The sequence below is a fragment of the Anastrepha obliqua genome, chromosome 4, assembly GCF_027943255.1.
Source record: "Anastrepha obliqua isolate idAnaObli1 chromosome 4, idAnaObli1_1.0, whole genome shotgun sequence".
NCBI lineage: Eukaryota > Metazoa > Arthropoda > Insecta > Diptera > Tephritidae > Anastrepha > Anastrepha obliqua.
Genome location: NC_072895.1, coordinates 38,643,100 through 38,713,775, shown reverse-complemented (window position 1 = coordinate 38,713,775; position 70,676 = coordinate 38,643,100). Strand labels below are relative to the sequence as shown.

At 37.1% G+C, this 70,676-nt stretch overlaps 2 protein-coding genes across 2 annotated transcripts; one reads left to right on the top strand and one right to left on the bottom strand.

Annotated features, from left to right (window-relative positions):
- The first annotated feature begins 10,376 nt into the window (after positions 1–10,376).
- On the top strand, positions 10,377–18,551 carry LOC129245301 (U-scoloptoxin(19)-Tl1a). The gene is made up of 3 exons (XM_054883383.1): positions 10,377–11,088; positions 17,329–17,478; positions 17,965–18,551. Exons 1-3 carry the CDS (start codon positions 10,971–10,973, stop codon positions 18,084–18,086), a joined length of 390 nt encoding a protein of 129 aa, XP_054739358.1. The 5' UTR covers positions 10,377–10,970; the 3' UTR covers positions 18,087–18,551.
- A 25,954-nt stretch (positions 18,552–44,505) lies between these two features.
- Positions 44,506–45,847, bottom strand: LOC129245903 (odorant receptor 94a-like). The gene is made up of 4 exons (XM_054884341.1): positions 45,123–45,847; positions 44,961–45,060; positions 44,629–44,895; positions 44,506–44,568 (listed from the first exon to the last, which is right to left on the bottom strand). The coding sequence occupies exons 1-4, from the start codon at positions 45,845–45,847 to the stop codon at positions 44,506–44,508; spliced, it is 1,155 nt and encodes a 384-aa protein (XP_054740316.1).
- Between the last annotated feature and the right edge of the window lie 24,829 nt (positions 45,848–70,676).

Below are 70,676 nucleotides of genomic sequence, written 5' to 3'. Positions count from 1 at the left end.
CCGAATTCTCTGTGCCGTCAGAGCCTATGAATAAACAAAGAAAAGGAAGGGGAATTACTTGTTCGTGAAGAGGAAGAGTTGGCGAAATCAATGGAAACAACCAAATACAATAAATTATTCGCACACACACATACGTTCTTGCCACGGCGTTTTCCGCATAAAAATGCAAAAAAAACGTTTCACAATTTATTTCGTTCTTTTCAACTGGCTTAGTTTAAATGTCAGAAATCATAATGTGACCCAGCCATTCACTGAATTTTCAAAAACATGTAATTTCTCCACCTTTTGTTTGTTTTATTCGTTTGGTTAAACGAAAAAGAAAGTAACTGTTTTGGGAAACGCCAATTCGCTTTGGAATGCACTTGAATCAGTTTTTCTCTCTGAACAGCCAGAAGTTCTATATAAATGCGATTTATACCTTTTCTGATAGAGATCAACAGATTATTGATAGAAATGGCAAATGTATATTAGTTAAAAGGGCTCATAAATATTTTACTATTGTTGTGTGACCGAACTTTTTGGACATTGTACTTATACACATGCATTGAGTGTATGCATACATATAAATATTTAATTTTTTGCATGTAATAATAAATAATTCCGTTAAGTCTTTAATAATAATAAATTAATAAATGAAAATTAAAATCACGTATCCTAATTTGTTCAATATTTGAGTAAAACAAAATAAATAAACAAAGCTGTGTAGTTGTAAATAATTTTCTGGCAACTCTATTGCATACTGCAAAGCTTGCGCGTAAGCTTTCGGCACAAAAGTACAGATACAAACCGGAAGCAGGCCAGAAGTCCGCCAAGCAGAAATACGCAAGTACACAAAAGTAAAAGCTCATATTTGTATAAAAATTGAATATCCGGAGTTGATAACTTAAAGAAAACTTATTCAATATTGGAAATTAAACAAGAGATGCGTTTAACATTTTTATTATTTTCACCAGAGAATGTTAATGCAAATATGTTAATGAAAATAGTAAAAATGTTAAACGCATCCCTTGTTTAATCAGAGAATGTTAATGTTTACACATTAAGTGTAATATTATTATTTTATTAATAAGAGAAAAATAATAATACAATTATTATTTACAATTATTATTTTACATTACTTGAAGAGAGGTATTAACGACAGAAGCTTTAAAGCTTTATTATTTCATAAGCCTTTTAAAAGATGCAGCGATCTCTGCGTCACATGAAATGAAAACGAAATACAAAAACCCTAACAACAGTGAATGTGACAACGGTTTGTTTACAACAAAGGTCGGCAAAAACTGAGATTGTGTTGATTTTTTATATTTGTACTTTTTACGCTTTTCAGAGTTCTTTACCCATGCAGCAATAAGGTGACGCAAATAGGTGATGTAAGATGTCTAATTTTTACCTTGTGTAGGCCATCTTGAGCTACTTAATAAATCCTTGATGTCCTCTTGGAAAAGATATTTTTTATTTTAGAGCAAATTCTAAAGAAAAAGTACCCAAAAGCATAGAAATTAAAACTGTTCTAAAAAGTTAACAGACAATACTGTTTTGCCCATTCCGCTTCGTTTTGACTTTCGCATCTCTCAATTCGGTGAAAGAAAAAAATTAAGTGTGCATATAAATAACGGCTTTGACGAAATAAAACAGGGGTTTTTTCGTTAAGAGTTTCAACTATACTCAAGTTGTTTTATTTATTACTTCAGTGTAGGTTTAGAAATGTAATTAAAGTATAACTAACCCTTTTCGTACGAATTAACTTTTATGGCAAAATTCGTCTTCTGAGAATGGAGAAAATATAATATTTCATTATTCTATTTTTATACAATTTTTTTGCATCGATTTTAATTACATACAGCATTTTAAGATAATTCCATAAACAAAATTGAAAACTCACAAAAAACAAAAATACAACAAAAACAAATATCTCTGCATTTTTAGGTGTCAATTAACTATCGCACTAATTAACTGTCACAAATAATGAGAAGTGTTGCTATATGCAAGGTTTAAAATAACGGCTTCGACTTAATTGCATAATTAATGCCTAAAGTGGTGACCCTTAGATAAGTTCACATGTAAGTAGATGATCTACTTTTTCGTGCTTAACTCCCAATTCGTAATTAAAAAGCGAGATTTCCCATACAAAATTTCTCTCCCAAAATCTGAGATTATAAAATAATCCTAGATAATAACCATACTTTTTGACATACAACTCTGTGTTTTCTGTGTAATAGATCATTATTTTTACGCTTGTAAAGACAAACGTCAAAGTAAAAAACTAAATAAAATGGATGCCGGTAAAGAAAACAGGTTTGTAGACATAATTCTAATAAAATGCTTGTTAGGCATTTTGCCATAATTTTTTGAAACCTCAGTAAACGTCGTTTACGGATTTTTCTCCATAAATTAAGCAATTAAATTAGCTCTTCCTTCTCCTTCTAAATGAGCTATCGTTAATAATTATTAAAAAACCCGAAAACACCGAAGTATTCCACCAAAATAAGAAGAAAAACCTTTCACAACAGTATTGACAGCTGATTGTCAATTTTGCAGGTAATCTGCCATATGTGAACGGGTAGATTAATTTTGTGGGTTTATTGGTAATTAATGCATATGTGAACGTACTTTAAATATCTATTTAATATAGTTTTTTTGGTTGCCTTTTAGATCTCTTACGTGCAGATATTGGAACGAAATCAAGCTTCTTGCAAAAAATAGAATCAGATGGAAGTGCTTTACTGAGGCCCTATGCTCGAGTGGGAGAAACAGGAACCGATGATGATGATGACGTGCAGATATTGAAGGGTGTTTATGACGCAATATCACCTGGCGTACAGTTTGAGAAGAAACAACAACACCAGACTCTTCCTTGAGTTCTCTCGCAAGAGTTCTGGTCGAAACCTGAGCATTTTGAACCAGTTTCCGTAGCAATAAGCACTCGGCACGTTCCGTTATCTTTGCTTTAAGGGAACTTCCATGCTTTGGCTAGAGTCTACCTTCGTTTGCAGCGCAATTTGAGCCGTTTTCTTTGAAAGTGGGGTAAGTGTATTTTATTTTATATGGAGATATTTAAAGTTTTGTTGTTGTTATTAAGTGGTTTTGCGCAACTAAACTCTCGCTGTTTTTTTGATGAAAATACAACTTTATTCTGAACAAATGATTACAAGTGAATCATTAAAAGTATTGCCCATCGCTGGCTAGTATTTTTTTCCCATCTTTCTGGCAGATCTCGTATACCGTCGCGGTAAAATTGTTCATTTTTTGAGGCTATTCACGGATCAAGCCATTTTTTGATGTCCTCATATGAATGGAACTGCTGGTCAGCTAGACCATGTGCCATCGATCGGAACAGGTGATAATCGGACGGCGCAATATCTGGAGGATATGGCGGGTGGAGTAGGATTTCCCATTCCAGTGTTTCCAGGTAGCTTTTAACGGGTTTGGCAACTTGAGGCAGAGCGTTGTCATGATGCATAATCACTTTTCCATGCCTCTCTGCTTATTGCGGCCGCTTCTCGCGCAGTGCTCGGCTCAATCCCATCAAGTCGCGAAATCGATACCGATCCCCAGTTATGGTTTCGCTTGGTTTTAACAGTTCATAATAAATAACACCAACTTGGTCCCACCAAATACATTGCATAACCTTTGCAGCGTGAATATTCGGCCGAGGCGACGACGTAGAAGCATGACCGGGCAGTCCCCATGACTTTCTTTTCTTTGGATTGCTGTAATGAATCCATTTTTCATCACCCGTCACGATGCGATGAAGAAAATCCTTACTTTTTTGCCGCTGGAGCAGTTGTTCACAGGCGGAAAACGACGTTCAACATCCCTTGGTTTTAACTCGTAAGGAATCCTGAATCATTACCAAAGCATGCAATTACTTGGAAATGGATTGGCGGGTAACTCCTAATACTGAAGCAAGCTCTTCTTGCGTTTGACACGGATCCTCATTGAGAATGCCTCCAATTCAGCGTCTTCGAACTTAGTTGCGCGCCTAATATTTTTTCAACATTAATTTGAATTTAAATTTATAATGCAAGCATTTTTTAATGTGATTAACAAAAATGTATACCTTTAATGACTTCAAAAGGACTTTCACCACTTCACCACATCAAAGTAAGCAAAAAGTAAAAACCTTATACATATTTACAAAATATTAACTACAATATCTCCATTGAAACAAACCCATTTTTTTTTAATATTTCAACAATAAAAAAATAACAAAATAAAAGGGCCTTAACTCAACATTTACTATTCAACTAAAATTAATTATACTCTTATTATTAATATTTTAACTATTTTCATCATGATGAAGTTTTCGAAAATAGTGATGATATATTGGAAGGATATGTGGTAATAAACCAATCATATATGCAAATCTTTCGGATGTGAAGGGTCTGGAATGATGATATAAACGAGGTCTACTATGCAATAAATTTAGTGATTTAAAATCATCATTCTCACTTAATTAAGTTTTATAGAACGTTGTATATGGTTTGCTTTTTAAAACCTCTATCCAATATACATATTTGAACCTATTTACTTCTCCACCATTGCTTTTTTTTCCGCCTTCTTAGAATCGCATCTTGTAAAAATTTTGTAAGGAACGAAATCAGCTTGTTTCATTTCATGCAAAATAAATTCTTTATATTTTTGGCACTGTTTTGTGAGAGTATAATAGTCCGTAAGGACATACAATAAATCTTTTTTTCTAATAGTACTCTCAATACTTCCAAAATCGGCATCATTTGTAGATAAGAGTGCCCAGAATATAAAAATTTATGGCCATTATTGGAGGACTCAACAACTTTAAGTCACATTAAAGCCAATTTCAAATTTCTATTTTGTCCAGTGCATATATCGCTGTAGGCTATTACATGACGTTACGTGGTTACATTTTGTAAATGTTTCAAGCACCACCTCTGTATGACTTTAAAAGTTTATATATAAAAAGTTCATAGTAAATTGTGTGCATTTTTAATTTAACTAATTTTTTTTTTGCAAATAGACTTACACCACTTTTAAAGAGAACGGTTCATTTGTGATATTCCGTGTTACATTACGTGACTTCCGTGTTACAGAAAACCTTTCAGATACTCTAATTGACTTTTACCCAATTGGTGGTTATACGAGTATATAGCACATAAATTAAACCACTTCAAACAGTAACCTCTTGCCAGGCATTTATTGAGTGTTGAGTATTTGTGATGCAGATAAAGCAAAAATCATCAGCAAACAAACAAAATAGTTCAAGTGTCTGACAGAGAATATGTAACGGTAAAGTACCGTTCATCACTGAATATTTGCTACAATAATTAAAAAGAGGAATTTTGAAAACAGTTTCTTGACACTAATAAATTTAAGTAATATGTGTTTTTGTTGTAATTTTTCAATTAAATTCAATTATCTACTTTAAAATGAACTTTCAGTTTTTTTAATGAACAGTTTTTAAATACCGTAGATAACCACTGTACATATATGATATGTCAAGCAGGCCAGTGCACGAAGTGTTCGAGTTCTTATTTAAACACGATAGCCATTAAAAAACTTGCAGCTTATGATGTTAAAATCTAGATACTCTTCCACACAAAGTATTTGCGAATACCTCCCCAAACTGTAGATGGAGAGGCCAGACGAAATGCAAAATCAGCAGTACGTTATGGTCCACCTACAACCTCAATCAATCGTCGACATTGATAAACATGAAACGACGGGACGCCTGTAGACTAACGGCAGTCATAACTGGCTTCTGGTCTGTCGGAGAACAAGCCGCCAAAATGGGTATCCCTCACAACACAAACTGTCGCAGTTGTAAACAACCGAAGAAAAAGAAAGCAATCTTCCATTTCCTGTGTGATTGCCCTGCCCTATGGAAGGACAAAATGTTAACCCTGGGCAAACCGCTGTTCGAGAGTCTCGAGCAACTGTCTGGCGTAGACGTCAACAGCCTAATAAGGTTCCTGAACCGCACAGACTGAATATAGTCTTGCTGTAAATAACTGTTAAACAAGTTGGTAACGAGGATGTGGCAACAAAATGGTGCGGAAGCGCTAGTTGGATTCTGAATGAATCACCACTCAAACCAACCAATCATGCAAAATTTCATCGAAAAGGTACCTCAAGGCGGTTTGCTCGAGGAATGGTAAAAAAAGACCTGCCCTAATTTAATTCAGAGTTGGTTGTATCTATTTTAAGACGCTTAGAGGCCGTTTACAAAAATAATGGTTATCATACGAAATATTATTAAAAATAGCTCGTACATTTATTTATACACCTCCATTAGTCCATCCAGTTGTGGAACAACATCAAGACGCACGCCACAAATAAGCGGAGGAGCTTGGCAAACACCCACCAAAAAGGGTGTAAGAGCCAATTATGTATTTATATGAGTTAATGAATTCTCATTTTTTTACGTATTGGTAGTTAATATGAAGAATAACAGTTATTTTTAAATTTTGCTGAATGAAGATGATTTATGTTTAATGACTTTAGTTTTAATGACTTGTAAAAAAATGTGTTTATATAAATAAATTAAGAAAACCATTTTTTTTAATTTACTTAATTGTCCTCTCATGCAAAATACTTATGTGAGCCACTGTATGTAGAAAATATACATTATAGATCTTTTCCAGTTTATTTGTGTTGCACGAGTAAAACCAAGTCATGTACCAAAAAATTTCAGCAAAATGTACACAGCCCGCGAAGAATATATAGCACCTCAACATTTTGACAAATTTTGACTATTTATTTATTTACTTTTTATTTAAATTTTTTTTATAAGTTATAGTTTCAAACTTTCCATATGTTTTATATAAAATTCGACAAATTTTTACAAAAATTTCAAAATTTTTAATCAGAATTAAAAAGCATATTGGCCACACTTCCCATTAAATTCTAATATAATAAAGTGCAAGTTTGATGTTGATAAAATTTTAATATTCTTCTTCAAAAATAAAATGCGAGGTCAACGTTTTTCAACGTCTGAAGAAGTGGAGTGGATACCTCCACTGAGTGGCAAAAGTGGTTTGAAAATTGGTTTAAGCGAATGCAGATTTGCATTGACTTCCAAGTAGAATATTTAAAAAAATAAAGTTTGCACAAAATTAAAAAAAAAAGAAAAGAATTTAAATGTCCGTTCGTCGAGTGCACGGCAACTCGAGCAAAAATGAATCTACTTCAATGAATTTCTTGGTACGCATATCACACCTCCCATATAACGGTACTAAACTACTTTTCATAAAACGCTACTTGGCACCTTTCCAAACATTCAATATTGCTCATTTTTCATACTCTGAATACTAAAATTGATATTCATAAGATGATAATGAACTATTTTCGTATATTTAATATAAATTAAATAAAATAAAATGTGGCAAATGCAGCTTCTGAAAATAAGGAGCAACTCTGGGTGGCCTGTTACAATTTTTTTTGTATTTTGAATCCAATTAGTACAGGTATTAAAATTTGAAATATTTACGATATTTGCGCATTTTCTTCATATAACAAACCCATGAATTTGCCTTTTATGTGGAGAAAATACGCAACACTTCTTCTTCTTTATTTGCTGTTCGCAATCGAGTGTAAGCGATTATACAATTTAAAAGTAATACAAGTTGTCTGTCGCCGTGAACTCTGCGCAGCACTTCTTCATTAGAAACGTGGTCGGTCCATGGTATCTTGAGCAATCTCCGGAGAAGCCACATTTCAAAAACTTCCAGTATATTCATGTCGGAGAGTTTTATGGTCAACGCCACACATTCGGGGGAAAAGTTATCAAAAATCAACAAGACTTTTGACCCACTTGAAATCTGCACCTTATTATTTATTACTAACCCAATTTGCTATAAAACTGTGTACAAAGATTTTTTTAAATTCTGATTAAAAAGGTATAATATTTTGATTAAAATTTGTTAAACTTTTTGTTTTAATTTCGTAATGTATGAAACTTGAATTTATATGGTTTTTGTAAGAGAATGAACCATATTTTCATGGAAAAGTAACTACAACTAAATAAGAAGCAAATAAATTGTCAAAACTTATCAATAAGTCCTTTACATGTTTCATATGAGACTGAAGAAATGAATGAAGACTTATGTAACATACTTAGTAAAACTTACTATGTTGTTAGCTTTGGTTAAGTCGGAAAGTGCTGTTCTTGTGCAAAATTTTGTATTTCCCTACCTTTCGCATGGGATTGAAGGAATCTAAGCAGGCAGACTTTAAGTCAGCATGGCAAACATTGCACTCGCATAAATATTGTCACATAATTATTTAAACAACACTCCGCATTCAAGATGCATACGCAATCGCTATGATCGGGGGTTTTGCCGCCAAAACAATCAAAGTCACGTTGTAAATAAAATGCGGACTTATAGTACTTCACGCATACTACGAAGTTTGTACGTGATTGCTATGGACTCTACGCAAACTGGTAAGCAAGTGCATATATAGGCATACGCTTATGTACCATAAAAAATGCAAATACCATCTGCATTATTTTATGTGCCTTGTTAGGAGTTATTAATAGGCTTGTAACAAAACTGAATTATTGCATTTTTTGCAATATGTAACAACATTTTCTATTTCTTGAATAGTTTCTTGAACTTTCCGATCAAACATCCTTATATACATATGTACACACACACACACTCATATGTATATATGCATGGATGCGCATGACCTTATGTATTTTATGAGAACTGCAAAATACTCCCTCAATTAAAAAAGCTCTTTTGCGTTTAATTAAAACCCAACATAACCGGAACTCTTCCTTGCTTGGTTGCTGTGCTGCTCTCGAACTATTAATGAAGCTGTTGGTTAAGGCCACGTGATAGCTTTGGTCTCATGACACAAAATGTTGATTTGATGAAAAAATATGGGTAATGTTACGCCTCCAATTGCAAATATTAATCGCATAAATATAAATGTATATGCACACATACGTACATACAAGCGTGCAATAAATGCTATATGTATATATTTATACACACACAGTGGAGGACATAAAAATGTGAACAACTGAGGAAATAAATTTCAGAAATTTCTCAAACGAAGAGAGTAGTTTTTACCTTAACAGAGCGGACCAGGCAGTATCGTTCACGACGCACAGAATTCAAAGGTGGCGCCCATCTTGTACCGTCATTCCGCTCTCAGTGCATTTGATAGAATAGCTGCTTGTGTGGCGTCACACTGGTGCAGTTTATTTCTGTGTTGCTTGTGAAATTTCTTCTTCGTCTTGCATGCGTGTTCGCATTTTCATATTCCTCTCAGGCCCGAAACAGAATGGCAGCGAAACAGCGGGCAACAGGTTGAAGTATGGTTATCAACTGATCCACTTCCATCCGAAAATTCAGTCGATTAAACACAATTGCGTCGAGGACGGGTTTCAGTTCACATTTTGTGGTTACAATAAAATTAATTTTGGAGCGAAATCTTTTTGTTTGCTATATTTGTGCAGCACATCGTTGAAGCACATTGTGACAAAAGAAAAACCTCTTTCTAAATTATTGATATTTTACGGGTTTTCCAGTGCAAATAAAATATTACTTGCTTGTTATTTGCCCGCTGTTGCTTGTAAACAAACAAATTGTCAGCAATTGATCAGATAAGCAACCCTGACTCTTTAACCCGGTGAAGAAAATAGAAATCTATGGAATCTAAATATTTTCCCGCCGTAAAAATAACCGTCGACAAGAAATCCGTACCTGCCGCAATTCCCTGCAATTTCATGCTTTAAATGTGTTCTAATTTTGACAGCGGGTCATCGTCAACCCGTTATCCAACAGAGAGGTGGTGCAGTTGCGGGACCTCTTGAACAGAATTGCAGCGGACAATCAGTTACCATCTTGTATGGTATTCTATCATTCCTGAGTATAGTTAAAATAGGCGTAATTAATTTAATTCTATTGGTAACACCTCTATTTATACTCAGAAAAGGTAGTATGCCGCACAAAATAACCAGCGTAATATTTTTATGGTACTTCAATCGCTACCTATTAACATTTTTATAACCGCCACTGTATGCAATACAATTATATTCATGCATATAGTAAATAATCCATTTTTTCGTTGGTCGAAAAGATGCAAAAAAGAATAGAAACACAAAATGCAACAATAAAATAAGATTCCCTTTACTGATAACTCATCAGTATTTTTTTCATCGTATAGATTTTTGTTGATCTTCATTCGAAGGAGGAAAACTTCATATACACACATGCACATACGTATAATTTGTTTGCATAAAACGTCAATTGAACTATTCGGTCCCACAACGAGTGCCGCTCTCTTTTTGGCTTTACCGATCGCCAATCGTGAGAGCCAAAATAAAAGGCAAAGCGACAGCAACAGAAACAGCCAGTGGCAACATTTACCATTCAATTGGACTGAGAAATTCATTCATCGAATTGCAACGAGGCGTGAAAGATCGTTTTTTCATAGTCGCTGAGCATTAAAAATATAAAAACAAAAAAATAAAAATCAAAAATTGTGTGGAACAAACTTTACAAACAAAAAAAAAAAACTTAAAAACGAATCACAGCGAGCAACCTCTGAGCATACGTACGTGCATACATACATACATACATCTTTGTGTATATTCGTATAAACAAAACGCTCAACGTAATAGGGTAATTAAATATTTGCGGCTAATTTGGAGATTTGTTTAAAAGGAAACACTGCATAATTAAGAACATTCAGTTGTGAACGAACAGCCGCGCAGTCAAGTGTAGCAAAGAAACATTTGGACATTTTTTGGAAGATCGTGAAATTTCAAGATTTTATTACTTTCGCTAATTTTCATTCTCCCAATCGCAAAAAAGTGAAACGTTTTAAGTGCTTAAAATCGTCTAGTATTTTAGTGTTCAATAAAGTGGAATCCGTTGTGTGAAAAATTAAGCTTTAAGCTGGTTGTTTTGTTGTTCAAAACAACAAATTGTATTTAAAAAAAAACTTTAACGCAAGCATTAACCAACATAAAAAATAGCATGTCCTGCAAAGTTTTCTCATACCTGCTGAGTGTTCTACTGATCGCACAGGTACCGATAAATGGCATCAGTGCCGGCACGGATGACAACCTGATCGACAATGTGCCAGAATACTACCGTGAGTGTATATTATCAAAAATATAATAGTTTCTTTTAAAAAATATGACCAAAACCATTGCACTCCTCAAAAATTCTTCGTAGATAAAAAAAAGTATGTGTTTTTGTGTGGTTTAATTATGTTATGATTTAAATTACGCAAATAAGAAGAAAATGATTAAGCATAGACGCTAAAGGTTATCAGCTTAAAACTCGTGATTCCAATGGTATTTGTTTTTCGAATTCCAATATTGTGCGTTTCAAGCCGTCAATGGGGCTTATTGCAAATATCATGGCTTGAATACAAAAATATATTTCATGATGTCACCAAAAAACTGTATACGTGCGTTGAAAAAAGGTGCATAATGATTAATAAGTTTTGCGAAAAATAATCCGGAAGTTTTTATAAGTTAATTAAAATAATTATTTGAATTTTATAGGCTTCAAAAAGCAATAAGATATGTATTAGGAAATTAATACATATTAATTTGGGGGAAAAGAAATCCATTATTTCCGCAATCAATTTCGATTATTTCTGTGATTTTATCGACATTTTCGACATATCACTATTTTTCGCTACATCAGTTAAATTGCAATAAGATTCTGAACTGAATACCGAGTTCCGAGTTCTAATTTCATCTCGCTGAGTTCTATTAAAGTTCATCATTAGGTTGATTCGCGACGGCAGGCTTTGTATTTGTAAAATCATAAAACGAAGTCAAAAGGAAGAACCGTGATTTTTCAAGTTTTAAGAAAAAAAAAAACACAAATTGGGTATTGAATACTTATATTTTTTAAATATATAAGTATAACTGTCTATCAATGAAACAGCAAAATGATAGATCAAGTTTTTTCTAAGATGAGTCGCCACTCAGCAGGCAATGGCTCCTCACAAAAACTATCTGCCGTGGAGTCGGCTCAAAACTGTAGGTCTCTCCATTTGTGGAATAACACCAAGACGCACACCACAAATAGGAGGAGGAGCTCGGCCAAACACCCAATTATATTATATATACACTTAGTCCTGCCATCAGTTCTGTTACAAGTTAAGTCCGTTATGGATATGAAATTATAATAATAAGTTAATTTAAAAAAAATTTATTTGAAGAATTAAAAAAATTTTAATTTTGATTGGTCACCATTTGCTTTTACACAAGCCTTCAAACGATTAGGCCATTCAGCTATTGCAGCACGCACGGTTTTCGTGGATATTGACGTCACTGCTCGAACCAAAGATTGTTTGAGACTCTCCAAATTTCTGTGAGGTCTTCGGCAGGCCATGTTCTCCAGTTCTGGCCACCAATTGTAGTCCAATGGATTCATGTGGACCTCCAGAAAGTCAATCTTCAGCGGCTAAGAACCCAAGAATATTGTTTTTTAGCCACTGCTGAGTAGTTTTTGCTTTATGAGCTGGAACGGAATCTTGCTGGAAAATCCAACGCTCTCCATTGAATAAAGTACTGTTCAACTGCTTCACCACGCCTTCAACAGTGAAAATTTTCTCATCTGTGAAAATTATATTTTTGTGCACCTCCAGAAGGTCAATCTTCAGCGGCTAAGAACCCAGGAATATTGTTTTTTAGCCACTGCTGAGTAGTTTTTGCTTTATGAGCTAGAACGGAATCTTGCTGGAAAATCCAACGCTCTCCATTGAATAAAGTACTGTTCAACTGCTTCACCACGCCTTCGAAGACATCCTCCTGGAACACTTTTGGCCCGGTCTTAACACATTTTTCGCAGAAATGAAGAGATGTAATGCCTTTACAAGATACTCCCCAACAAGCCAATACGGAGGCTGGATGGTGTCCACGCTGAACCCTTGGATCAACGTTTTTTGCGCCTTTAAAAACTTCTTCAACAGTGAAGATTTTCTCATCTGTGAAAAGTATATTTTCATGACCGTTGACTGTTTGCATCTATCAAGTCAAATTTTCTTCAAGCGCATTTTCAAAAGATGAGCAGTCGAGTGACGGAAGGCTTTCATGTGGAGATCATTTCTAATTAGTCTCGATTTGTATCTGGTCGATACATTCATTTCCCTGGACATGATTTTCTGCTTGCTAAGGGGATTTCTGCGAGTTATTTCTCGAATAGCTTTTATGGCCTCGTTGGTTTGAATCACCCAAGGACGACCACTTCTTTTTTTGTCTGTCACTTCAGACGTTTGAGTAAAAAAGTTGATCGTACGTTAATTAGATATTTTCGAAATATTACAATAAGTTTTTTCAGCAATTCGAAAATCTCACTTGCACTTTTACTACACTTTTGTAATGCAATCACGGCAAAGCGATTTCCCTTAACTCCCCTTCCATTACTAACGAGCAAAATTTGCAGTGAAACTGAGTATAATTTATGAGTAGACAATGCATACGAACCAAAGCAAAAATAACGGACGTTTTTTCTGCGAATTTGTTCTTGCCGTATGCATTGTAAAATTTTGGCAGCTTTTTTAGATGCAGGTAAAATATTTTGACCCAGTTTTTTCAATTGAATTGAGGGGCGATATAGTCACTCTTATTACCACTTAAAAAAATTGATTGAATAGTTGTTTTTATTTTTAAGAAATTATTAGTTTCTGTTCATATCAATACTGGTCGGTTGGACCTTATGACAATGTACATATATTCGTAAAGATTTATTCGCTACAGGGCAACTTTTTTTAATAAAGTTACAATTTTATTTATTTATAAAATTAAATTCATGTAGCATTAATATAAATAATTAAAATGTGTAAAAACGCAGTACTGGCTATGAGGCCTTCAACCTTCAAAATGTGACTCTTAACAATTATACGCCAAAAAATTACATCATTTAAATGTCTTCCATGAAGGTTCAAGGTTGTTCAGCAACACTTTGCGCTACAGCAGTTATATTCCCAAACAGAACGTCTAGTTTCTCCAGTTTTTGGCCTTTTTCTATCCTCGATAGCACCTTAGAATTTTTTCGTTTAGCTTTGAATTTATCGACGCGTTCGGCCGATTATTTCCACCAAAAAAATCAGGAATTTTGTGTGAACGTGTACATCTGTCAACTTGACAGATCGTATGTATGTATGTATAATTGGCGCTTACACCCTTTTTGAGTGTTTGGCGGAGCTCGTCCTCCAATTTTTTTATTGCTGTTGTTCTACAAATGGAGGGACCTACAGTTTTAAGCCGACTCCGAATGGCAGACATTTTTTATGAGGAGCTTTTCCATGGCAGAAATACACTCGTACGTTTGCCATTTCTTGCAGAGGGCGACCGCTTCCTATCATTGTGGTGTTTCATGCACGGAGATTCGAACCCAGGCACTCCCGAATGGTAGTCACGCACTAGGAATTATTCATTACTGCCATCTTGACATCACTTTTGAAAGACCCTTTATTTTAGTAGCAAAAGTTTTTGCTCAGTTGAAAATACATACCATTAGTACCTCTTCAGAACCAGACCAGCTAAGGAGCATTAAAGAAACTGCCACTAGTCTTCGCTAAAAATGCAGTTAATTCAGTGAATGGAAAGGGTTTATAATCCTATAATCTATTACATCATAATTACTTTACAATATCTGCCCAATAAATGAATACACTTACGGCTTACACTGCTTTCAGTGTGGTTAAAAACCATTTCTTAAAGGCTTTTGCTAAAGGCTGAAGTGCTAATTTGGAAAATTCAAGTTTTTCAGCAGAAGTATTTATGAAACAAAAATATCATTTTTTAATAGAACGAAAGCGCGCCAATTGGGTATATCACCCCATTCCATGGAACTTAAGTAAATACTTTTGAACCTAGCTGGATGATCGTTCATAACTAATAAGTACAGAAGTATTTTCGGTATCAATTCAGATTCTTTCCATATTCTTTTTATCCTATCAATGCCTGTTTTCATGATACTTTTTGAAATTTTGTTTTAAATCTGCCGTAAATTCTGCTTAGTTTGCCTGCTCCTTTACACTTCGTATCACGCCCCGCGGAAGTTTCAAACAATAATAATACTCTCTTAAGAGCGAATAACAGGAGAGCAACTACAAATTTGTACAGGAACGCAATCGACTTGATTACAAAATATTTCTCTATCAGGGTTTAAAATCCAGAGTCTTCATTAGTACCCCACAATTATTAAAATCTTGGTTGGTTGGTTGAAGTGGTGATTCACCAACTTGTTTAAGGGTTATTTACAGCATCACTATATCCAGTTTATGACGCTTTCTGTTTTTGTTGACAAGCGCATCGCAGCTGATCGTTTGATACTTTTTAAGAACTTGCCAGAAGAAAAACTCGAACTAAGTCGTATAACTTCGGACTAGGAAGAACTGCTCAGTTCCTTCTTCAAAACTGTTCCCTTGTACCGGTTTTTTGAGTAAAGCAACGATTCTCTATAAGTTCTGACCAAATGCAAAATACTTTTACTCTCCTTCTTGTTTTAAAATTTAGGAATAGCGTCCACCTAAAAAGGCGTCTAAAAAACAATTACATATTTTGGGATGCACATCATAGCTCGGAACAGAATCTTAGGAAAAAAATTAACCGCATTCATAAATAAGAACGGGGCGTCTTACCGCTTGGTAAATGCACAGCTTGCCCCCACGTGTGAGAACTTTTGATTTTAGAAGATTTAGATCGGCAAAATATTTTATATTTGAGGCCAAAATTCGGTGTTGTATTGTGTCGTGCATATTGTTGTCGTGTTCAAGTACAACACCGCGGTATTTAACTTGCTGTACACCTTCAAAAGAATAGCTTCCAATAGTTATAACTTCCGGTCGGCGTTTCCTTTCGCATCGCGAAAGCTTTAGGTACTTCGTTTTACTTTCATTTATCTTCAGACCGTCATTGTTGGCGCTTTGTTCGATATCCTCGAAGATTCCGGAGAGGTATTTTTTATTGTGAGCTAGAGTAGCTATGAATAGCCGATCTAATGAACAGGTTTTCCGATTTTACTCCTTTTTTATAGCAAAATGTAGTAACAAGTTGAAGACCGACGTGGATAAAGTATTACCTTGCTTGATCACGCATGCAATTTTAAAATGATCGGATACAGGGTGTTGTGCTACAACTTCTCCAGTGGTGTTTGTTGAATTGGCCATAATTAGAGGCGTTAGTTTAGCATTTATGTCCAGATGTGTAAAAGTCTCGGAGATTTTCCGGCGCAGGATGCTATAAAAAGCTTGCTTCATAGCATTTGTCGAGATTATACTAAAGCATGAATATTTAATCCATTAAACCACCCTGGTATTCGCCTAAACTTGATACCGCCGCCTTAGTTAGTCTGACAGCTAGAATACTTGAAAGTGGGGCTAAAAGTGTGATTTCCCGGTAGTTTTCGCAAAGAGTTTTCTCGCCTTTTTTTAAATACGTGAATTACTAGTCTACTCGCCAAGCTTCTGATATACATTCCTGTCGTCAACTAAGCAGTATGTAGCGACGGATAACTTGCAACCCATAGCCTCCCAAAGATACATAGTGAATTATTTATATCAAGTAAAAATTAGTCATCAAAAATAAAATATCTCACAGAAAAAAAAATAAAATTTACAAAATACGTTTTAATTCTGTTGCGCATAATTGAGAATGTTTCGAGCGAGTGTTTAGAAGAAACAGTAAAGAAGTACTGTACAAAATTTCAAAACGAATAGTAGATTGGTAGATTTTGAGTTATGGCGTACTCGGACTTCAAAATCAACAACACGACACTCAAATATCAATAACTTCGTAAATTATTCTCCGATCGGCTTGAAATTTGTATACAATATTCTTGAAATATTATGCATTCAGCATAAAAATTGAAAAAATAAAAATAAAAAAATTAAAACTAAAATTATTAAAAAAAAAATGAAATGATGGGTATCTTAAAATTGTAGGAGTAAAGATTAAAAACAGGTAAAAACAGTAACAGCAATGGAGTAGTAAATAGAGAATGATATTATGTAGGGATAATTACGTAACTGTGCTCCGATCCTGATAAAATATTCTGCGCTTGAGCTTCAAATCATAATCATATTAGATGAATTTCCAAAAAAACGACACTTTAATTCTACTATATAAGGGAATGGAAAGGGGTAAATGATACTTAATCGATTTGTCCTTCATATTTCATTTTCAAAACTGTTCTTAAATGTCCTCACGGCATTAAAAGTAAATGTAAAAATATTAATAATTTTTGAACTCAATTAAATCATACTGAAAACCACTTTTTCTGAATTAAATTTTGATTAATTTAAATAAATTTTTGATTAATTTAAATAAATTTTTGATTAATTTACACAATTTTTTAATAATTTCAGTGATGCAAGGCGTGAAAGTCTATCCTGGTGACCGTGAATGTGCCTTGGTTGGTGGTTTATGTGTGCACACCAGTGACTGTTTGGAACCGACCACGAATCGTGGACTCTGTCCATCCAATACACATCGTGGCGTCGAGTGTTGCTACGAATGTAAGTATGCCATGCCTTACACTCACACTGTTTGGGTACACAACTTACATTTACACAATTTTCGACAGTAAATCCTGAAAACCTTTAAAAAAATCAAACAAGCACACAAAACTACTTCAAACACAATTCCTTTGAAAAAATTTTTTATCCTACCAAAAATATGCTAACAATTTAAATTGGTACTTCTTTCACACTAACTAACTGTCTCTCTCTCTCTCTCCCAATTTATATTGTTCTTCATTCTGCTTCTAACTATCACCTCGCCACCACCCGCCACTCTTTACTATGCCACCACCAATCCGCTATCCACCCAATTCCTGTTTTGCGTATTTCTATGCAACAATCTAATTGAAACTCAACATTCGCCTGTGTCTTCGTCGACTTGAATGCATTCCGCCGCTGAACCCATTCGTCACAAATCGACACCACCCACCTGAATCTTCGGAATCGACTACATCGCTACATTCACGAATCACATCGCATTAGTGCCACTGAGGCCCGCACCGTGTGAACAGCATTTGGGCATCTGCATGGATAGATGTGCCGAGGTCCTACAGCGACCCGGTACCGATTGCCAAGGCGGACAGGTTTGCTGTGTCTTAATCTAAGCCTAAAGAGAGTTGCCGCAACTTTCGGACGTGTGGATATAACTAAACTATTTTTTAAAAAAATAATTGTATGAGTATAAAAATTTTACTAAAATAATTTAAGCTTCAAAAATCGCTCGATTAATTCGTTCGATGAAAAAAGTAAGAGAATGCATCATATGCAAACTCATTTACTCGTAAGGGTATTATTGATTGTATTGTAATGTATTTTTCTTTATGTCATTTCCTATTTAATTTCGAATTTTTAGGTTAGTTTTGCTTTGTTTAATTTTAAGTTAATAAGTTTGAAAAGCTTATCTATTACTTATTGTATAACCTCATCGCGTTTATGTTGGTCGACTTGTATTTATGACACTTTATATGTATATGTATGAATAACAGTTGACTTTGACAGCAGCTAAACAAAGAAAAAACTATGCAAAATATCTGTAAATAAAAATGGTTTATTTAATTATAAAAACAAAATGTCGAATTTTATTTTTATGAAATAACAGAGGTATAAGTAAGTACATCTGCGTGGTCAAATATTAAATGTACCCGCATTTTTGATCTCACTTTTATTCAACAGAGAACGCTGAGCCTACGGCACAAATAGAAGAATAGAAGAAAAGGGAAGTTATCGATACGATGAGCAAAAGTTTCTAAACCTAGTGGCATGCCACTCATGTCAAATAGATGCGGATAGTTGTGGTTGACTCTCATAGTCTTTGTCTTGGCGATGTTGACCCCCAGTCCGACAGTGCGTGCCAGCGCGACTAGTCTGTTCGCCTTCGCTTGCATATCAGTGAGTTTGTGAGAGAGCGAAGTCTAGGTCCTCAAGATGTCTGGTGAAATTGCACACGATGCCTCTTTTTTGCAGAGTCAATTGGCTCATAACGTCGCCTACGACGATGGCGAAGAGAAGGGGCGACAGGGGACAACCTTGCTTTACGCCTGCGTTGGTGCTGAATGGGTGGCTGATGTTGCCGTTGTGGAGCACTGCCTGTTCGGAGTTATCGTAAAGGGCTCTTATGGGCGGGATATCAGAATAGATGTAGTTTTCTCTAAATGTAGTCACATTTTTACCTAGCCAGACATCTATCTCATTAAAGCTAGATCTTCAGTCTGAAATACGATACAGTGATTAGGAAGACGAGTCAAAACGCTTACTTTTGGCTTCCTACAGTAGACGCCAAAGCCAACTATATCATCAGCTTTTGTTAACCCATTCACATCTATCTGGAATTCTAGTACTGGATAATCTATTAAAATATGGTTCATCCAAACAATAGTCAATTGGATTAGGTGGACCCAGACCCAGTGTCATGGTCCAGTATTCAACACTTAAAACGCGGCATTGATTTGATGCGGCATGCCGAGCAGCAGTGTAATCTGCATTCTGCATATCAATTAAACCAAGGAGAGGTAAGAAGAAAAGAATATTCAGAGCATCAGAGGGTGTGGTTCTAAAAGTCTAAGACAATACATTCGGTGGCCCTAAGGTCTATTATGTGATACCTGCATTTGATTTCCAAACTAATTTGCTTAGACCACTTAGATTTTTTTTAGAAGGCAATTAGTCCCACCAGTGAAACATTTTGCAAATATCCCAGGTATTCAAGGAGTAATGGCCTAGGTATTTGCCACGGCTTATTTGAAGTATTGGACATTCACAGAGGAGGTGTTGTATCGACTCTATTTCTTCTTCATCTCTACAACTCCAACAGAAGTCATTGTGAGGTACATCCATTCTGCTGCCTAGCGAGCTAATAGTATAGTGAACCGTTATAACACTTGTGAGGACGCTGGTAGTTGATCTGTTGAATCCAAGCAGACATTTTGTCCTTTAAAGATCCAGCTTTGGCCAGAGCGCTTTGACCCTCCATTGGTTTCCGCGATTACGCTCAAGTCAAACGCAGTGTACAGTTCGTTTAGAGGAATGCTTATGCCCTCTACCACTCGCTGAAAGTCAAGCTCAAAGCCTTTTTTCGCACACTCATCTGCTATTTCAGTTTCCTCAAACCTAAAGTGGCCGGGGACCCAACAAAGTGTGGTGTTGTGTTGATAGATAAGTGAGAGCGGCTTCCTACATTCTCTAACATCGTAGCCCTTAGAGGGGTATGCCACTGTAGAAATTGCATAAAATCGTTTTTTTTTTAATTTAGAAGATGCTTTATTACCATTAAGATATACATACATATATATATGATTGGGGCATACACCCTTTTTGGATGCTTCACCGAGGCTCCTCCTATTTGTGGCGGGCGTTTTGATGTTGTTCCACAAATGGAGGGACCTACAGTTTCAACCCGATTCCGAACGGCAGATATTTTTTATGAGGAATTTTTTCATGGCAGAAATACACTCGAAGGTTTATCATTGCTTGCCGAGGGGTGACCGCTATTAGAAAAAACTTTTTCTTCATTTCGGTCTTTCACTGAGACTCGAACCTACGTTCTCTCTGAATTCCGAATGGTAGTCACGTACCAACCCATAAAGATAGAGTACTCAAATAATTAAGGTGAAAATAACGAGGGTTGCTATTTATATTTCTGCTATTTATATTTTCAGGGGGGGCTGATGGGGAAGTGATGCGTAATATATAGCCAATCCTTCCCAATTGACAACCTCACCCACTGTCCATTCGGACTTGGTGCCTCCTGTTTCTCGCTAACGAGGCTCTGTCGACCGAGCAATAAGGCGGTATAACCTATAGATTGCAAGGAAGAAATTCCCTTGCTCCTGCCAGCCTGGAGGCAGTACCGGCAGCCCCGGAAACAGGCTCGGGTGCGGAAGACTAATCCCCTACCCACCTCAAAATAACGGATTAACGAAACCAAAGTAAACAATGTAAATATAAATCCCGAAAACCTGATGACGACCTTCAGCATGAAATATGGATCACGAATAGGCACATGGAATGTTCGCACACTGTTAGAAACATCCAAACTAGCGCAACTTTGTAAAGAGTTCCAGCGTTACCAACTCTTAGTACTCGGTCTTTGTGAGATCAGATGGGCCGACTCTGGTGAAATCACAACAGCGACGGGGCAGAAGCTTATCTTCTCTGGCAACTCACCCGACAAGCGGAGAGAAAATGGGGTCGGATTCCTTCTTTCTAAATCTGCCTCCGCGGCTCTCATAGAATGGAAAGCTCACTCCGATAGAATTATCTCACTGAGACTGCGTACGAGAGTGAGGAAATTGACAATCATTCAGTGCTATGCACCAACGAACCTGGCGGACACGGAGTCTAAAGAGGCTTTTTACAGCCGCCTCACGAGTGTAATCAGTATGGTTAAAAAAGGAGACATCACCATCCTGATGGGTGACCTAAACGCACAAATTGGCCAATGCAATCTGGGCCGCGAAGAGATAATGGGTCGACATGGGTTAGGTGTACTCTCAGAGAATGGTGAACTATTCACTGAGTTATGCGCAAGTAATAACCTTGTTATTGGCGGCACATTATTCAATCACAAACGCATTCACAAAGTAACGTGGACGTCACCTGACCATACGACCGAAAACCAAATCGATCACATTGCCATAAGTCGTAAATGGCGCGGCTCCCTCACGGATGTTCGCAACAAGAGGGGAGCGGACATATCAAGCGACTACATCGCTGTAGTCCGGCTAAAAGTTGCGGCAATAACCCCACAAAAGTCGCAACGCCGCTTCAATGTGGAAAAACTGAAGGACGAGAGGGCCTCCACTAGGTTCGTCGAAGCACTAACCTCGACCACTGCCCCAACTACACCACACGAAAATGAGCAGCGAACCAAGCAAGTTTTCCTAAACTTAGCACAGACCCATTTAGGATTTAAGGCATTCAAGCGCAAGTGCTGGATATCAGACAGAACCTGGAACCTAATTAATGATCGCAGAGACATCAAAAACCAACTAAACTGTGCTAAAACAAGGCTATCTAAGACAGTCCTGCAGCAGCGATACAGCGACATGGACAAGCAGGTTAAGAAAAGTGCAAGAACGGACAAAAGGATCTGGAACGACAACATAGCCAGCAACGCGCAGTCCGCGGCGGAGACGCATCGCACCCGTGATCTTTTCCTCGCCATACGCAATTTAACCAACAAGTCACAGAAGTCCAGTAAGCCGCTTAAGGATGAGCATGGCGAAATGACGACGTCCAAAACTAAACAAGTACGCATTTGGGAAAAATACTACGAGAAGCTTCTTGCGCCAACACCATCCGTAGTAATACAGCCATGTGAATGTCCACGTCACTTGGTAAGACGCGATATCTCCACCACCTTGCCTGATGAGATCGAAGTTATGAACTCAATTAAAGCCCTAAAGGCCAATAAAGCGCCAGGACCAGACAACATCAATCCTGAACTACTTAAGGCTGACCCTCAGGTGAGCGCTCGAAGGCTACTCCCTCTACTGCAAAACATTTGGATGTCCGGGAAGATCCCGAATGAAATTAAGGAGGGTGTCATCACGCTCATACCGAAAAAGGGCGATTTATCCGATTGCAAGAATTGGAGAGGCATAACACTATTAAGCATGGTCAATAAAGTAATAGCGCATATAATTAATAAAAGGCTTTCCGACGCACTGCAAAGTGGCCTACGGAATGAACAAGCGGGATTCCGACCACGCTGTTCTTGCGTCGATCAAATCAACACCCTGAGAGTGATTGTCGAGCAATCGGTCGAGTGGCGTTCGCCACTTTATCTCTGCTTCATCGACTTTGAAAAAGCTTTTGATACTCTTAACCACGAGGCAATCTGGGGAGCACTTTACTGCAAAGGAGTACCTGAAAAAATCATTTCACTTGTCAAAGAACTGTACAGTGAAGCAAGCTGCCGTGTGAGACATGAGGGCATCCTGAGCAACGCTATTCCAGTTCGAACAGGAGTAAGACAGGGATGCGTGCTATCTCCGCTCTTATTTAATCTGGTACTGGACTTAGTGATGCGACAAGCCTCAGCGGCGAACAGAGGCATATCCTGGGGCCTGAGCGGCAACCTTGAGGACTTAGACTACGCTGACGATATTTGCCTGCTATCACACAAACACTCACATATGCAAGCAAAAATAGAGGCGGTGAGCGAACTCGCAGCGAGGGCTGAACTGAAAACAAACATTGCGAAGACAAAGATAATGCGCATCAACACCACCGATTCACATATCTTTCAGATACGCGGCATTAACATCGAAGCTGTAGATGAGTTCTGCTACCTAGGCAGTGTAATAAATAAAAACGGCGGTTCAGCGGCTGACATACGTAACCGGATATCGAAAGCTCGCGTAGTGTTTGGCATACTTGATAAAGTTTGGAGAGCAACGAATATAACGAGGCGCACGAAACTGAGAATCTTCGAGTCCAATGTGAAATCTGTCCTCTTGTATGCATGCGAAACGTGGAACGCGTCAACACGTGACATACAAGCAATGCAAGTATTCATCAACCGCAGCCTTCGCAAGATCACGCGCATTTTTTGGCCTAACGTCATATCAAACTCCGATCTGTGGACTATAACGAAACAGATACCAGTCTATCTCGAAATTCGACGCCGCAAATGGAAATGGATCGGTCACACACTTCGAAAGCCATATGGTGATATCACTAGAGCAGCCCTGGATTGGAACCCCCAAGGCAGCCGCAGACCTGGCAGACCATCTAACACGTGGAGGCGACTAGTAGAAACAGAAGTGCAACAAGCAGGCCGCTCCTGGCAGCAAATAAAATTCCTAGCTTCTAATAGATTTAACTTTAACTTGTTCATTGAGGCCCTTTGTTCCACCTAGGAACCACGGGAAAATATATATATATATATATTTTCAGACGTTTCCATTGGAAGGTTTGACATATTTTACTACATACATATATGCGCACTCAGAACGTTTAGATGTGTAGGCCTTATTAGTGCACCATCAAGCACCATCCTTTGGCACCATGCAAGATTGTGCAAGATCGTCATGGCGCACATTGTGAGTTTGCGGTATCTCGAGATATTTAACACATGCGTGTGTCTTTACAGTCTGAATTTTCAATCACAGTTTTCATTCGAAGCTTTAAAAAATTTGTTTTCTGTATTTGATGATAGAAGAGGTCTCGGTAATTGCATATTTTACGTTTTGCCCAACCCCCTTTGACATTAATTAGTTGCGCAAACCGATAAATAAATATTTTGAACATAACATAGAATGCGTGGTAAGTGCTTTACAAGTCTAAACAATTCACTATTGAATATTAGTTTTTATTGGAAACCAATCACTGTGCCTCTGATAATATTTTCGAAGTATATTGAATGTGGCATATGGGGTCAATGCCAGTGATGGATTAATGGAGCTCTCACTAAACTGGGCTACCGTCCATAAATAAACAAATATCAGAACCAATTTGTGTTTATGCCCATATGCCACTTCAAAGATATGGATTGTGTATTTTCACACATCAAACATTTTCATAAATATTTTCATATTTTCAGCCGCTTCGGAGCTGACATCATTTCGTTAAATATCAAAAACAAAAAGTCGTGCGCAGACAACAGGTGATAAATTTATATTTACTGACCGTTTCATGTGCCTTTGTGCTGAAGAAATCTGATATAGGTAAATTGGTGTGCGAATGCGAAATGCATGCCATTTAATTAATCTGGCGATTAAATGTAATCAAAATTCAGGAGTTCTTCCCCACTAGGCCTTTGCTCCACTTTATTAATATTCTCAAAGCCCATTTTAAGTATGACTTAATTTCATTCGTAGTGAATTAGTCTTATTTACGGTGTTCTTACTCACTTGCATACTTATTCATCAACTTAAGTGCTTAAGTTCAATGTCAAGATCATCGCTATAGTCAACATGAATGTCTGTGTGTACATCAAATATGCGCATCAATACGTACGAAATTCAAATGATAGTAGGACACATTCAGTGAATTTCGATTTATTCACGTAAAAAGAATAAATTTAGTCGCGTGTTGTTTTCGAGGCTACGAAAATAAAATACGTCTCAAATTGTGAAGTAAACAAAAACAATATTAAAATTATCGGTGTACTTATTATAATTTGACCTATTGACTGACTAAAGCAAGAAGCTTCTGGAACATTTTAAAAAGTTTGTTTTCTTTATTTCTAATACAAATGCTCGTTTGGAGTCTTCTGAAATCATTAAAAATTGTATTACTTAAAATTATGTTGCTTTTTTCAATAAAACTATCTACATTTTTCTACTCCCAAAAGTTTTGAATACATCAAATTTTCAAGTACGCGCGTTTTAACAAATACTCACGTACATTGAACCGCATAAATAATGGCCAAATGGCCACATTTGCCTCGCGACCTTAAAATATGAAAATAAACGACCTTGCCAAATATTTTGAAAATGTTCCATACCGAATGCAAAAAAATTCTCCGAGAGTAGGCAAAGCGACCGGTTGGTTGCTTTTAAGATGCTTTAGTGATCATAGATAAAAATAGCCATTCAAGCGAATCGGAGTGTACCACTCACTCATGGTTCTGCCACGCAAACTGATTATTTACGAAAGCTTAAAATCACACATTTGTTGAATGAGAAAATAAGTTTGGCGCGCACAACCTTGTCTAGTTTTCTCTTAAGTTTTCATTCCATGACATTTTCTTGAAAATGGAGAATCTCAAAACCTTATATCGACTTCAATTGATAAAAGACTGTACTCTGAGGGTTTTATACGACAGAGATGTATGCCGATGTTTGCCTTTGCGCACCGAGGAATATACCCAGAAGTACATATGTAGGTGCAAATGAGGAAAAAGTTATCCAAAATGTGTATACATGTTAACATATTCGCTCGAGCAAATAAAATTCAGGTAACTAGAGAACTTAGTATAGAGAGTGAGCGAATAACAAATGGTTCCATTAAGGCCACCCGAGAGTATCAACAGACATTAATCATATTCGTCGTTGATTCATTGCAGACAAGATCGTTCAAGTATAACAAATTGCACAAGCAGTGCACAAGATATGACTATTAAATAACGAGACGGATGCTGCTCTAGAAAAAGTATTTAAGGGCTTTAAAGGTGATACCTTCTTTTTCGAATTCAGTGTCTTTATAAACAAATCAATATAGCCATACCCTCGTTCCCACTTTTTTCAATCATATAGGGGTGACTATCGAGAATTTTATCAAATTTATTTTGATTCCGGCTACGTGAAGCTACGGCTACCGAATGAAATAAAATCATTCGAAAATATTTACATGCTTATAAAAACTAGTTTCATGAACGAATAAGACCAAATGCCGATTTATTCAATAAATTCGTTTTCAATTTACTATAAACGTCTTGAAACTCAAAACTGCAGAAGGACTGAAATAGAGATTAAACCAGAATCAAAATGGCCTACATTACGCTGACAACACCTGCTTTATGACTCACACATTAGCTGACGGCACTGCAAAACTTTGCCAACTATAAAAAAATGCACGCGCTGTCGGTCTTAAAATAAACTTCACAAAAACTAAACCTATGATAATTCAAACAACAAACACATCTCCTCTTGAGCTTACTACCAATGAAACTGACATCATTACGCCGGTAGCTAAATCACAAAAGTGCCGCAGTTGTAGATGTGGCAGTTCGTATTTATAAAGCACGAAACGCGTTTCAGACAGTGTCACTAAAAACAAAACTTAAAATCTTCAATAATAAATTTTGTCATCATATTACAAGGGACCATCTCGATGAGGCTTTCAGAGAGCTTCAAATTGTTTGTTTACGTTCTACCAGCTTGCAGGGGTGACGATGTTATAAGTAAAATTAGAACCACTTCAGCTAAATTTCGGAAATGAGCTCGCATTAAATAAAAAGTGTTTCGTATTTTTGGTGGAAAACAAAAGAAATTCAATATTTTATATTAATTTGTATCAAAGGTCATCTATTATTATTGAAACAGCAGACAAGTAGGCTGCCACCAGCAAAACTTATACAATCAGCGAATTGCCACCCTTGATAAGACTATTTTTCTTCTTCCGAGAATTTCTTAGCACACAAACACATATTTGCTCATACACTATTTTACACTATAAAAGCGGTAATTTTCTATTGCGCAACTGATAAAAACGAAAATAATTGTATACTTTTGTTTTATTATTGCATGCAAATTAAACTTAATAAATTATATAAGAAGTGTTGCAAGGAAAAGTGCAGAGGCCGGATGTCGTTGATTCATTGCCTACAGACACTGGGATTGTACTTGAATTTGCGCTCGTTGCAAAACATACATAGCTGAAAGTGAAATAGTCAATGTAAAATTTAACTGCGAGTTTTTAGAGCGCCTTATAGAATAATCGCACTGCAAAGCTTTAAATGTGGGATGAGAGCAATTAACAAGACGAAGTATAGTAAAACAAACGGCAATTCTAAAAATACGCGCATTGTAGGAAGTGGGAAACTGTATCGTTTCCAGGCAGAAACATACTGCGCTACTTTTACATATATTATGAAGAGTTAGGCATTCGTATATTATGTGCAATCTACTTGTCCACCGTGTCCGTATGTATGTATGTATGTGCCCACTCCTATACGTAATCTTATGCATTTGTGCGTATGATTGAATTTATAGTCACCATTGGCAACTCATCTGCGTCGCCCATTTCTGTGCTATCACGTGCTCACGTCGCACAGTGCACGGCCTCCATATTTGTAGAGGTCGAAAATATTATTTATGGAGTTATAGCAAACTATCGATATTTTGTTAATATAATTTCATACAAAATCAGATAAAGCACTTTTCCTCGCTGCGCCAACCTGCCATACACATACATATGTATGTCAAATTGAGAAAGATGAAAAACTTAAAAGGGCTGATGTAACTTCTGCTCAAATATGAACGAGACGTTCTCAATAAAACGGTCCGCGGATGACATATGGCAAAAATAAATTTTTTGTTTTTTGGTAGGACTGTTATAAGCTTACATGGCGAATTTCAGCGTGATATGTCACATAGTTTGTTTTCTGTGCTACTCTAAACAAGTCAAGCTCGAGTGATAGCAGATGGTCAAGATGGTATCTTGGCGATTATTTCTTTGAAATTTGAAAATGTCTCACTGGAGGGATTAGCTACCTTCTTAAAAAGATCTAAGTGGTTTGAGCTATTTAGTTATGGGATGTGAATCAAATGCAGATATCACACAATAGGTCTTATGGTCACTGAGTGTCTTGTCTTAGAGAAGTAACCTGGCCAACCTAACCTGATATAAAAGAAAGTGGTTGCTGCACAGCTTTTCTTCGATGAACCTTTTTTGCTTGATGGGTGCCCATGCAATTTTTAATTTACGGAAAATAAAATCAATTTGTTCAGCTAAACATTTGAATAATCACAGAAGCTTTTAGTGTATTGATTTTATTGGTTTTTAAACTAAAAAATTATAAAAAAGTCTAAGCATTATATCGAAAATAGTCATTTGTACTCGTACGTTTTCCAATATGCGGATAAGTTTTCAAGACAATTTGTGTTCGAGTTCTGAGTTGGACGAATTGAAAAATATAGGTTCCTGATGGGCGGTACGAGAGTACTGAAGAAAATTTTAGAATCCAGAGCGTTTAGCACTAAAGCAAGAGGATGATCAAATACAAGATGGGTCCACGAATTAGAGGAGGACATCAATAAACTTGAGATAAGGAATTGGAAAATAGTCGCAATCGGTTGCGATGTATGAAGGTTCCACGTGCAGCAGACTATGCTCACAAAGTGCTATAATGAAGCTTTTTCATGAGGGAAATACGCTCGAAGGTTTGCCATTGTCTGCCGAGGGACGACCACTATTAGAAAACACTTCCTATCATTCCAACCTACGCACTTCCAAATGGTAGTCACGCACCAAAACATTCAGCTATAGCACCAGTTTTTACCCTGTAAAATTTATGGAGAAGACACCTTGTTAGTAGAGTTGTACGAGGTTGATAGGATTACCTTGTTTGAAGCATGAAGCGATTCAACTAACTCCATTTCTTAAAGTTTTTTTTTCAATCAATGGAATCAAAATTTAATTCGTCTAAAAACCGTTTCATTAGTTACGGGTGGCATTCAATTTTTTTTAAATATCAGCCAATATTTAATTCGTACCTTTGAATTTTTGTCTTATATTTACTATAAATTATGCAAATATAATGCAATATAAATTTTCAAGGCCAACTATCTTTGATTTTAAAGAATAATAGAAATAAAAACATGAAAAAAAGGATTTTAATTGCCTCTTCAACTTATGGACATTTGTACTAAAATAACTATCATACAACTCTGTGACTTATCCAAATAAATACACGCATTTCCGGTAAAAATAATTTACATATAGGAAGACCGACTTTGACGATTTTAATTCGTATAATACATATTTTTTCTCTTATATTTAACTTAGTAGGCGTATTCCTTAAAAATCATCATCAGAAGATTTGCATATTTAATATTTCCTATTTTTGTTCACTATTCATACACTGTGACTAGCCACTCATGTGATCTTATGCGCCACAAGGCTTCAAGCCAGAAAGCATATGATAAGCCAAAAGGCACACGCTTGAACCAAAACACACCGAGACAAAAGAATATACGTACATAAACACATACATATATACAATAGTGCATATAAATACATATTCTACAAGTATGCATAAGAATACAGCGCAGAAAAAACTAACATCAATACGAATATCAGTAGATGGTTGCCATCAAAACGCCAATACGGCAGTGTAATCACTGCAACAACAACTCCCGTATACAATATATTTGTTTGCACTCATCTATACAAATATTCCTATTTGCTTTAATTATAAAAACAGATTTCCCATAAAAATCATAAATAGCGAATCTATTCTATTTTCTACGCTGATTTGCAATAAATGGGGCGTCACTCGATAGAAATGAAAATTAATACTCTTCAAATATTCGCGCAATGAAATCAAGCGCTGAATGGCGAAATACAAATTCCAACACTTAACCGATTAATTCATAGCGATTGTAGTGTGAAAATAATAAACCAAAACAAATTAGCATCGGTTTCATTTTCGTGATCTTCCTCATCATTATTATTATTGGCTGTGCAGTAATTTGCATTCACATTTAACCCCAAACAATGCCAAGCGAATGTGATGGATAACCTTGCTACAGATGGGGCACATGCAATTTGAGAAAACAATAGAATTACATGCAACAACCTCTGATATGATAGTTACAAACATATAGTGGTGGTCAAAATAACAGCAGCGCAACATATTGCTGTGGTTAGAAAATTTTATTTTTATTCCTTTAAATAAAATTTTCTTTTATAAACACAGAGTTTATACTACAATGAACTCTATGTGGAAAATGTTTGCAACACTAAAAACAAAAAAGATCAGCCAGTTTTTGGTAAAATTTTTTAACTTCTTAGCTAAGAATTTTTAGAAAAGTAATAATGAAAAAATTCCTAAAACCTCTGGGTATGGAGTTACCAAAAAACAATCAACCAGTTTTTATTAAAATTTTATACTTTTCAGGCAGGAATTTTAGAAAAGTAATGATGAAAAAAAAATCCAAAAATTTCTGGGTATGCAGTTACCAAAAACAAAACAATCAACCAGTTTTTATTAAAATGTTATACTTTTCAGGCAGGAATTTTAGAAAAGTAATAATAAAAAAAAATGCAAAAATTTCTGGGTATGCAGATTTGTAGCCCATTCCATTTTGGTGCAGTACATATTGTGCAATTCGTTTGACAATCGTTTAAAATTTTCTATGTTGACGGTTCCATACAAAAAAATTTCGAGCATTCGTTATACTACATATATGCAAGAAAATGCATATCCACCGCGGGCTTGAACATGAGATAGGTTTGACAAAAATGTCACACAAAACGGCCAACAGGGGAAATCAGTCTAGTTTGAAATTCTACGCGCATCTTAACTTAAAATATCTAAATTTTAGTAAAAAAAAAACTGAAAATGTCGAATATTTATTATTCTTTTTTGTTACACTTCTGATAAAATTGGTGATCTTTTTCATTAGGTTTGATGATTCGTGAGCGGTTACTCGGCAATTATCTAATCTTTTAGCTGTAAACTGAATTGCACCCGTCTTTTTGGGTTCAAAACCACCTGCACTTAAATTGAGTTCATTATTTTCCTGATTCTTAATATTTTGTAATTCAAATATCCTTTTCAAAGTAGAGGTTATGACTTGATCTTGCTGCTTTTCTGGCAATTTATCCAATAAATTGACCGCATTTTCAAAAGTATTTAATACATTGTGACGAATGATAGAGGGATGTGGTATACCTTGGTCTATTTTTTTAAATCACTTAGCGCAAATCAGCATTTTTACTGCAGGTTTGTCTGCACTTTTTTCTCGGGAATGGGTAATCTGGTGGCATGGATACCGTTTGCGGTATCAATTATTGAAGATTGCTGGCGCATGTTTCCTCTTTCTTTCTTCACTTGAGAGTCATTGTTGGATCAGATAGTCTGCACAGGTCTATTAAATACTTTATTTTTTCGGTCGGGAAGAGCTAGTCGACAAGATCCGCATATACTCAATGGAAATTGGGAATTTTTAGTACAAAAATTTGTATTAAAAAACTCTCTAATCAGCTTTTCACATTTATCAGGAGTAATAAATTGCGATTTTTTGTTTACCAAACTTAATTTTTCCTCCACCCGGAGCGCACACTTTTAATCTATACGCTTCGTGATCACATTTATGCGTTATGTGACTCATTTTTGGATGAATTTTATGCACGTACTGATGCTGCACTTGTCCCTTAAATGAAAGAATGATGAAATGGCTCAATATATAATATAATCTCCTATGATAAAAGAAGTAATGATAAGCGTAAACTAATATAATATTATTCTTCTAATATTCTGTCAATGTAAATTATTTTTAACTTCGATGAGTATGACATATTCGACATTTTCTGTTTTTTCACACAAATTTAGATATTTTGAGTTTAAATGCGCATAGTATTTCAAACTAAACTGGTTTCACGTATGTATATGAGTAGCCAGTATTAAATCCCCGTTGGCTGTTTTGTATATCTTTTTTCTCAAACCTATCTCCTGTTCAAGACCACCGTGTAATACCGTATGCACAAACAAAAAAATATAAAAAATCAATATTATACCAAAACTGCACACATAGAATTTTTCTAAAAAACTCTGACTAAACAAATTTGAAATATTTTTTGAAAATTTTTCGAGTTTTCACTCAATTTTGTACAAAGCTTCAAAATTTAGTTACATGGGTTTTTTGTTGTATGAACAAATTTTTATAAAAAATAAAAAAGAAGTAAGAAGTAAAAGCTAATAAACTTTGCAATATACCTCGCGGCTATTATTCTGACTGCCACTGTATGTATGTGAATATAAATATCCAGCATATTTGTGGCTATTTTCATTCGCCCACAAACAAATGTGATGTAATGTTATATGCAATTTCAAGCCAAGCTTAGTGAACCTGCTGTATACAGTGTTTCTCAAACTTTTCGCCTATATTTGGTCTTACTTAAGTGGAAAGCTTTGAAGTATGGGGTAGAAAGTGTGACAATTCAAATTCCTTTTCATATCTGTATGCTGTTAAGTAAATTATGCGCTAGTTTGTGATTATACGAATACAAGATCAGCAGAGTAAGCACTAAACGGCGGACACATTTTTTTGTTTTTAATCAATTTTACAGGTGGGTTCACAACGCTATTTACTTGAAAAATAAAAATAATAATTCGAGCATATACTTTTGGCCCTATGGCTCTATGAAAGTTGCATCTAGAAACTACGGGAATATATATATGTATATATATATATATATACTTTTGCTGGGTGTTTTGCCGAGCTCTTCCTCCTATTTGTGGTGTGCGTCTTGATGTTCTTCCACAAATGGAGAGACCTACAGTTTTAAACAGTTTTAAGTCGACTCCGAACGGCCAATGGTTTTTATGAGGAGCTTTTTCTTGACAGAAATATATTCTGGACGTTTGCCATTGCCTGCCGAGGGGCTACTGCTATTAGAAACAACTTTTTTGCATTATTTAATATACGGAGATTCGCATTCCCGAATAGTAGTCACGCCCCAACTCATTCGGCTACGGCGGCCGCCTATTTACTTATTCCCCGTAAAGTGACACTACTTTAGTGACATTCATTAATAAAAGTATAACAAAAGATTTTCCATCTCGCGACCTCCTCACATCAATTATAGACGGGATAGGCATATCTTTCCGGAATTTAGCTCTTGTAAAAGCGAGTCGCACCGGAAACTGCAAATGTTTGAATAAATAGTAGTATTTTAGTATTGATGGCATTGTTTTGCATATTTTTCAAAATATAAAAATAAGTACAGTCAAACTTCTATAACTGGAATCAGCATTATGCAATGAAAATATTCGACCTATGGAGATTTCGAGTTATAGAATTTTTTCAAGAAACTAAAATTATGTAAGAAACATCTCAAATAATAAACATATTTATTAATTCCAAGTTCCATACATATGTATCGGTTGCAATGAATTAAAACAATCAGAAATTAGTGACTAACGCCTACTTTTATCTTGGAGTTTTCAGTAAACTCTTAAGAGAGTCACAGTCTGTTTAAGAGCCACTGCAGCCCGTTTCATTCAATTCATTTATTACGACTCAGGTTGTCGTTTTCACAGACACTTTGTTTTCCTCAGTAAAGAAAGCCTATTTTTTGCCAACTAGCTGCCGCATTCAATTGATTTATTCGTTTTGTGCGATTGCACAAATGCGACGTGGAATTTCTGGAATCAAATCGCTATTGCGCTTTAAATTACATAACTGAAATATGTACGTAGGAAAATGCCTTGTGTTTCTTTACTTCACTTTTGTTTTTCAGTTTCACTTTTGTTTGTTTATTTACTAGACATTCGTATACTTAAATATATATGTATAACTGTATATTTACTATACTTGAACCTAAATGAATTTCAATGCCGATGACTGCATCTCACACAGTACTCGTATTAGAATAGATAAATTGGGGAAACTATTTTTGCTTGCATTTTTAATTTTTAATTAGTCACCTAATCAACCTGATTACAAAAAAGTTAGTAAGTAAGTTAGTAACTAAAAGTTAGTTGCATATACATCTATTTTATATTATTTTCATTGATTTTTGAGTATACTTTTTCCATACAAATAAAAATAAATAGGAAAGAACTCAAGTTGTCTCTGTGCATCTGCCTTCAAATACCTATGTATGTATGTGTGTATATGTCATATGTAAGTAAGGTATACAGTGTAAGTAAGTTATTATGATGTTAGCAATCAGTTTTTCGTGCAAATAGTTTATGCATTTTAATACTGCCAGCATAAACCCTGCTGTGCTGCTCTATCATTAATGTAAGGTTGGTAGGTAGGTAGGTGAAATGGTTGAAGTGCCAGTCTGGCACTCCTCAAATAGCACTGAAGCGCCGTTTTGATACTATTATCATACCTCCAACAGGCAGATATCTACAGCCAACCAGAGATGTTGATATAATGGAGAAAATTGATGTGATTTAAGTTGGCGCACTACCCCAGGCTGTCGAGGAATGGAGCGCCCATTGACCTTAATCGTCTAGCAACCAAACCCGGACATTTACAGAGAAAGTGCTGAACAGTTTCTTTCTCTGAAAGGTCCCGACAGTTTCTGCAATGGGGGCTAAATGTTAACCCTAGCTTTTCCGCGTATGTGCCGATCGTCCAGTGACCGGTGAACACAGCTACTAGTTTGGAAATTGAATGGCGAGGGGTCCAAAGGACTTTCTGAGGCCTTCGTATATCGTATCGGGGTAAAAAGGTTTTCGAAATAGCACATGAAGAAATGGAGCTCCATCTTTTCTGCGCTTTCCTGAGAAATAATTTGTGCAGCTCCCCTTTAACAACTGTCAGGGTGATTCCGATGACCGGGTAGGAGGTCTCTGAGGCCAATTCAGTCCCCTTCCTGGCAAGCTCATTAGCAATTTGATTTCCCTCTATGTTCCTATGTCCTGGAACCTAGATTAGAGAAATGCTACCTGCACACCCAAGAGATTTGATCTCCTCCTTACACCATGGCGTCGTCAGAGCCTTGATCGCGGCTGAATGATAACACAGGTCTGCAAAAAAATGGGTTCGGAATGTTCTATAAAAGTGTAGTGTCATTTCCGAAGTAATTTTTTGCGTAGAATCCTAATCCAGGGTTTAAATTACTCTATCACGTCAGGACTTTGAGATATCCTAACCTAAAAGTGCAAAAAACGCTGTTTTTGCCCATTTTTGAGGTTATGTAGAAAAAGTGTAAAAAAAGTAGACGTGGTATTTTAAATTATAAGTCTTCCGCTTTTAAATGCCGTTGAGTTTGCTCAAATATCTTAATTTTTCACTGAGATATCGCATTTTGAAGTCTCCATGTTTTTTTTTTTTTGTGCGACTATGTAATCGACCGTATCACGTCTCATGTTATCACAATGGATTTTCGAATATCGAAAAATTCACAAACGTGTAACTAAAATTATAGTATAATGATAATACGAAATAATTGACAAGTTTCATTCATGGAGAGTAATGTATGTAAACATTTTAAAGTTTTATAGGAGAAAAAAGTGCCGGCAGTCGGTTGAGTCATTTTTGAATTGTTGAAAGTTCAGAAAAAGTTTTATGAAAGATTTTTTAACACATTTCTAAGTATATACTAGGTTGTTCAATAAGTTTTGCGGTTCGAATGCTGAAAATGTATAAGGACTATTCGGCATCAATTAGTACAGTACAAAGCTTGCTTGCTGAATTTAAACGTGGTCGTACAAGCCTCGAAGAAGCCATGATGTAATAGATTATAGGAATATAAACCCCTTCCAGTCACTGAATTAACAGCATTTTTAAGAAATACTAGTGGCAGTTTCTTTAAGGCTCTATAGCTGGCCAGTTCTGAAGAGATATGACCTCTAAATGTCAGCAGTGAATAAGTCCGACATTTATCAAATAGACAGATGTTCAATTTTACACGATGGAACAACGCGTTAAAATTGTATTGAAACTCATAATGAAAATGGCCCACAATTCAAAGGCTGGTGAAAATTTGGTTGGCGAATTTTAAGAAACTGGTTTTGGTTCTATCGAATATAGAGAAAGCACGGGCAGACAAAACGCTGGACGCTCTATTGAGAATATTGCTGCTGTAGCGCAAAGTGTTGCTGAACAACCTTCGACATCGATATTTCGACGTGCTCAACAATGAGGCACTCAAATCCGCCAAACATTTTTCCTGTAAATGTGCTCATGTTGGACATTTAAGTGATGTTATTTTTCACATACAACTCTTAAGAGCCTCATTTGGATTAAAAACTGTGAAACCTTAAATTATCTGAATTATTACATGTTTTGAAACACCATTTAGGCGCGAAATATCCTTTAGATTAATTCGGTGCTAAAAATGAGCAAAAAACACCACTTCAAGAATCAAAGAAGCAGTAACTTCGGTTGAAGGTCTCGTAGCCAGTGCTGCGTTTTTAAACGCTTTATTTATTTACATTTATGCTACATAAACTAAATTTTATAAATAAATAAAGTATATAGTGAATAAATCTCTACAAGTATACATTGCCATAAGGCCAAACCGACCAGTATTGATATGAACAGAAACTAATAATTGCTTAAAAATAAAAACAACAGTTCAATAAATTTATTTTTCAAGTGGTAATAAGCAGTGACTGTATGGCTCCTCAATTGAATTGAAGAAAAAAACTGGGTCAAAATATTTTACCTGCAACTAAAACAGCTGCCACTTAAATCAGTTACAAGCAAAACAGATGGGTCGTTTATAAATTCCATAAGCATAAACGTTCTTTTCTTTAATATTGGGAAGAGAAATGAAAATATAATAAATAATCAGCATTAAATTATACTGGTCGAGAAATTGTGTCAAATTTATTTAAAAAAATATATATATAAGTGCAATAAACCAGGTGTGGTCACTCAAAACCCACTCAGGTTTTGTGTGTTTGGAATTTTATTACCAGATGAAGAAAATAATCCTTTGTAAGCAAATTTTTTTGTACTTTTTTAAGTTCGATTACAAATATTGTACTTCAACAAAAAGTAGATACTAACAAAAATTAGTTGGCGAAATTATATAAAGTTTTTGTATTTTTTCTTTTTATGTGACTCTTTCTGTGTTTTGAATTAAAGTACTAAGTCGTTCAATAAGAGAAGGCGTGTCTACTAGCCTAATTTTTTTATTGTTATGTTGGTACAACCTTTATATGAACAGATGTTCGTACAAGTCGCGAAGATGATCCGCATCAAGGACGTTCAAAAACAGCAACAACACCGCATTCACTAACAATGGAACAAATACACATTCGAATGCGACTTCTCAGCAACATTTATAGCATTTTCGAAAGGATAGAGTGGAACTTGTGCGTCGTTTCATTACTAGGGATGAGACTTTGGTCTCTCACCACGGTGCTAAATCAAAAGAAGAGGCTTAATAGTCGTGTAAACCTGGTTCTCCGGGTTCGAAACGTGTCAAGAAATCGGTTAAGAAGGTGTTCGCATCAGTTTACAAAAGGGATGCGAAAGGAACGTCTTAATACCAATTTCTCATTACTCAGGAAGTTTTGCAATGGGAAAAAAGGTGATAATCGCTAGGTCCCTACTATATGGTGGATGCATTCAAACTTCCCAACTAAGCTCCCGGAGTTTATAGCGAGTCACTACAGACGAGTATGGCTTCGCGTTGTCCTGATGTAATACCTCTTCAGTTGACCTATTCTGGCCGTTTCTGGTCAATCGCTATTTGGTCAATAGTCCAGTTGTTGACAGTCGATATCTGAATTCAGTGTTTGGCCATACAGAAGTAACTCATAATAAATGATTCCTTTCAAGTCCCACCAAATACACAATAGAACCTTCCTCCGTAGCTAAGACTGGATACTTACAAAGGAAGTGTTCTACTGTTTCCTCCTCTTTCTCGTCTCTACAATTGCTGCATTATTTATGAAAAAATACTCACAGCCTAGAGAGTGCCTATCTAATTGCCTATGACCGGTATCCCAAGCCACGACCGTCGAGAAGATCTGTTTTAAGGGGTTGAACAATCCTCCTGACCTTTTCTTATCTTTTGCGGCCCAGTTAGCCTGGTTGTAACACAAGTTTTTTTTTTCTCTCCATGTCCTATTTGCCTGTTGGAGAATATTATTTTGTATCCTTAATTTGCAAGTTGCTATAGGAATTACCAATATTCCTGTTTTCCATCAGTGGAAGATTAGTAGCCTTTCTGTCCAGTTCGTCGGCCTTTCCTTCAATACCTCTATGTCCCGGAACCCATATAGGACTGAATTTGAAGACGGTGCTAATATCATTCAGGCATTCCTGAGCAACTTTTGATCTTAGTGTAACTGCCTCCATTGATTTGATGACCGTCTGGCTATCCGAGAAGGTATTTATCGTGAGATCCCTAACCGGGCAAGTATGTATTTAATTTTCACTTTTTCTCATTAGAGTTTAAGAAATCGCTCTAATAAAAATTAAATAAAATTATTAGTCACTTCTCTGAAAATAATTGGTGATTCTTCTAAAACCAAACAACGCCTCAGGTCTATAGCCATATACATATCTACATATATGCATATGTATGTGTCCACGAATATAAATGCCTTATCTGGCTTCTATGCACTCCTCATTGACATGTATACATACAAACACATGTACACTTACAAATACCGCATATGTATATGTATATACCGTCCGCACATCATACTGCGCATTATTTAAAGCATCGCTTGCAGACAACCATTAAAAACGTTGACACCTGAAACCCAATTAAGCCGCCACCGATAGCGCTGATAGGACAATTTTGTTTCAATATCATCAATATGTGTGAGTGTTACGCGCAAATTTAGCTCCCACCTTTTACACATCGCAATCAAACAGGGACACGTGCACACACGCTTACATACATACATTCATATATACGAGTGTGAGCCTTGCCAGAGAGCTCTAGTTTAGCAGTTAATATATGCACATACATACATACATACCTACATAGCCATAAGTAAGCTCATACGCATAAAATCATACGAGCAAATCTGTGCTTGCGAGCATTTATGGCAGCGACTTGGTACTTGCAATGCCAGCAGCAAAATGTGGTTGCGGTGACAATATTCGGCACGCCAGTGTTTGCATGCATTAAGGAATGCTTGTTTGAATGAATGTGCGGGGATAAGAATAAATGGGCCTATTGGCTGCCACATTGGCGGATTTATCTATGTTACACAACTCAATGCAGAAATATTGACGTGTACGGCATGACCAGGAGTGTTTGTTTTAATAAGTACCAATACTTTGTTTGTTTACATTTAAGTAAGGATGCCAGAACACAGTAGTTATCACCTTCCAAGTTGATTGTGACATCTTTAGTTTCTAAGATGATACTGATACTTTAGTTTCTAAGATGGAACTAAATGATATATTGCTTCGATTGAAGTTCAGAAGGATGAGCTCAGGTTTAGCCCGTTCCCGCCGGCGACCGAATTTGTTATTGTCGGCATCTGGCGGCTCTGTAACTCCAAGATTGTTTCATCGGACGGCGCTGTTGTAACCATAATTGCATTTCGGTCAGTGAGAGTTGCCGACTATGCCTGCCTTAAATGTAAACTATTTCTCTCCTTTTTGCTCAGAAAACCGTCACCAGCATTCTCAGAAAATCACCTGATGAGAAAATTGCGTATGTACCACCAATGGTACAAGCCGTCCAATGGCACAGCCTCAATGTACCACTAGTGGTACATACCGGCGGGAACGTGTTAATATCAGTATATATATAATTGATTCTTACACCCTTTATTGGGTGTTTGGTCGAGCTTCTCCTCTACAATGGAGAAACCTATAGTTTTAAGCCGACTCCGAACGACAAATCGTTTTATATGAGGAGCTTTTTAATGGCAGAAATACACTCGGAGGTTTTCATTTCCTACTGAGGGGTACCTGCTATTAGCAAAAACCTTTTTCTATCCTTTGGTGTCATGCACGCATATTCGAACCTGTGCGCTTTCGAATGGTAGTCATGCACCAACCATTCGGATACAGTGGCCGCAGGCTAGATTAGTTTAACTGGTTACCCAATGAGAGGGCATATAAGAGTATGGATGACGACTGCACAATGACCGAATTGCGGTTGTGTTAACCGCTTCAGGCTTGAAACACGAATTGCAACGGGACAGCAGGTAACGGGTTGACGAGGGTGGTCAACTTATCTACTTCCGTCGGAAAATTCGGTCGGTTAAACACAATTGTGACGGGGACGGAAAGCACAATAAATTTAATTTTATAGTGAAATCTTTTTGTTTGCTATATTTATGAAGCAACTCGTTGAAGCTCATTGTTACAACAAAAAAACTTAATATTTGCTTGTTGTTGCTTGTAAACAAACAAATTGTCAATAGGTGTCCGTCAACCCGTTCCCAGCAATTCCGTTCAAGGGGTCACGCTGCTGATGAAATTCATGAAGTGGCTAATATCAAGGTTTCCTAAATCAGCAGAAATATCAAAGTAATGAAAGAGAAAAGAGATGTCATCCGTGATGTCTCCAAATGCTGTCCCGCCCTCTCTCCTCTTGAGTGATGAACTGAAATTTCGTCTCAAGTAAAACTCCGGTTCATATATTTATTCTACACGCCACGCAGACTCAAAACCTTGCGTGATTATTCAGCGCGATTATTCTTCGCAGCCATCTTGCGCTGATTTTACATATACCAAGATGATCATGATGAATATTCTAAATAATGGAAATCATCGCTGCTGGTACTCCAATCACTACTACGATTTATATTGCTTTTTTGTGAGAAACATAACACAAGACATGGAACACAAGTTTACCGACTTTTTCTATTGGTATGAGAATAAGTTTCTGCCCTTTTTTAGCCAAATTTACAAATTATTTAAACAATTAAATCATGCATGATAAAGCGTTTTTCAGTCAGAGCGCTTCAAATTTTTTTTTGAATAAAACACAAACGGTTTGACTTTTTTAACTAATTTTTTTTATTATCGAGTTTGAACATATACATTTAAGTATGAAATTCGATTTCTTTTGCATGACCACCGCGTGCACGTTTTACGAAGTCCAATCGTTGAACCCAATTTTCGACCACCCTTTTGCATAAATCGGCCGAAATTCCAGCAATTTCGCGTTCAATATTGGCTCTGAGCTCACAAATCGTCGCCGGCTTGTTACTGTAGACCAATGACTTCACATAACCCCAAAGAAAATAATCTAGAGGCGTCAAATCACACGAGCGCGGCGGCCATTCGACCGGTCCATTTCTGAAAATAATGCGCTCATCGAACTTACTCTTCAACAAATCAATTGTAGCGTGGGCTCTGTGGCTTGCGGCTCCGTCCTGTTGAAACCACATGTCGTCTAAGTCCATACCATTCAATTGCGGCCAAAAATAATCGTTTATCATGTCGTGGTATCGATTTCCATTCACAGTAACGTGGCGATCGTTCTCGTCAACGAAAAAATATGGGCCAATTACGCCGCCGGCATGTAAACCGCACCAAACAGTGATTTTTTCGGGATGCAACGGTGCCTCATGAATCACGTGTGGATTGCTTTCTGCCCAGTAACGCATATTTTGCTTGTTGACAAAGCCATTGAGCCAAAAGTGAGCTTCATCACTGAAGATGATTTTTTGGAAAAAATCTGGATTATTTTCGAGCAACAGAACGTTTATTTTCATAAAAAATTTGGCCGATTTGAAATCGTTGCTCAAGTGTGTAGCGTTCCATGATGAAATGTATACTAATGAAGTTTACAAATGACAAGCGAAAAATAAAAAATATTGCGTCGTTCGCCCTCCCTATCGGAAAAAAGTTGAAGCGCACCTATTGAAAAACGCTTTATTATGTGAAGTATGTGTCATTGTAAGCTACAACTTTACTCCATCTTTCAGGCAGCATACGGATTCCTCTGACGAAAAATTCGAGTTCTTTTGACTTGATCCATTCATTGAGCCAGTTTGCGATGCTCTCGTAAAACATGAGCCGCTCCCCGATAAGGGCTGACTGCATTGACCGGAACATATGGTAATCCGAGGACCGATTAGCAACGTGTGGCTTGGCGTTGCCATGCAGCAAAATCAATTTGTCATGTCTACCGTCCCATTCCGGCCCCTTTTTTTAGATAGCTCGATTCAAACGCATTAGCTGCGGTCGGTAGCGATCGCTATTGATGGTTTCAGATGGTTTAAGGGGTTCATAATAGATGACACCCTTCTGATCCCACCAGATGCACATAACCTTTGAAGCATGCATTTTTTTTTTTCGCTGTCGATGGCCCTGATTCACCTGGCAGGCTCCAACATTTTCGACGCTTAGGGTTATCATAGTAGATACATTTTCCATCGCTATTGGCGATGCGATGTAGAAAACCTTTTCTTTTCTGCCGTTCAAGAAGCATTTCACACGTCACCAAATGTCTTTCGATATCCCTCTCCTTCAATTGATCTGGCATCCAGTTGCCTGCTTTCTGGACCATTCCCATCGTCCCATCGCGTGCAAACGTTTACCGGCGGTTGATCTGTCAACATCTAACTCTTTAGACGTATCATTCAGGATTCGATATGCGTCTTCATCCAATAATTGTTGTAGTTGAGTATTTTCGAATTTTTTTGGTGCTCCTTCGCTTGTTCGATCTTTATTACTCACGTAGAAATTGCCACTTTGGAAGGGTCGAAACCTCTCTTTACAAGTTGTATTTCATGGAGCGTGATTATCGTAAATATGGATCTATAACGACACGTTTCAGCTGCACTTTTCTTTAAAAGATAATAATGATAAAAAGGATCTGTACGCTTCAGATGATTGTCAACTACTGCGATCGAGACCGCACATATACACCTTCAAATCACTAGTATATTACTAGAGCAAACACAAAAATATTATCAGCAGTGACTCCGCTTTTACGAGAACGGAAACGTATTCCCATACCCAATTTTGTGGTTTGTTTTCCAAGATGCACGGACATCAGCTGTCTGTTAGTTGACTAAATGACAGTCCGGAGTATTGTATTACAAGCACATGGAAGCATTTTGCCGAGAGTAAACGCCGAAAAAAGAAAATCAGTAATAGATTTCAAACGTAACAGTTGGGTTTCATTATATTTGGCTGGAAAATCCCAACCAGCGATTGCTCGGTAGCTCGAGCACCATAAAGTAACTAAAGTTTTTGTGTATCGCACCATTACTCGTTTCAATGGTACTGGTAGTAACGCGACACGTCATGGAGGTGGTCATCAAAAGACTGCAACGTCACGTGAAATGGTTCAAAGGAGAAGCAACTTGAGCGAAATCCCCGATGAAGTGCCAATGAAATCGCGAAAGAACTGAAAATATCTGACCGTAGCATCCGCCGTATACTGAAAAATGATCTCAAAGTCAAGCCCAAGCCATACAATATCCAAAAGGTGCATGATCTCACACCAAAGCAGCAACAAGTCAGACTTGAGAGAGCGAAGGAGTTACTTAGTTTGGCCGTAAGCGGTCAATTTTCGAACATTGTGTTTTCTGACAAGAAAATTTTTCAAATCGAGCAGAGAATTTGAGTCATTGATTGGCCACTAGGAGGCAACACCCGCCATAGCTAATGGTTTGGGCCCCTATAACCGCAGATGGGCGTTCTCTAATCGTTTTCATCGAGCCTGACGTCAAGGTAAATACGAAATATTATTGAGAGAGTATTCTGGAGGTTGTTTTGAAGCCGTGGTCAGACAAACATTTCGGTGGCAGACCATGGACGTTTCAACAGGACTCAGCACCGTCTAACAAAGCTCGAGTGAACCAAGAATGCTTAAAAAACAATGTTCCGAACTTCATAACCTCCACACTCATAACCTGGCTCTCAAATTCACCAGACGCGAATCCGATAAATTATTCTCTTTGGGCCATTTTGGCAAGGTCCAAGTGCAAGGTCCGAACTAAAAGATTCACCAGTCCCGAGGCGCTGAAAAAAGCCATTGTTCACAAGTGGACCAAAATACCTGTAAGTCACATTCGGGTAGCTTGCGATTCGTTTCTGGACCATATCAATGTCATAGTCAAGGCAAAAGGTGATCATATCGAGCGAAAGTAAATTGATTCTTAATTTTCTATTATTTTCACACATTTTTTGCTTTGAATTGAATAAAAGTAATTTTCCAAACTAAATTTAGGCCTTTTTAATTGGTTACACTTCGAGTGCCGTACACTGTAAAGGTGATATTTTGGACATTTATTGCCGAACTCTTCCGATCACCCAATAGAACCAGAAAAAATACAAGTGCCCTTCAACTGCTGACTGTGAGTGTGTGTTTTAAGTAAAGCTGCGCTTTTGCATGCGTATTGCGAGCAGAAGATTTCATAATTCTACAATATTACTACATACAATAGTATTTCCGTGAAAGCAGGAAAGCGTTTTACATAAAAATATTGAGTGCCGAGGCTGCTTATTGATTTTCATCGCTGACGTTTAGCAATAGGGCCAACAGACTGTAGGCATTATTCATCGTCTGAAAAAGAAAAAAATACAAAATTATCTAATTATATTCAGTGCATAACATCGAAAATGCCTTTGAGAAAATTGGTAAGCCGATTTCGAAAAAGTTTCCCGCATGCAACACCAATGGCTGTTTCAAGTATTCCATGTAAACGAAAATCATACGTCGATTGTAGACGGACATGCCAGTCCAATCGCAATTGTAAAGGTGATGACTTAGATTTTGAGATTCCACAGTTAATTCATTGGCATAATAGCAAGGCAAAAATATTTGCAAGGACATAGCGACGACATACTGCAGCATGGAGAAGAATTCAGCGGGATTGTCGCTGAAGCGGACCTAAAAATTAAAAACACAAAAATGAATATTGCGACATAAATGATAAACGAGAATCAATATTTCACATTCTGCAGACGATATATGATGAAGCAAATGATGAACGAACTCAGCATTATCTGCATTAGCACAGGCAAGGACACGATTCGCTCACAGCATTTGGCCATTCTGAAATAAGTCAAGTATATTTAAGAATTCACTTTGGCTTATGTATGCCTGCATCGACTTACTCATCCACACGCTGATGTATTTTAATTATCTTCACAAATTCCTCGGTGACCGATTCGCTTGCCACTGCATTGCTCAAACGCTCCAGACGCATGCCAATCACACGTAAACAAAGTGTCAGATGCAATAGAAAATAGCATTGGAATAAATCGGTTTTAATATTACACAAACAAGTAAACGGCATGGCTATAAATTCATAAGAATACATGGCCCAATAATAATCTTCACGCCATTTTCGAGGCAACCAAAATGGAAATGGCAGCTCGCGGGTATTCATAAACGGCACCGCAATCAATGCACAGATGGCCGTATTGAAGCTGCAAAATACGTATACAATCACCACTTTGTGGAAGGCGCGTTGCGCGCGTTGCCACATCGCACGCTCGGCACACGTCTGCAGCACAAATAACTCGCTCGTCTCCCATTCACGCAAAAATTCCGAAGCCATACGTGCATAATACCAGATATTGAAAATTTTCACAACGAGACCCATTTCGGTGAGCAAGAATTTTAGCACTTGGGTAGCGTGGTCCAGATTCTCACTAAAGATCACGTCGAGCCACATGAGCAGCGTTAGCGTGAACGTGAGTGTAATGTGCAAGAAAAGCTGATAATAGCGATAATATCGTTGAAGACACGAGCCAGTGTCCATGGCCACAGGCCAAAGTCCTAAAAGTGTCAGGGCGCGTGACAAAAGGCGCGAATTGGCAATCGTATCGAAACTCATGGTGCGATTAAGGCCGTTGACTGTGCAGTCTAGTGGAACTTTTTATAGCCACACTTGAGTATCCAATTACCGCTTAACTATTGGGGCGTGTATCGCCGTAAAAATGGAATTTCCCTTAATGACTTAATAAGTTCAGTTGATGTAAGTGATTTTCAATTAAAATGCAATTACACCTTATGGCGAGTCCTTAAGACATGCACACATTCCTACATAGATATATGCACGTTGGGTGAAAGTATTGATAATGAAAAACTTTAAATATTTTTAGTATTGATTTACTTGGTTGAATTTCTTCTGGATAAGTGCATTGAGAATCAACTTGAGTAAACATTTACATAAGTATTTATTAATAGTGATTTCTTACCTCCCTCCCGCCATTTGGAAACATCAGGAGACCTTCCTCTTCCTCTGCTACTCCCAGCTGGTACCGCATCGAATACTTTGAGTGGATCTGATTCTCTCGATCTCCTCCTATATCCATCATCTCTGATACTTGTCGTCGCTATCGTGCAAAAGTCCAAAAATCTTCCGCAGAATCCTTTTCTCAAACACTCCAAGAGACTTACTAGTTTACTCGTATGTAAATTTGAAGTCGAAAATGGTTGTCCTGAGAATGGTTTTTTCGTGACAGAAAACATTTCAATTCTTGCAGAGGGTAGTCAGCTTTTCAAGGAATAGGTTAAGTACAGTACAGTGGCTGTCACTAAGACCTGTGGTATAAAGTAATTCCGCAGATTGGAACAGTTTTCGGCATTCCTGCTTTCATATTTGGTTTTATAATTTTTTTTATAACATCAAGAACTTAAAAAAGAAATCCACATATGTATGTTCTTTCCTTCTCAGTGGGTTTTAAGTTTCTGCAGCCACGGTGAGTACCCAATTGGTATACCGAATTTTTGACGTGCTGATTCAGATTCGATTTATTCTATGTATCACTAGCAGTTATTTTCATAGTAGCATTTAGGAGGTGGAGAATAGAATATATTTTTTCCACGTCTGGTTGAACTATCTTGGTCCTCAAGTGGGGTGAAGATTGTTCTGGTTAGCCATTTCCTGTTTGCAATCGAAATGCAAAGAGACTAGAATCGCAATTGCAGCCCAGATATCGCTGAATATGGAAACGTTTCTTCCAGGAGGTTCTGTTCCGTGTAGGTCCGTGACGTCTCTGATGGTTACGATCTCTGTCCGGAAGACGCTAGACTGATCGAGAAAGCGAAATGGAAGGTTCAAGGACGTGAGAAGACATCATCCTCCCTTCAGCTAAGTTTAGGTTTAAAATTTACATAAACTAGTAGAGTACTGGTAGAGGAAGATCAAAAGAAGTTGAGCCTTAATTCTTCAAAATTGTATGAAGCAAGAAATCACTATTATTACTTATATACAATTTTACCCAACTCAATTTTCAATGAATTTATCCAGAAGAAGTTCAACCAAGTAAATTAATACAAAAAATATTTAAAGTTTTTTACTAAGTGAAAATGGCTACATTACCTTGTGGAAATTGTGTTAAAACGGTGATCTGTACAGCAAACCATGTAAATCAAAATTTAAAATTGTATACAAAATTTAGAAAAAACAACAAATTTTCATCTAAATTTTGAACTTCGGAATTTGAATTTTGCCCAATTTCGAGCTTGCAGTATTTTCGAGTTTTAATACTTATATAATAAAGTGTAAGCGACTAAGGAAAACGTTAAATTAAATTTTTTGTTTGTAACGGGTCTTTCGGTGAAATGCAAAAGGCCGTCAGAAAATAAAGATTTTTAGCCCCTTAAAATGCCTTTATTTAAGTAACATTTAGCCAAACAAAATTCATAATACCTGAAAATTTTCTAAAGATACATTCTGAAAATTTCAAAATTTAGATAAAAAATAATGGATATATTTTTTTATTCTGTTTGAAAAAATTTGGTTCAAGAATGGGCACTATACCGCTATTAAAACAGTTATAAAAATTATCTAACTTGAAAAACTTTGTAGATATATATTAAAAAAAAGAAAATCATTCTACACTCCGTTATGCACTCCATTGCAAGCGCTGGACAGCAAAACAAATATTTCAGACCGTTAGCCGCTTCTCAAGGAATTCGACAGAATCAGGGGATGGGCTGACGTAGTCCGGGTAATGAATGAATTTGTTTACGAAAATACTAAGAAAGTGATAGTGATACGAGGGGTGCCTTTTATATGTCGGGATTAGAGAACAATCATCGAAAATCACTTTATTGTTTTTCAAAATATTCTCCACGAAGATCTATACACTTTTGCACGCGTTTGAACCAATTGTCGAAGCACTTTTGCCAGTCTGAATGAGGTACCTCCAAAACATGCATTCTGAATGCCGCAACCGCTTCTTCAGGTGTCGAGAAACGTTGACCTCTCAGTTTGTTTTTTACGTACGGGAATAAAAAGAAGTCATTCAGTGCCAAGTCAGGACTATACGGCGGATGACCCATTAATTTAACGTTTTGGGTGCTCAAAAATGCAGTTGTTTGAGCCGATGTGTGAGAGCTCGCATTGTCCTGGTGAAGAGTGATCCGTCTTTGGCGATTGGTTTTCCTAATTTCTTGGAAGACAACTGGCAAACAAATGGTTGTGTACCACTCAGAATTTACTGTTCTGCGTTGTTCTAGTGGTACGGTTGCGACATGTCCAGTTTTTCCGAAAAAACAGGCGACCATTTGCTTGGAAGTGCTTCGTGGGCGAACAACTTTTGTTGGATTTGGCTCATCTTGAAACACCCATACAGTCGACTGCTGTTTACTTTCGGGCTCATACGCGTAAATCCATGATTCATCACCTGTCACGATGTCATAGACGTGTTTCGAAGCCCCACGATCGTATTTTTTGAGCATTTCCTTCCACCAATCGATACGAGCCCTTTTTTGAGCGATTGACAAATTGTGTGGGATCCAACGCGAACAAATTTTTTTGACAGTCAAATGTTATGCAATATTGAATGTATGCTGGTCCCACTAATGCTTAAGATTGTCTCAATCGCACGATAGGACACATGGCGATCTCGCAGTTCACGCACAGCATCAATGGTTTTCGGAACAACAACTGATTTTGGACGACCTTCGCGAAATTCGTCTTAGAGTGAACTACGACCACGATTGAATTCACCATACCATTGATAAACACTGGTCCATGATGGAGCTTCATCGCCAAAAAATGAATTAAGTTCATCCATGCAATGTTGCTGAGTTAATCCACGTCGAAAGTTGTAAAAAATAATCGCACGAAAATGTTCACGATTTAATTCCATTTTTGGACCGAGATGAATCTTTTAAGTTACTGTAAACAACACAAATAGCGCTGGTATTTCAAAACGTTCTGAGTACGTAAAAGCCAAAAAATGTCAAACTTTGCGAAACAGTTGTCAGTTGCCAGATTGCAACACCAGGGTTGCCAAATCCCGACATACACAAGGCACCCCTCGTATAGGAAAAAAATTAGAACGATGTTAATTTGTTGTTATCTGAACAACGACTAATTGGACGACTGTGTGAAATGATCGTGCAAGAATACGGGCCTTGGTTGGTTGGTTAAAGTAGTGATTCTTCCAGAATCCAACTGGCACTTCCGCATCATTTTGTTGCCACATTCTCGTTACCAACTTGTTTAACGGTTATTTCCAGCATGACTATATCCAGTCTGTGCGGTTTAAGAACCTTATTAGATTGTTGACGTCTAAGTCAGACAGTTGTTCGAGATTCTCGAATAGCGGTTGGTCAAGGGTTAACCTTCTGTCCTTCCATAGGGCAGGATATTCACAGAGGAAATGGAAGATTGTCTGCTTTTTCGCTGATTGTTTACAACTGGGACAGTTTGTATTGTGAGGGATACCCATTTTGGCTGCTTGTTCTCCGATAGACCAAAAGCCAATTATGACTGCCGTTAGTTTCCAGGCGTCCCGTCGTTTCATGCTTATTAATGCCGACGATTGCTTGAGGTTGTAAGTGGGCCATAACGTTCTAACGGGCCTCAGTATTGACGTGATTTTTCAATCTTTCATCACCATCCCTTTTCATTATTAATTCCATTTCTTCTATCTTTTTCTTTACATGTGCGTTCCATCTTAATTTGGCTAGTCTAGAGTAATCCTCAGGTATTTTGCAATATTTAAGTAGGGAACTTGTATTTCCGTTTGTAAAAGATGTCGTGTTCCTGTAAAAGATCAATGGTTTCGTTGCTTGTGTGGCACGCAGCGCCGTCTTGTTGAAAAAAAACTTTGTCCAGATCAATACCATCCAATTCCGGCCATAAAAAATCGTTAATCAGCTCTCCTGTTTAACACCTAATAGCTGTTATTGGAAAACCCTATACATAATGGAAAAATTTACGCCCCAACAACTTTGCAAATCGTAGAATTGTATTACGAAACTCGACACTCTGTGAAGAGTGTTCATTGCGCGCTCAGCACAACTTATGGTGTTAAGCTATGAGGCTCATGTAAGGTTTAATGGCTATGTCAATAAGCATTTCCGTATTTCGGCTGAAGAGCAACCCGAAGCCATCCAAGAACAGCCATTACATCTATTGTAAACAACTGTTTGGTACGGCCTATGTGCCATACAGCCCGTTAAACACTATATTTACTGCGTCATCGTTTCGGTGAGCAAACTCTGGTCTCGGACCAATGGACTCGCCGGCTTCGATTGAGGTATTGGAAGCCGACATTACTAAAGTAATTCACGAGATGCCGACCGAAGTGATCCAACGAGTCATTTCGAATTAGTCTTCACGCATGGCCGAATTATGGCGCAGTTGCGGCGAACGTTTGAAAGGGATTATCTTTAAAAAATAAATACCATGAATGGTTCTACACAAAAATAATAAAGATTGCTCAATCAATTTGAATTTTCATTGTTTTATTACAATTTAAAATCCGATACCTCTAATTTCATCACCCTTCAAAAGGCGCACCAACCCCGTGCTTATGTACGTATTCATGCCATATACATATGTATGAATGTACTCGTATGTAAGTATTTGTGGATTGTTTTTGCGAGCTGCACATCGCTACTCGTAAACCGCCATATTAAAAGCAAATTTTGCAAAATCCTTCGTCGCTTTGGGCATGCAGTCTGCATTAGTTACTTATGACGTAACACTTTCATATCTGCCCTTTCCTCATAAACAAACATACATACATATGTATATACTGGCATATTTTACGGGTAATAGAGAGTAAACATTTGCAATGAACGCGCCTATCTTGGAGGCACTGAAGCAATGGCACTTGAGTGCGGATGCACTCGCATAGTGGTGCTGAGCATATGCGTGTGTATGTGTGTCTGAATACACAGTTATCAGCCAAAAAAGGGAATTCGAATGAAATGAAAACGACCAATTTTATATCAGCCAGGCAGATGAAAGGCATGCAAATGGCTGGTCGCGTTCCATAATTGCAGCTGACTATCTTCATGGACGGCATTTGTATGTAGGTACTTACAGATAAAAAGAATAAAATTGGCACACACAATTTGGGGGTGGGCGGGCGAAAGTTTGATTACGAAAAATGCATATATATGGGTAGAAATTTGTGTGAGTCGGCTAACAGTGTTTTGAGAGTAAAAAATTGTTATTTTTTTTTTAATATGACAGATGAAACACATTTCAAAATCATAAATATACGAGCATATACATATTTTAAATATGATTTGCTGGGCTAAACTTAGACTTCTCTTAAAAAATTTCAGATGCAAATTTAAAAAATGGTCCTATAATATTAATGGCGTGTCCTCTTTACTATACGTCTTTATCAGGACCTGACCCATTTTTTGGTTTTCTGCAGAGTTATTAGACACTGGGAGACTCGATTCATATGATTCCTTTACTTCATTACATAGAGTTAGCCAGCGTCGAATTGGCTTCTAGAAAGTTGATAGTATATTCAGGAAAATTGTCTAAAAATCTACGAAATTATTTCGGAGACAAAGTCTTTTGATTGATACAGATAATTAATACAGATCTTTGAGACTTAAAATTAATTTCGGAGTTAATTATAAAATTGTGATATGATGCCTGATGGGATCTAACATTCAGCGTGTGCCCGAAACTTCCCACTTTGTGTTTGTTTTGTCGGTTCCCAGGCTGTTGAAAGTCACTTCGAGTACGTAGTTCGTGTTCAAGTACGTCCCATGTAAAGCACGGTCCTGGGACTTTTCCAAAGTCTCCTACTTTCCCAATTTCTAAAAAAACAATTCCGCAACCTCAAAATCGTATCCTTGCATCCTTACTCCCACACAATAGTCAGGGCATTATTTGCTAAAACAAGCAAAAAACGAAGAAAAAGACACAGTTAAGTTACACATTGTACCAGTGGCGCCAGCAAGCGGAAACGGGAAACCGCGGTAATAGCGCAGACACACCAAATTTAGCCAGGTCCTCAACCATCTGTGCGATCCTTCTGGCAGAAAAATGTGAAACACAGATGGTGCTTCAAGCAGTAAGAAGGCGTTGTTCCTAAGCAACGACAGGTGGACATTTCCACTATTTAGGACTGGTGGCGGCAGGCTAATCACCTACCCTGTCAGAAATAAAAATAGATTAACGGAACCAACGCAGGACTGAGTCTTGTCGAGGTCCTATGCTCCCGAGTGCAGTAAACAAGGAAAAAAATCATGTTTTTCACTAGCCCGAAGCCGACTAGAAAAAACTCCGGGCGTGAGTAAGAAAAAGAAGAATTAAAAATGATTATAAAAAGCAAATAATAACTTTGACGTTTTGTTTCGCGCAAAGAATGGTGTTTTTGGTGTTCCTGTGCTTCTGAGCTGTTTACGCTCTATTGAGAGCGCACCTTGTTTTTACGCTCTATTTTGATGGTTCATGTCATAGCACCGACTTCTATTATTGTACGTTTTAGCAAATGAATTTATGATTTCGTATCTCACCAATTTAGACATTTCCGTATTTCGTAACTTTACATTCTACAGGATAGATAGCGCGATACTTTATGACATACATATGTCAGCAGACGATGGGAACGCTCAGGGCCGCTAAGACCTGAGCAATATTGCCTTACTCTGACGCACCTGGAGCGGCTAATAATAGAAGTATAACTACGTCTTCACTAAGTCCTGATTAACTACAATCTGTCAAGTTAGCTCCATGTGAATATTTTAGAAAGGCAGGTAAGTAAAATATTTGAAGTACCACTCTTACACTCCCCAAGTAGCACTAAAGCACCGTTTTAATACCATTATGAGACCTCCAACAGGCCAGCCAGAGCTGTTGATGTAATCGAGAATATTGATGCAATTTAGGTTGGCGCACCGTCCCAGGCTTTCGAAGAAAGGAGCACCCAGTGACCTTAATCGTCTAGCTGCCAGACTTGGACATTTACAGAGAAAGTGCTCAACAGTATCCTTGTCTAAGAAGTCGCCACAGCTTATGCAATGGTAAACCTTAGTGGTTTGTGCGTGGCTATTATTCGGTTGGTCCCGGCCTACAAACCCAGGTAGTCTATTTCTGTCATGGAAACAGCTGCTTACAAAACAACATCCGCCACTCCAAAGCAATATAAGTCTCCCCATTTGTAAGATGACAACCATGTAGATGCAAGCCACAAATTTGGGGATAAGCTCGGAAAATATTGGTTTTGTTTAGCTACATGAGAATTATCGATATGGTTTGGTAGTTGAGAAAAGCAAACTGTATTCACTAGGGCGGGTCAATTTAAAAATCGCTCATTGCTCTGTGAAAATCGTATTCTAGGGATCAAAATAAGAAACTTTGCCGAAGGAACCATACCTCTAAAACGAATTCTGATGTCCCCCAATTTGGGTCAAACGAAAAATCCCACTTTGACCCATTTAGAGTGCTCCAATCGAGTCCAAATGTATGACCGACCCCCACTAACTATGGACGGCCGATCCACCCATGCCAGTGGCACACCCCCTGGAACTCCCCTGGGGGGTTCCCCATACAATCATTTCAAAATATCACCATTTTTGGCATTTACATGAGAAAAGAAACAAAAAAATTCGACCCAAATTGGGGGACATCAGAAGTTTCTTATTTTGATCCCTAGAATGTGATTTTCACAGAGCAAGGGGCGATTTTTTTGCCTCCCCACAAATCGACCCGGCCTAGTATTCACATTTCTGTTCAAGAAGCTTTGGCAAGTCATCATCAGTCGTTCAACGCCAGAACAACGCTGCCAAATTGTAGAAATTTACTTTGGAAAAAAAAATAAATCTGTTCGCGAAGTGAGTGGGAACATCATCGGACGTTTTTGTTTTTGAAATGAGGAAATGAGTCAAAAATTAGACTGATCGAATGGACCATGTAAATCGTAGCTGCGGCGGATAGTTGTTTTAGTGATGTGAAGTAGGAAACACTTAGTGAAAAATCATACTCTTTAACTAAACACAATGGAAAACTCGGGTTCTTGACCTAACGTACAAAAAGTGGGCATACAGCAAAAATAAATATTTTTTAAATAATCTTCCATAACAAATATCTCGAAAAGGGTTAAGTTTTCGATATCATTCTATATAATAAAATTAATCAGAAACTACCTTAATTATCTGGGACGTCTTTCCCAGTAACCCTATTTACAGTTAGAACGAGATAAAGAAAATGACGGGAGCTCTTAGCTGAACTCGATAAAAATTGCTTAGGTGCCTAGGGTGTCAACCAGGTAGAGGAAGATGAGGATGAGGTGACACCGTATAAAACTGGCACGTTTGAATTGGAACCGAACCTTCTCTTGTTAAGTTTTGCCTAGCTTCATTTCTTATTACTCTGCAGGTCATGTCATTCATTTATCCTATTACTGTTTTTGAGCGTGAATCTTTAGGCACAACACACTGCGCCGCTTGTTAAATGCCACTGCGCCTAATCAGCTACACTTATGCATGCATACAAACGCGTCTGTGGGTAAAATGACCTGAATAGATGGAGTTTTAAATATCGGCGCTAAATGAGCAAGTGAGCGCCATTGCCATTGCAAACACCACAAGCCAACGTTTTTCCAGCCAGGCAGCAGAAGTAAAAAAGGGTTGTTGCATGCATGCAATCGAGAAGCGAAATGACAATTCCAATTGCTGCAGTCGCCTCCAATTCGAGTAATCTGACAGTGTCATATAAGAATGCATATACACGCATGTTTATACTCGTACAGTACGCATACATATACATATATATACATACAAACAGGGCCATTAAATTGCGGCACATCTGTTGGCCATTTGCGAGTTGGCTGCTGGTTAGCACTGCTGCGGGGCCGACGAGTGCAACCATTGCCATTATCGCAATAAGCCCAAGTCACAATTTGCAACTGATCGTGGATAGGCACACTAATTGCACAATATTTTCATTTAATGCTTAATGTAGTGCGATTGTGGCAATGCAAAAGCGTTAGTGAGTGTTGATATGCAGCTGTGTGTGTTTGAATGAGTTACAATATGACTTCTTGCCACCGTATCAGCAGTAGCCGTGGGTTTGCGTATATACAATTGCATACATACCCAGCAGGGAAAGCCAAACTAGTATGGAAACATTCCAATTCAGATGCTGGTATTTAATAGAAGAAATCATACTATTCGTCAAAAATCGTGAACTTCTGGTCAAACACACGCAACCGATTGCAAAGCCCGAAGGCAAAATCGTCAACTTCGACACACACACGCAATCAATTGCAAGTGACAAAATTGTTTGTAAATTTTCGATCGTTTTGCCAACTGCGCCACACACACATCAATCTGTTGAAATTTCAACCGATTGTTTGGATTGATTTTCCGTCTGTGGCTAGCTTAAGTGTACCAGGGCAGAAGTGTACCAGGAGGATGTCTTAGAAGGCGTTATGAAGCAGTTGAGCAGTACTCTCTTCACAGGAGATCTTTGCATCATCCAGCAAGATTCTGCTCCGGCCCATAAGGCAAAAACCACCCAGCAGTGGCTAAAACACAATATTCATGGGGTCATAGTCGCAGAAGATTGGCCGGGTGGGCTTCCACATCTTTATCCATTGGACTATAGTTTGTGGTCAGAATTAGAGAACATGGCCTGTGGAAGACCTCACAGAAATTTGGTATCAAGAGAGTCTCAAGCAATCTTTGGTGCGAGCAGCGACGTCAATATCCCTGGAAACCGTGCGTGCTGCAATAGCTGAATGCCTTAATCGTTTGAAGGCTTGTGTAAAATGAAATGATGACCATTTAGAAAGAAAATTTAAAACTGTGTTTTTTTTTTAATTTACATGTTTAAATAAAACTAACTTCATTACAAAAAATATTATAATTTCATATCTGTAATGGACTTAACTGGTAACAGAAGTTATGGCAGGCCTAAGTAGTAAGTTTGCACTTAAATATTTAATTCCTATTAGACAGATAATTTTCAAGACTACAACCCAGTATGTTTATTCGTCAGGCATAGATATGCTCATAGCTACCAATCCCATATACATAACGCGTAGAAATATTAAACGCCACATTAAGTTTTTGGCAAAATATAGAATCCAGTTTGCTGTATGGTATACCTCCTCGGAGTAGGTAATGAGCGGTATAAATAGTTGTTAATTAATTAGTTAATAATTTTCGGCTTGTTTTCACAATCGCTATCAGTAAGCTGAATAGAAGTAGACCAAAGATAGACGATTGTAGAGCACTAGTTTGCACAAATCTAGGCTGAGATATTAAATTGTTTGTCTTAATCTTCTGCGTTCTTCCACCGAGGCGTTCTACCAAGCTGGCCATGAGTTGCATCGCACTATCTTTAAAGCCTAAATTTGTCTGTAAATTAGTTGGCTTTTTTTAGATAAGAAAGTTTAAATTTAAATAAGTAAGCAGATACTTATGAAAACGTTTATTTGCAAAACATCATTTTCAATTAATTAATAGTGCATGAAATTTACGATTTGTAATATTTTTATACTAACTCAACTTAAGCTCTAAAATATCGAAAGAGATAATTCACCCCTACAGGATAGCCCAAATAATGTTATGAACTTTCAGTACGAAAACAGCCAACTTTATTCTATTAATCCTAAGGAAGGAATGTAAAATATTGGTTGGAGTACTGACGGCACTTTGTCTCCTTCCATATCACGCAGCAAAAATGGGATTGGTGCAGAACGACGCGTGTAGCTTATGCGTTAGAACATCTCCTTTGCCACTGCACTGCTCTAAGCAGAACTCGTTACAACTGCCTGAGATCGGTATACTTTTCATCTCTGAAGGATATTGCAGGCAAACGTTTAAACGGTTTATTAAAAGTCACCAAGACATGTATGTTTAACACGATTCCAATAACACTGCGGACCCTTGTAGTCTATGTGAGATCTATTCAGATCAGCCAGATATACCTAACCTAGATTGACCAGGTTTTTGATGAATTTTCTGGTCCAGGTGTGCTATTCGACTCGAGATTCTTATTTTAAGGCCAATTAAATTATACCATTGCAAAATCTTATTAAATGCTCACTTTCGTTCGCCGATTCAGCTCATATTTCACCGATCTATACACATAAAACTACTCTTTACCTCTCTTGTGCGCACTAACTTGGGGTACATTGAGCCTTAGTATATTTTTTCCGAACAAACCAACGTGCTTTACCGATAATTCGGAAAGCGTTGTATCATCTCAAAATTACTTTTCGCTGTGCATCCCCTCAGCTGGATGCCATAGGTCCATGCTAGTTTAAGAATCAGACTGTAAGCGTATGGAACGTTTGCTGAAAATATATGTAAACTTTACGTGCACTGTAACTGTCATTCAGTTTTATGTTCCACATTCTAGTACATTGCGAACGAGTCACCAACGGAAAATATGCACGTGTCGTCTACAAATGTTGCGGTTTTGCTGGATTCAGGAACGGTAATATCTGAAGGGTATAACAAGTACAAAATAGGTCCGAGTGTGATACGCCAGTATTAATTGTTTTCTGTTTGACCGTACTTGTCCATGCTTTATTAGAAAATCCCGATCATTGATATAGGCTTCAGGTAGATCTGTAAACTGCATCGGAAGTATTGTTTTAAGTTTGTACATTAGTTCCTCGTACCAAACTTTGTCGAACTCCTGCGCAATATCGAGGAAAACGACGTAGCAGACGCATTATTTCCAGAGCTTCTTCTATTTTGTCTAGTCTATGTACTTGGTCTGTGGTAGAATGATTTTCTCTACCTTATATCCAAATTGGTGAGTAGGTATGGCTTCTTTGAGTGGGGGTCTGAAATAGCTTCTCATAAAGTTTTCCTAACAATGGAAATAAGGAGATTGGGCGATAAGAGGCTGTATGTAACATCAATGGATTTGAAATAATCTGAAAAGTTTTCGTAAGGTATGATCTACGTTCGTTGCGTTTTAATGATTCTATTCACTCTTACAGTGCCAGATGCATGCTCATTAACCTGAAATCGTTACAGAGTAGAATGAATTCACTATCGCTTCACTTGATTTTCGACATAACGCGTGGTGCTATTGATTCTCCATTCTTATTATAAAATAGTTACTTTGATATCAGGCAGAGGATCCTAAGGTATTATAATATTTTTTCAATGGAAGTAGTCCGAAACGTTTATGCAGCTAATGCTACTGTTTATAGAGCATTTAAAGACTTTAATCCGCCCTAAAACTTTTCTATTATTGATTTTCTTATTAAGGATCTTCCAAAAGACACGCGTAGATGTTATTTTATTTTTAATATTTTTCAGGCTTCACTATTTTTATTCACAAAACGGCTGTTATATGTGAAAAAAGACATTCAAATGTCCATCATGAACACGTCTATAGGTAAAATAGATTCATTAATGCCTAATTGCTGAGTCGGTCGAGATATGGAAAGATCAGGTGGAGAATGGCTTGGCTTCACTTGGTGTGTCCAACCGGTGCCGGTTAGCAGGAGAAAGAAACGACTGGCACGCTTTGTTAAACTCAACCAAAATCACTTAAGCGTTTAAGAAAAAGAAGACATCTAGGCATCACTTTACTAAATAAAACTTCAATTCAGTTTTGAATGAATTAATAAATAGATTCTAAAATATGTTTTAGTCTCTAAGAAATGCAATATCTTCTGAAGTGTTAATAAATAAGGACTATTTATTATTTACTATTTTTGCTCAATTAAAGGTTTTTGGCAAGCAATCGAAGCAATTTTATTCCCTAACTTCTGTCATCAGATCAGATGCCGATGAACCAGAAATGTATTTAAGAAAGGCACTTCAACTGATTAAAAAATGTTTTTCCAAAAAAAGGGCCATTTTAAAAAAAGCCTCGCAGCAACTTCTTCTTCTTCAGCAACCGGACATGTTAAATATGAATCCGAAATTTAACTAGCAAACAATTTCATTTGTGCTCCTAAAATGAATACCTTAAATTTTATTGCTTTGTTAATTAGTATTTTTTTTAAAATTTGTTTTAATATTTTGAGGATTTATTTATAATGCAAGTTTGCAACAATTTTTGAACCCAATGGTTTAACCAATTACTGTATCTGAATGAAGCTTCACTCACTGCACACTTTTCTTATTAAATAGAATGTTTTAAAACTTTGGAATGGAATGTTTTTGTTTTTCTTTTATATTTTAGCTGGTTGGTGTTATTACTAAAATATACTAGAATTTATGGAATACAATTTTTGTTTAGTATGAACTATTTTTAACTGTGTTAAAAATACCCTTTTGCTAAGATGCAAAAAAATATAGAACAGGAACTGTTTGGGCTGAAAAGTGGTAGTTAGTAGTTTTCCCTGCAGGGTACGTACGCCCATATAGAAATTTACCAGCAGCATTTGCGGGAGAAAATGTAACATGAGCGTATAATTAAAAGACCATCAATAATAGGCGGCTCTGCCAGTGGTTCGCATTATCTTTTGCAAAATGTGCTGCCACTTTAGTTCATGTTACCCGCAAGTTTGTGCATACTTACATATATAGGTATCATTATCTCAGTTGGCGGTTTTGAAAATTTAGTTTGGTCTAAGGATTCTTGGCGTTAGTTACATATAAAAAGCTTACATTTTGAGAAGCCTTTTCCCTTAGCGGATTGCTAAATAGGTCAACACACTTATTTTAATTAATTTAAAATACATTGTTTTTAGAAAACACCTATTTCCAAGAATTTATCAAGTGATAAAAATATGCAGGTGTCCTTATTATTGTCATCCTTTGAGGGTAGCGAGCAAAAAATTTAATGTTTTAAGGCGGCAAATACATAAATAGTCGATTGTAAGCGACTATCGAGGAAGCCACTGGCTTATTGGAAAGGCGGTAGGGTTAAAATAAAAAAATACAATAAAAAAATACCAGTAAGCGATGCCTCAAAGTGGATTAGTAGTAGTAGTATTCATATATTCATATAGAAGATATAAAAAATAGCATTTAAAAACAATTCTGAGAAAAAAGATACACACATTTTTCCATTATCAGCTATTATTTATTTATCTATCGATATATGACGACGGCGGCCGCCGTAGCCGAATGGGTTGGCGCGTGACTACCATTCGGGATTCACAGAGAGAACGTTGGTTCGAATCTCGGTGGAACACCAAAATTAAGAAAAAGTTTTTTCTAATAGCGGTCGCCCCTCGGCAGGCAATGGCAAACCTCTGATTGCATTTCTGCCATGAAAAAGCTCCTCATAAAAATATCTGCCGTTCGGAGTCGGCTTGAAACTGTAGGTCCTTCTATTTGTGGAACAACATCAAGACGCACACCACAAATAAGGAGGAGGAGCTCGGCCAAACACCCAAAAAAGGTGTACGCCCCAATTATATGGAGAATAGAGTGGAAAAAACGCATCAGAACTGATTAATGCTCTGAATGGTGATAATGAGTGCTAGGATAAAGTCGTGCTTTACACTGAATATGCATATAAATATAGAGAATTACTTATTGTAAAGGGTGATTTTTTAAGAGCTATAGGAAAGTTGTTCAAAAAACACACGTAAAATTCAGAAAAATGCATGAAACTTTTATTTAAATCGATAGTACAGTCCATATAATTTAATGTTTGAAGATTATTTCATGCAAATGTTGACCGCGACTGCGCTTCAAATGGTCCATCCGCTTAGTTTAAAGGCGTTATATCGCACAATCTGGGTGGCCAATTGACAAGTCCCGAACGTGAAATAAAATGTTCACCGAACTCGCCTCTCAACATGTCCATTGTTACGCGTGCTGTGCAGCATGTGGCACCGTATTGCTGAAACCATATGTCATGCAAGTCAAGCTCTTGCATTTTGGGCAAAAAAAAGTTGGATATCATTTCACGGTAGCGCTCACCATTCACAGTTACGTTACGATTCCCAGCATCTTTGAAGAAGTACGGTCCAATGATACCTCCAGCCCATAAACCGCAGTAAACTGTGAACTTTTCTGGACACATTGGTAGCCCTTGTAATTCTTCTGGCTGATCTTCACTCCAAAATCGACAATTCTGCTTATTTACGTACCCATTGATCCAAAAATGAGCCTCGTCGCTGAACACAATTTCTCGATGTGGATCCTCGGCCGACTTTCCAAGAGCCCATTCACCAAAAATTCTGCGTTGCGGTAGGTCGTTCGGCTTCAATTCTTGCACCAGCTGTATTTTGAAAGTCTTCACACCTAAATCCTTTCGCAAAATGTTCCACATTGTTGAGTAACAGAGGCCCAATTGCTGCGAACGGTGATGAATCGATAATTGATGGTCATGATTAACACTGGCCGATACAGCTGCTATATATTCTTCAGTTCGCACTCTATGTAAGCGTGTTGGTGGTTTGCTGTCCAGGAATGTAAATTTGGTTCTAAATTTAGTCACAATAGCTCGAATAGCCGCTTCAGTGGGTTGATTAAACTGACCATAAAATAGAAGAAGCGCGCGATAAACTTTCTTAACAGAATACGCATTTTTATAATAAAATTCAATGATTTGCAAGCGTTGTTCGTTTGTAAGACGATTCAGGGTTAAATTATAGACCAAACTGAAGACGTTTGACAGTGAAACAAAACACGAAACGAGCGTCAGCTGTTTAAACCAGCTGTTAAAAAGATAATAGCTAAAAAATCACCCGTTACAATTTAACTGTCATATGTCAATATATATATCTATGTATAATAAAGCGTTTTTCAGTAAGAGCGCTTCAAATTTTTGTTTGAATAAAACACAAACGGTTTGACTTTTTTAACTAATTTTTTTTTTATTATCGAGTTTGAACACATACATTTAAGTATGAAATTCGATTTCTTTTGCATGACCACCGCGTGCACGTTTTACGAAGTCCAGTCGTTGAACCCAATTTTCGACCACTCTTTTGCATAAATCGGCCGAAATTCCAGCAATTTCGCGTTCAATATTGGCTCTGAGCTCACAAATCGTCGCCGGCTTGTTACTGTAGACCAATGACTTCACATAACCCCAAAGAAAATAGTCTAGAGGCGTCAAATAACACGAGCGCGGCGGCCATTCGACCGGTCCATTTCTGGAAATAATGCGCTCATCGAACTTACTCTTCAACTAATCAATTGTAGCGTGTGCTGTGTGGCTTGTGGCCCCGTCCTGTTGAAACCACATGTCGTCTAAGTCCATACCATTCAATTGCGGCCAAAAATAATCGTTTATCATGTCGCGGTATCGATTTCCATTCACAGTAACCTGGTGATCGTTCTCGTCAACGAAAAAATATGGGCCAATTACGCCGCCGGCATGTAAACCGCACCAAACAGTGATTTTTTCGAGATGCAACGGTGCCTCATGAATCACGTGTGGATTGCTTTCTGCCCAGTAACGCATATTTTGCTTGTTGAGAAAGCCATTGAGCCAAAAGTGAGCTTCATCACTGAAGATGATTTTTTGGAAAAAATCTGGATCTGGTAGCAGTAACAGAATGATTATTTTCACAATTTGCAATCGTTGCTCAAGTGTGTAACGTTCCATGATGAAATGTATACTAATGAAGTTTACAAATGAAAACGAAAAATAAAAAATATTGCGTCGTTCGCCCTCTCTATCGGAAAAAAGTTGAAGCGCACCTATTGAAAAACGCTTTATAAAAATGAGTCGCAAAATGTGTTGGTATGCGCATAACTCAACAACGCATGGATCAGTCTTAACAATTATTTTTTTTAAATGTTCCTTGAAGTCCAAGGATAGTTTTTACGGCGAGAAAAATTCGAATAATTTCCGATGAAATCCTAAAACATCCCTTTTTTTCCCCATACAAATATTTTCTAACTAAATGTAGAGTCGTGTGTGTGCGTGTTCGCGTTGGAGGAACTAATGCGTTCACACAAAAGTGATAATATCGTGAACCCTACCAAATTGAAAAGTCAAAAATGTAAGAGCTATAGATTTGATTCGCCTCGCAATATTCTTTCTTTTGTTTTAGTTTCAGAACGCGGCATAAATTACCTCAGGTTTCACGTCGTTGCATCTGTCACACAAACCGCGTTAAAAAGCGTTTATTATTTTTAATAATTAATTTTATTGTTTTATATCGTGTTTTGTGCGAAGTGTTTTAATACCTGTGATTAATAATTATTGCATGTGACATAATTTAGGTAAGTATATTCGATATGCTTCTTATAAGACGAAGTAATTTAGGTAGAAGAACCCAAAATGCTACAAACCAAACTAATTCCCGATATAATCATACTGCACAAGAACGTGACGACCGAAATGACCGTGAAAAAATTCATATTATATATCATGAACGCGGGAAGTGAGAGCGAGAGATTCAACTAATAATCGCGCAAGTTTGAATCGAGCTGCTTACGATTTGTCAATTGACTACAGTAACTACCAATGTGTTACTATTGGATCTATGAACTTGGTTTGCTCTCATTGTAAGGCATTGAAATACAAAAATGAAGCCAATGGATTGTGTTGCGCAAATGGGAAAGTGAAATTGATACCATTGGATCCACAACCAGAGCCATTGTACTCATTGGTTTCAGGAATGGGGCCAGATTCAATACACATTTTGTCAAATATCCAAGAATATAACAATTGCTTTCAAATGACGTCATTTGGGGCAACAAACGTAGTTCGGGAAAATTTCATGCCAACTTTTAAGGTATATATTATAGCAGTTAATCGTTATTATTTTAGTGAACAAAATTTCCAGTTAACTAAGTAAAGATGTATCATTAACCTTCAGTTTCCTAATGCCCAAGAAATGTATTACTTAGTCATAATATTAATTGGCGATTCAGTATAAGCAACACTTTTATTATTTTGAAACACAATATAATTATTTGATGATGGATATTAGTTACAATTAATTATTACATATTGACATACCTAAGCATATCAATTAATATTTGGTGATTCAAATTAGGAGACAAATATACTTTTTAGGAACAAATATTATTTATATTTGGTCAAAAATTTTTTTTAATTTACAGATACAAGGCCAAATATGTCATAGAGCAGGTTCACTGTTACCAGTGTCAGATTCCTGCAAATTTATTTCAAGGGCAATTCACCACAAGAAATTGATATGCGTTGTTCACATAACAATTCACTAAAGAGGTCTATTGTAGAACAATTACAAACTTCATTTCACGAGCACAATCAATTCATTATGTTGTTTAAAACTGCACTGGATCTGATGCCATCTGATAATAACAAAATTGTAATCAGAGCTGATGAAACACCTGTTGGGCAACATGCAAGACGTTTTAATGCGCCAACTATTGATGATATTGTTTACATCACCGGAATGATCAATCGGTTACTAACCCTGTGTTAATAATAATAATAATAATAAATAATTAATTATCTCTATATTTTGTCATTGTCATCGTTTTTATGCGGTTTTGAAATAGTGCGGTTTTTAAAAAAAATAAGAAATGCATGTCGACCTATCGGGAATTGTACATATAAACAAGATTCTAAACCAGCTAAGCAAAAACTCATCACAGATTATATAAAAAATGCTAACCCTACAAGTATGATCAGACGTGTACATTTCCTCAAGTGACGGAAGTGATTTTACGCCAAATCCTAAACGAATGCGCAACATGCGGGTATTGTCTGATTCTATTTCTGACGATGTAAATGTATTATTCGATTCTGACGTTTCTTAAATAAAGCTATAATTTTCAAAAATACAATTTTTTGTTTATGCGATTTTATTTAATTATTTCAGATTCATGCGGTCTATGGAACGTATCTATAGTTATAATATGGGACTAGTACCTTTTTTATGCGATTTTATTACATTATTTCAGATTTATGCGGTTCTTAGCACTTTTGAAACGTATCTATAGTTTTATGCTGTTTTTTTTATGCTGTTTCTTGCGGAACGTATATACCGCATAAAAACAGAATCTACTGTATATATACTATATATATATATATATAGTATAATATATACATATAGGTATAGTGTAATATATACATATATATATATTATATTTATATGTCGTGTTTATTTGGAGACCTTACTACCAATTTTCTATAGACGGAATTGAATGAGTTCAAAAATTTTTTCTTAAATATGCTCTCTCTTCTCTGAATTTCTCTGATTCTGCTCCAAGATATACTTAGTACTTCCATAATTTTTGTGACAAATTTTACAATGCGTACGGCAAAAACAAACTCGCAGAAAAAACTTGTGTTATTTTTGCTTTTTTCGTATGCATTGTCTTCTCATAAATTACACTCAGTTCCGTAAATTTCGCTTGTTAACAACGGAGTGGGGAGCTAAGGGAAATCGCATTGCAGAGACTGCATTACATAAAAATGGTAAAAGTGCAAGTGAGTTTTACGAATTGCTGACAAAACTTAATATTTCGAGGAAATTTGTTTAGCGCATGATCAATCGTTTTTCACAAACGTCTGAAGTGCTAGATAGGAAAAGAAGTGGTCGTCCTCGGGTGATTCAAACCAATGAGGCCATAAAAGCTGTTCGAGAAATAACTCGCAGAAATCCCCCTAGAAAGTAGAAAATCATGTCCAGGGAAATTAATGTATCGACCAGATCCATGCAAGACTAATTAAAGATCTCCAAATGAAAACCTTAGGCCGCTCGACCATGAAAATATTCTTTTCACAGATGCGAAAATGTTCTCTGTTGAAGAAGTTTTTAATAAGCAAAACAACAAAATCTATGCTAAAAATTCTAAAGACACAAAAAATGGTTTCAGCGTAGACACCATCCATCCCCCATAATGGTTTGTTGGGAAGTATCTTGTAAAAGCGCTACATCCCTTCATTTTTGCGCAAAAAAGGTATTAAGACCAGGGCAAAAGTGTACAAGGAGGATGTCTCAAGGCGTGGTGAAGCAGTTAGAGAAACAGATTTCGGCATAAAAACGCAAACAAATTGCTTTTGGAGGCTTTATATTAATTTGTGCTTTCACATTACTTTCCATTCACTGATTTTGCACATATTGTTTTGTATTACGAACTTAGCTGATGTTAGTCTTGTCTCAATCGCGAAAAATAAAGTAACTGTTTTTTAATGGCGCAACCATAGTACTCAATTTGCCCTGTAATTGGCGCTTATAACCCTTTGTTTAGTGTTTAGCCAAGCTGCTTCTCCTATTTTTCTTTTCTACAAAATGGAGGCGCGTACTGTTTTATGCGGCACCCGAACGACAATTGATTTTCTTATGAGAAGCTTTGTCTGCCGAGGAGCGACCGTAATTTCTATCATTTGGTGTTTCATGCTCGAAGTTAAAGAGAAAGGGACTCGAAAAGTATTTATATTTATTTATAAAATTGCAATAAAAACCCACTACAAATCAAAATACTTGCATATTTTCAATCCTCTCAGCTAAGTACTCTAACTGCCACTGTTCCTTAACGTCAGTGAACACACACATACATATATATGTATTTATCCAGGATATGTAAAATGGCCTGATGAATTTTTCACTGACTCCTTATAACGTCCAAAGAGGGATCAGGCACACATGAACGCCTCAAGACTGAAATTATTAAAAGTGCCCGAGGCGCGGACGCTACAATCCGTATTTATGTGTGTGTGTTCACGTATGTATAAGTAATGCCATCCAAGTGGTCACCACAAGGTAAGACTGTAAATTTACAAAAACATATTCACTCATACATACACGCATATGTGCTTGTTAGAGCCAGAAGAGCCCAATAGGTGACGCAAAAGCACAACAGCGCATGCGCAACGCCAAAAGCGTTTTCACTGGGTAACCTAGGTAAGTTACGAAACGGTTCAAATGATGGCGCATTCGTCTGGGCAAGCGTTGTTGCTGCTGATGTTGCATGCAACGATACTACATCTGCTGCTTTTGCTCTGGCTTCATTTGTCTGTGACCGTAGCAAGCAAAGCAACTAGCTGTTGTTCTGAACCCGAACCCTTAATGCCATCTCATCGAGTACCTTAAGGTCAAATTTAAAATTACAAAACTGAACGTCAGCGACGTTGATGAGGATACAGTGGAAACACAGCGGCGACAACAGCTGAGGCAACGGAACGAGCACAATCAGCCGTGCACAAGGACGAAGTGAATATAGGAGAAGCAAATGAAGCAAACACACAAAGCACCACATCACCGAAGGGCAATACAAAGAAGAAGGAGAAGCGCAAAAGCATTGGCAATGGCAAAGGAAAAAGCTACAGTAACAGCACAGCACAGCACAGCGCATATTCGTATTATAACCGAGCCAGCAAAGGTCCCCATTGCCCCGTTTCTTATGCTGCTGCTGCTGCTGCTGCGACCAGTGCCACAGGGATTTTTATGGCACTGAATGACAATAAGGAGACGCACAAGCTCTCCTTCTTTTAGGATAGAGAGAATGGCTGTGGTGCTTGAGGTGTAAGCGGGAGGATTGCATGAAGGAGAGCATTGGCTGATATTTCCTTAGGGGTTTGCCTAAGGGAATAAGTGCAAATAACGTAAGCAAAGGAAGTACAGTGAGTCAATACGAAGAAGTCTCATTCAAAAACGAGTTGTTGGAAAAAGGAACTGCTTATTGAGATACTTTTAATAATAATTAGAGTAGATGTTTAACCGAAGTAGTATATAAATATATTCACATATAGAAATACAAAGTTAAGCAAATTAAAAAATCTAGCGACTTTTTTTCTGACATTTTGTTCAACAATGTACCACTGTGCCTGCCAACAAACAGTCGAATGAGCTCAGAACTGTTGAGGCATTGACACGACGGTGATGAGGCAGTGGTGCACATTTAATGGCTTTATTCCTGTCTTTGATTTGCTGCTTGAATGTGCCGCCGGGTTTTTGGGCATTAAATCACCACAGGCACAGCTTTTTACCGGTACTCGCAAAGAAGGCGAGCCGACTCATCCACTCTGTGTCGCTTTGCTAGTATCCTGAAAATGTCTCCATATGTATTGGTAGAAGCGCCGTAGCGGTAAAGGAAGTAATTTTTGCCCCAAGCACTATTGTGTGCCGCTTGCAATGTAATGTCGAGTTTCATTTTTTCCTGTACCTGGAAATTGGAATGGCATGGAATTTTGCCTTGAGTGCAATGGAATTTCGAAAGAAGCAAGAAACAAAAAAAAAAGAAATAAACGATAAGGAAAAATGCAGGTTGGACGAATTATATGTGAATGCCGCGAAAGTAGTGAGTCCAGCGATTTGGTGATTCAGCAGCAAAATAATTGAATTTAATACTTTGGAGGATGAAATTCAAGCAACACCCATATTATTCAGTACGCGTTTGGCTGGCCAAAAAACTGTCGGGGATGTGTGTTTGGTTAACTGGGACTACTAACTTGGACTACAAACAGCCCTGGCCAAAATTATTAAGCAACCAACTAAAATACAAGTAATTTCAAAGGTGGTACTAAGGCACATTCATTAAAGGTGGTGGCACTAGACCAACAACAATATTTTGCTCGTTTGATTGTGAAACCAAAGTATTGGCAAACTAGAAAACAAAGAATAAATTTGTCTTGTTTCACTCTGGGCTGACAGCCACATGGACACCGCGAAAGAAAAAAAACAAATCAGCTGATTTACTGATACCATCTTTAATAGATTCGCCTTAGTGTGTTTAACCTTTGATTACAACAATAAATTGTATAAGTATTGTGGAAAAAGTCCATAAGTTGCATTTAAAGGTTTACTCAGAAATTTAGGCATTTTAAATTTGGTAGTCAATGTGTGAATAATCTTAGAGCAAAATTATCAAGCGAATATAAATAATACATTTTATCGAAATGCCTAAAAAAAGTAAACTTTGTCACGACAAAAGAGTGAGAATCCATGTTTTAAGTGAGGAACTGAAGTCTCACGTTGGGATTGCCGATTTGGTGAGATGTTCGCGGTGCGCAGTCAAATGTGCTATTAAGCGATTTGCGGAGACGGAAAAAAATTCTTCACTAGTGTACGGGAAAACCGAGAACATATACGCGAATCTCTCAATAAGCGTAAAAAATTGTCCTTTCCTTTGCAGCTGCCCTATCGGAAGAAATTAGAAAATTCGTTAGTGCTCGCAAGAGCTAGTAGAAGGCTTCTGGAAACAGGTTTAAAAGGATGCAGAGTCCGAAAGAAGCCGGGAAAAGCCCAAGAAAGAAAAGTCCGTGAAAAAAGTCGGAATAATTCGCTTTTGGAATAATTAAGTTCTGCGATTGGTCGAATGTTCTGTGGACTGATGAATCGAACACGAGGGGGGAGGTTTAGTTTACATTATTTTAAAATATCAACCTGACGTTCGTGAGGGGATGGGTTGCTGATCAGCATTGTGATCTGCGGCTGTGTGACTGCTGATAGTGTCGACGAAATGGTCATTTGCGAGGGTCGCATGGACAGTCAAAAGTACATAAATGTATTAGAAACTGTACCATCGGCTTCGTTAACGCGCATTTTCGGAGACACCAATTCAGATAGACTTCAATTCCAACAAGGTTATGCTTCTTGTCACAAATCAGCGACTACGATACATGGGTTTAGAGACAATAACATTGTTGTGCTTGATTGTTCAGCTCAGGCTCTAAATCTAAACCACATAGAGCACATTTGGGCTATTTAAAAACGCAAGATAAAGTAACACAATATCGCAACCAGCGCTGAGAAATGCTTTAACTGACGAATGGAATGACATAAGTGCAGCCGAATGTGCAAAGCTTGCACGCAGCATGCCCCAGAGGATTGCTGTTGTCCTCAAAGCAAGGGCGGACCTACTAAATATTAAAGTTTTTATCTGTAATTCCTTTTATTTATACGGACTTATTAATAAAAATTCATTGCTTCACTTTTTAAAACGAAACATTCAGTAATTAATGGGGTGCCTAATACTTTTGGCCAAGTCTATGTGGGCATGCCCGCACAGTGCATAAGTACACATATTTAACAGAATACAATATATTAAACAGCCTGCAGGAAAGATTCTTATTTAATATTTAGGTGAGAAATGTCTCTTGTCAATGTATAATTATTTTTGGCAAGAATCTCTCGATTTTTTTGTGTGCGACGGACGTTGTATTGCAGTAAGTTCTGTGTCTTGGTTCAAGCTCAGCAATCAGTAGGTATGAGATTTATCTGCTCTACGAGAGTCTAGCCCATTACTAATTTACCATTTGTTAGTTGATAGTTCTATCTCATTTTATTTGTGAGCTGCCCAGTAAAAACATTTTTCTGTTAAAAACCAACGCGAACTTTGAGTGTCTTAAAAAATAAAAAATGACATAAAATAATCTGAATGTTCAATAGGCTATGAGAGTGCATACCCGAAATTTTTCTTAAAATTTTGACTAAAATGTTTGAAATTTTGATGGAAAATTTTTGAGTTTTTTTTTTATTTTATAAAGTGTGAAACTTGAGTTATATGGTTTGTGTTGAGTAAAGCCCAATATAAAAATAATTAAAACTGTGCAGAACGACGCATTGTGAGCATCTCGGTAGGTACGCAGTGGCCGAAACGCATACTCGGACAAGCAG

Coding starts and splice junctions, on each gene's coding strand:
- LOC129245301 (XM_054883383.1), top strand. CDS start 10,971: ATGTCCTGCAAAGTTTTCTCATACCTGCTGAGTGTTCTACTGATCGCA. Junction 11,089..17,328: donor CAATGTGCCAGAATACTACC/GTGAGTGTATAT, acceptor TAATAATTTCAG/TGATGCAAGGCGTGAAAGTC. Junction 17,479..17,964: donor CGTCGAGTGTTGCTACGAAT/GTAAGTATGCCA, acceptor ACATCGCATTAG/TGCCACTGAGGCCCGCACCG.
- LOC129245903 (XM_054884341.1), bottom strand. CDS start 45,847: ATGAGTTTCGATACGATTGCCAATTCGCGCCTTTTGTCACGCGCCCTG. Junction 45,061..45,122: donor ATACATCAGCGTGTGGATGA/GTAAGTCGATGC, acceptor GACTTATTTCAG/AATGGCCAAATGCTGTGAGC. Junction 44,569..44,628: donor GCTTACCAATTTTCTCAAAG/GCATTTTCGATG, acceptor TTTCTTTTTCAG/ACGATGAATAATGCCTACAG.